This window comes from Rhodamnia argentea, chromosome 6, assembly GCF_020921035.1.
Source record: "Rhodamnia argentea isolate NSW1041297 chromosome 6, ASM2092103v1, whole genome shotgun sequence".
NCBI classification, from domain to species: domain Eukaryota; kingdom Viridiplantae; phylum Streptophyta; class Magnoliopsida; order Myrtales; family Myrtaceae; genus Rhodamnia; species Rhodamnia argentea.
Window position 1 is genome coordinate 20,804,721 of NC_063155.1, and position 57,228 is coordinate 20,861,948.

At 38.3% G+C, this 57,228-nt stretch overlaps 3 protein-coding genes across 4 annotated transcripts; all 3 read right to left on the bottom strand.

The window, feature by feature from the left end:
- Positions 1-2,063: 2,063 nt before the first annotated feature.
- LOC115734184 (stress-response A/B barrel domain-containing protein HS1-like) lies at positions 2,064-2,684 on the bottom strand. Its single transcript, XM_030664806.2, has 2 exons — positions 2,398-2,684; positions 2,064-2,305 (listed from the first exon to the last, which is right to left on the bottom strand). The coding sequence occupies exons 1-2, from the start codon at positions 2,535-2,537 to the stop codon at positions 2,116-2,118; spliced, it is 330 nt and encodes a 109-aa protein (XP_030520666.1). The 5' UTR covers positions 2,538-2,684; the 3' UTR covers positions 2,064-2,115.
- A 3,789-nt stretch (positions 2,685-6,473) lies between these two features.
- On the bottom strand, positions 6,474-8,966 carry LOC115734181 (galactinol synthase 2-like). Its single transcript, XM_030664804.2, has 4 exons — positions 8,576-8,966; positions 7,926-8,246; positions 7,246-7,380; positions 6,474-6,891 (listed from the first exon to the last, which is right to left on the bottom strand). The coding sequence occupies exons 1-4, from the start codon at positions 8,909-8,911 to the stop codon at positions 6,676-6,678; spliced, it is 1,008 nt and encodes a 335-aa protein (XP_030520664.1). The 5' UTR covers positions 8,912-8,966; the 3' UTR covers positions 6,474-6,675.
- A 4,648-nt stretch (positions 8,967-13,614) lies between these two features.
- LOC115734180 (E3 ubiquitin-protein ligase UPL6) lies at positions 13,615-37,337 on the bottom strand. Of its 2 annotated transcripts, none has more exons than XM_048280096.1 (26): positions 36,784-37,337; positions 35,493-35,590; positions 35,074-35,201; positions 34,412-34,523; positions 32,188-32,368; positions 30,323-30,505; positions 29,521-29,703; positions 27,518-27,599; positions 27,230-27,348; positions 26,774-27,072; positions 26,586-26,682; positions 26,201-26,344; positions 23,953-24,036; positions 23,789-23,875; positions 23,482-23,622; positions 23,250-23,375; positions 22,655-22,753; positions 22,027-22,094; positions 21,663-21,729; positions 19,310-19,480; positions 19,140-19,229; positions 17,160-17,240; positions 16,514-16,587; positions 15,927-15,998; positions 15,684-15,761; positions 13,615-14,253 (listed from the first exon to the last, which is right to left on the bottom strand). In XM_048280096.1, exons 1-26 carry the CDS (start codon positions 36,940-36,942, stop codon positions 14,187-14,189), a joined length of 3,090 nt encoding a protein of 1,029 aa, XP_048136053.1. In that variant the 5' UTR covers positions 36,943-37,337; the 3' UTR covers positions 13,615-14,186. The 2 variants fall into 2 exon arrangements, with proteins under 2 accessions (XP_048136053.1, XP_030520663.1); XM_030664803.2 differs by having other exon boundaries at positions 15,684-15,773.
- Positions 37,338-57,228: the final 19,891 nt, after the last annotated feature.

Here is a 57,228-nt window from a genome sequence, read left to right on the forward strand (position 1 = left end):
TCGATTCAAAAAGATGAAGGACCAAAAAGTATAGAAATAGGGGTTAAAAATTCCGCATCTCGCTGGGGGTAACCGAATCCTTTCGATTCGTTTTCCTCCCCCAACGAGATGGGGAATTTTTAACCCCTATTTCTATACTTTTGGCCCTTCATCTTTCTCGAATCGAGGCACGGGGCCACCGGACACCGGCCAAGGTCCAGTGAACCCCCACCAGACCATGGACGTGGGCCGCGAAGCCCCCGCCGACCGAGGGCATCGTGGTCCTCGCTAGCGGCCAGCGAGGGCTTGTGTGTTTTGTGTTTCAAAAATAGTGCATATGCAAGAGTTCTGAGTGTGACAATGCATGCGGACACAATTAACTAAATATAGCTTACTTAATTATGCATAATTATTCGTGAAAATGACAAGTCTGTTATTATTTGACCTACTCATACGTGTATTATTGTTATTTCCGTCATATACGAAGTGGGATTATGAAATTCTAAGTTATTTTTTGGAGAAAATATTTAGAATTGTGAAAATACTGTCGGAAAAAGCACAAGGTTGGGATTTTTCACCTTTATAATGACAACGAAGTTTACTTTTGGGATTTCGTAAATTTATTCCAGCAATATAACAACTATAGTGGAGTAATGATCAAGAAGTTAGTAACTTCACAATCGAGATAAACCTAACCGAATCAAATAGAGGTATGATCTTACCTTGTGTTTAAGATGCAAAATTTGAGCCATATTCGAAGATAAGTTTTTGAAAGTGGCAAAACTTGTACCGGTTGAAGAAACCTTGCCCAAGGCTGGACCGGCCCTGCACGAGGCCATTTGTGCGTCGCCACGTGGCAACCTGCCACTAGCAGGCACTGACCGTGGGCTTTTTTTTTTTGTTTTGAATTTTATTCTAAATTTAATATACGCTTCTTTGTATATTTTTTCCTTCTAACAATGGATCGAACTTTGATTGAGAAGATCATCTCTGCCCGACATCCAGTTCATCTGATTTTTACGCCCGCGGAAAGGTCGCGACCCGAAAATGCTGTCCGATTTCCGGAAACTATTCGGATCGCAAATTTTTTTCTTTTTTTGGGGAATCGAGCTATACTGGTTATCATGGTGACAAAAATTTGCAATAAGTTTTGATCAACATGGTTCTTGTATAGTTGGAGATCCCGTGATTTGACCTTTATAGTGGAATTAATTGGTTTGGTCAGATAACAAATTTCCGGGCACCTCAAGGTCATTCGGTCATGGCTAAACGTATTGGTATCTTGAGAACCAGCTATATGATCTGGATAAACTAGTGTCTTTGGAAAGCAGTTGATGACACGAGTATAACACAATCGTATTATCTAATCGAAAATTTATTGAAAGTGTTATTTTGGTCAGATTTCAACAATGTTGTGAGACTTAGGTTTAAAAAAAAAATGTGTCTACAATGGCAAACAAGAACCGTGAGAATGATAAATTAATAATCAAAGTCCCATAAGCTAATGATAATTATTTAATTCTATTATTAGTTATGTGTGGTTGGATTATCATTGGTACATTGCATAAAAATGGTTTACCTAGGCTAGCAAACAAAGCACTTAGAATAACTTTCTATGGCTTAGTAAGTTTCGTAGTCTGTTTAATATGTTTTCTTGTCACGGATTTAATTATGAAAATGAGGTTAGCAACTTTTATAAGATGTTTGACAAGTGCCTCGCCAAGTCTTTAACATTTTTGATAAAAGAAAAATGTCTTAACATTTGTGAGTTTGTACTTTCATAATTTTTATTATGGAAAATACTTTCATAATAATCTGACAGTATTGTCGGTTATTTCTAACCGAAGATCTATACATCATCACTGCGTGTTTTGCATAAAGTAATTATTAATTGAAAAATCGTGAAGTCAGAAATAATAACTATCATAATAGCAACTCCCCTTTCATTATTGTTGTCATTGGAAATATAGCTGGTCTAAATACGAATATATTTTGCAAATACAAGTCGCTAGACCATATGGATCTCATTGACCAACACAGTAATACAATTGGAATTCAAGTTTTTACTCACGTCCGACGTGTAAACTTTTATTTAAGCACGACATATACGGAACATGGTGCGATTTGAATCGATTTTTAAGTACGAACGGTGGTCGGCTTGAAGTCGACCACGAGGACCTTCTCCAACCTGGGGAGGAACCGTTTCGAGAACTCGACGTGGGCCGGATGAGGTAAGTACTCCGCTATCCCCTCGGTGCTCTCGAACGTCGTCTCGAACACATGCGTGAAGCCTTGATGGGCGTTCTCGATGCTCACATCCCTTCCCCTGTAACATCCATCCACACCAGAAAAAGATCAGACGACGTCGTTCAGGTTAGCGAGAGAGAGAGAGAGAGAGAGAGAGAGAGAGAGAGAGACCAGTGGAAAGACTTCATGGGGGGGACGAGGTTGACGAGATTGGCGAAGCCCTTGATGAGTTCTTCGATCTGGTCCGGCGTCGTATCATCCTTGAACCGCACCAGCAGCACATGCTTCACTAGACCTTTGGCTTCCTCCATTTCTCAGGCTTTTCTCTGTGCTTGCGACCGTCCTCCGGCGGTCCCTTCTACTTATAGTTCTTGCTAAGCTACGTGTACTTTTCCACCACCCACTCCCATGTCGGCACGATTCCTCCCTTTTCTGAACTTTCTAAATGAATTTCGTCACTCCACAGTTCCGCCGTCACTGGTGACTCGATTGTAATTTCCATCACGTGATGCCGTCTTGGAAGGATGGTTTGACCAGATCAACGTGTCGTTTTCCTTTAGATCAGGTGCGTTTCGATTCATTGGTGGTGGTCAATTGGTATTCGAATTGCTTCGTAGATATTTTTCGTATGGACACTGTTTCGTTTGAACTAAAAATAGTGCAGGGACACTTGTCGCATCCGAGAAAGTAATGATTATCGCAAGAGAGAGAAGAAAAAATAGAAACCCACGAACATAAGAGAGACATATATAAGTCTTATACACCTCAGGATCACGTCCTCAATCTATTTCCCGTATCTTGGAATGCACAATTTTGGGTGAACTGCCCAACATGGTTCACCGGCGGCGACAGATGAACTCTGCTTCGAGGAAGATGTGCGAGTAGGAGACAACAGAGACACTGCTCGGGTGGAAGATGACCGTTCTGAGACTTCTCTCGTCCAAGGTTTCAGATGGTTGGAATCTAGGAGTTTAGGACACCAAGCAGCAGAAAGGCCGGCCATCGGTCTGTGAACAAGAAAGGTTAAACCTTTATCAGCAGCGACATCTTCGTCGTCCACGGTTACTAAGCATTTCTAGTTCGAATCGTTGAGCTCCTTGGTAAACACCATCGCTATGTCCTCGGAAGTATAAGCAAAGCGAACGAACTAAATATGAAATTGCAAAATTTGCGTGGCATTGTGAGTTCGCTTCTAACACCTGGAGCTATCACCAGAATTCTTTTCCTAGGAACATCCACTAAAATGGAAAGAAGTTGACACCACCAGGGATTAGGAATGTCAGCCGCGCGACAGATGGATGTAACCGGAGTTCCTTTCCAGGAACATCCATCGCGTGAAGGAAAGGTGACATCGCTAACCTGGAGAGATGTCGCTGCGCGATCGATCGCTTATGGCCATTGCATTTACTCTGCTAGTTTTACTGCTTGAACTTCGAACTAAACAGACCCTGCATAAGGGGGATCGAACATAAATAAGCTTAGGCCTGTCAAATGGGTCTAAAACCCATTTATGAACCCATTTTTGTTTAAATGGGTCACCCTTTATTCTCACACCAGTCATAACGGGTTTTAAAAATCATAAGACCAAAAATAAATGAGTCATAAATGGCTGCTCTTAACCCATTTGGAACCCATTTAATTCATTTAATCCAAATCTCTTCTTCTTCAATCCTCAATCTTCATGCTCTTCACTCGCAACGCGACACGACACCGCTTCAAGATCTTCTCTCTCCCTCTACTACTCAACTCAACTCCTGCCGACCTACGACTCTCATGGAAGCTGGCGGATCACCCGAAGCTGCCCAAGGGGAAGGTGATCATCGCGGTGGTCTTGGCCGACCGGGTCAAGGCCAAACCCGACCAGTACAATTGCATCCACATCGCCGAGACCCGCACCACGGACTCACTCAAGGAGGTGCGTTTGCAAGCTCGGTTCTCTATGTCCTTTTTGCTTATGATAAATGATGGCGAGTGTCGGATTTGGGTTTTTAGTTGATTTGGTTCCGATGCGTGGATCCGAGTTGCTTCGGTTGATTTGTGTGGAGTAGTGCAAATTGGTTGCTAGTGATGGATTGTGGAGCTTTGATAGAGACTGTCGAATGGATTCGAGACTAATCTAGATATAATTAGTGCTTTTCCTTGGTTGTTGATGCTAATCCCGTGATTTTGATATAGATCAAATATATAAGTGTTTTTGCATATGAGTCGGGTCGGATATAGGTTAAAAATTTGTGTTGCTCATAAATGGGTTATAAACGGGCTAATAGGTCAATTTCGATCATAACATTTATGACCCGACCAACCCACCCATTTGAGACCCCTAAGTGAGCTTAGTAATCAAGTTAGGGCTATTGACTATATGGGTTGCAGGCGTTAAAACCTCCGACGTTAGATAGCTGGGTTTAGCCCTTAATCATGGGCTTGAAAATGTTCTTAAAGATTGTCGGGAAGAAACAGCAACAAATTCACTGAGATCTTAAATCTATTCGGGATCAACATCTTCCCCAGCAATATAACCAAAGATAGTATCACCAATCCAATGTCAAATAAAGCCAACAATTCTATGATTCGTTCACTCACATTCTTTATCTCCCTTGCCTTCTTTAGCCTCGTCCCCGTCGACAGGATCATGCAAATCTTTACAGTATAATATGCTTTCCATATGAGGCTTCTAAATAGAATAACTCGAGATACTTAACTTAAACATGATGCTATTAGTTTCCTCCATTTAATTCATAACCTTACTATAGCTACGATACCACTTTGTTGGGGGAGAAACGGCAACAATTCACTAGAACTAAATTTTTCCAGTATCAAAATCTTTCCCAAAACTCGACCAACTAATATCAAATCAACCTCAACAGCAACCAGCCATAATATACCGGCAATGTATGGAGTGATTTGAATTGAGATTTGACTCTAGCGCCACCGATGTTGGATGACCAGCCGGCCCCCCAACCATTAGTAGGGGGCCAGCAAGCGTCTGTAGATGAAGAATGATTGAGAAGGCCATGTGTTAAACATAGTGACACCGATCTGCTTTGAGGAGGGAGATTTTGATTTCTGCTAGCCGGAAGGAAGGTGGATTGACTTCGATGCTTTAGCTTCGTTGTCGGCCAGAGCTCCTAGGCGACGACCAGCTACCCCTTTTGAGCTCAAGCGACCCCTTCTTGATTACCTCCTTATGCTAAGTCAGATCCAAAATGCAGTGCCATTCAATGATTTAGCTGTAGATGCGGAATCATTAGTAAGGGCATGGCTTAAGCCAGCTCTTGACCGAGGGTATGACATCGCTTCTCGATCAAGTATCTTACTCGATTGAAGAAAGACGGAACTCTTCCTTATATACGATAACAAATAATGGAAGGCGAAGGCTTTGCCAACAAGCAAAAGGCTTTCTATCATAGTTGCAAGGGTTCCAAACCTTAACTACAACCTTAAATACAAAAGAAAGGCTGCTTTCGGTTGGTTTCATAAGGGGGCTGCTCACTACAAGCTATAGCTCTCAGCGTTGTCTTAGATTGAACGGCAATAAGAGTTGTCGACTTTCAATCTCTAAGGCGGGTTTCCGCTGAGAACTGAAGTACAATCAACGGAAGGCTTCCTTGTCTCGTCTGTCCTTCTCTCATTCCTTTTATCGAGCATAATGATGCGAATCAAGCACAAATTTTACATGGAAAACCCAATGCAAGAAAAATCATGGGACCACTAAAAAAATCCACTAATCACCAAGTACACAATAGTCTGTCTCAAGTCATAAAACTAGAGGCTCAAACATGAACAATACAATCATATATCATTACTCAAAGATAAATTAGAGAAGGATTCCAACAATTAGAACCGTTCACTCTGTAATTCTTGATCTCGCGAACAACATGCTAAAAATTTCAGCCTCCTTCCGGCAAGATTTGACCGTCGAATCTTTGCTGAACGGAGCTGCTTGTTCTCCGTCGAAGAACCGTCGGCCCCTCCCTCTCGCTCCTTCCTTTCGAATTTCTTCTTTCCGTTCGACCAAAAATCAAATTCTTCTTTTCGATTTCGACAAAAACATGAATCTTCTTTGTGCAAATGATGATGATGAGCTGGGCCCCATGAGGCGGACCCAGCCCAACAGAGATAACATAAAACAGCTCCTACTTCACCCCACAGAAGAGATGAAACCTCACTAGGTCAACAAAAATCACTGAAGCGAATACCACTCATGTAATTTTTCCCGTGCATGATAGCTAGATTAAGAAGATTAATAATATTATAAAATTTCATATTTATTTATTCGCATAGAAGTTATGCCATGGGTGGCAGCTTACATATTCAACACAGCTCATGACATTTTTTTTCTCCTCTAGCATCCAAAGTCCAAGAAAAGGTACAAAAAAAAAAAAAAACGGAAAAAGGAAGCCAAGCTAGAGCAACATAAGAAGGTCATAACCATGGTTGTTAATTATAGGTTTAAGCTGCAGATGGAGCAGTTCTCTGGTGAACGCCGGCGTCGGCCTCGGACAAAGCAGCAATGAAGGGGCCGAACTTCGTGGAGCTGTCCGAAGTGGCGTTCTTGTAGTTCAGAGCTTCATCCTCATAGATGTCCCACCATTTCTTCACCAGCATCTTGATGTCTTCCCTCTGCATGTTCTCTTCCTTCCCAGTGTACCTCCATGGCTTTGACCCCTATCATTGATTAGCAAGTGAAAACTGGCTTAATTAAACACCATTCATTGCCATTAATAAACCTAATTTGGGTTTTTTTAAGGCATTCTATGAGGATTTATCATGGATACAATATCGAGAATTGATAGCTGCTGATCTCGAGAAATTTTATACTAATTGATGTAGAAGATACTAATTGATATAGGTATGAAGCAACAGGAATATGCTGTCTCCCTGGCTAGAAATCGATGTTTAATTTGTTTCATTTTCTCATTCTTGATGGCCGACACTTGTGCGAAGAATCATGTTAGCAAAACCCCTTTAGCGAATTAATTCCCTACATTTGCTAGATAATATAAGAGAGGAATCACTCACCGCCGCGCAATAGTGGACAACCTTCACTTGGTCGACGTCAACGTTCTCCGGGTGACGCCACAGCATCGCCAAAACAAGGTTATATATTGGAGGAATTGGCTTGTATATGTCCCTGAAGTACATGTTCAGAAAATCCTGCGGGAAGAAACATGCACTTATCTCGCATTAGTACAAGATTACGGTCAATTATAGCTAAGACAGTCTAGCAAGCAAGTCCGGTGTAGTTGTTGCAGGCGTTATATATGTATATGCGACTAGATCGCATGCGCAAACGAGTCATGTCGAACCTAAGTAAGATATTGCTCAGAACTACATGATGCTTGTGATTTTAAACAGTACATATAGAACAGAAATCATTCATGTACACGCTGAGTCGGACTTCAAGAAGCTTCTTTCAAATACAGAATGGCCATGGTTGAGAGTGACATGAGAGAGACTGAGCCATCCTTATTAGAGAAGGGGCAATCATGCAGGCAACGATGTTTTGTAGCTAGAGACTAGGGTACATCCAAATAACATGGACGAGATATATCGACATCCTCAAATTTGTGGCTATGTTAATGCGGTCTAATATTTCGATTTTTCACGCTTTACGCCTAAACATATCTATTTTGGACAATTTGGCAATGCAAATTAGCACGTTTAAAATGAAAGCAATTGATTAGGGTTTTTTCGTATACCTGCTCAGCAAATGAAGTGGTAGGGGCGACTTTGAGGGTCTCCAACAGGTCATGGTAGGTCAAGAGATTGGGCTCGTACACGAACATGCCCGCGTTGAAGTACAACGGCGGGGGCGGGCCGAGCTCCGGGATCCACGGCACTCGGTCAGGGCACTGTTGGCAGTACCCGATTTTGTATTGAGGGGACGAGCTCCAGGTCTTCTCGCAGAAGCAGTCCATAACGGCATAGAAGTAGCCGTCGGGGCCATCGAAGAGGTGGTCGATGTTGTCAAACACTTGAATGTCTCCATCCAAGTATATCATCTTCGAGTACTCCACAAACTGCGAGCCGAGAACCGACAAAATTCGATCAAGTCGTTGTCGTGCACGAATGCAGATCATATGTCTGAATATTTTGTACGTACATTGCGTATGGAAAAGGGCAAAAAAAGAGGGAATATACTATAGAACTTGTCAAGGTTATAATAATCAATCAAAAAATGAATTGAATCCTGTGAGGATATTGTAAACAACCTTTCCATAAGGGCTTCTAAACAAGAATCTTCATTTCTTTTTCCAAAAAGGACTTTTAAACAAAAGTAATAGCAGAAGTCTATGTCAAGATTTCTATTTTCATGATGAGGAAATCCAAAAACATCGGAGAATAGCACCTCCCAAATGCGAAGCTTCGAGTAGTTGATGACGTAATAGGCCATGGCGAACTCAGTCTGGTTCTCGGGCGGATACACTGGCTCGATCTCGCGGACGATGCAGCCCTGCAACTCGAGGATCTGGCGGTGCTCCTCCGGCACATCGGGCAGACACGCCACGACAAGAGGGTAGGCCGACTTCGACTTCCTCAGCCCCTTGGCCAGGCCGACCACGCCCTTCACATAGTCGCCGGTCCCAGCCAAGAACGTGACGTACGCCCTCTTCTGCACGGTACCGCTGATGACCACATCATCATTGCAGCAGACTGCTTCGGTCATTGCCACCGGTGGTGCCATCTTATCAGTAGTTCAAGAAAAGAGGAGGGCGGAAGGAAAGAGGTGATAGGAAGAAGAGAAGTTGTAGCAAACTTTGAGGAAGAAGATACGATATGAGAGGAAAGGCAAGATATGGAGTTCTTGTTGTAGGGAGAGAGGTGGGGACGTTTATATAAGCATGGAGAATGGGGGGTCGAAATGGGAAGAATCGAAAGATATGGGGGTGAAAATGGGAATGAAATGATTTGAGCATCTTTGTGATTTCAAGATCACGATTCTACAAATTTTTTTTTAGACACACGTGTATCATAAGATGGGAGGAACGTCAGATTTTCCTTTTTAACAAGAGAAATTTTTTACACATGCCTATTCTGAGCACACGACACATTAAAAGTAGGGCAAGATTTGAAAACAAGAGAAGCCATGGATGGAATCTTGTGTTAATCCAAGGAAACAAAAAAAAATTGTCCTTATTTGCAAAAGATAATGGAAAAATGTCCTTTTTTGCAAAAGAGATGGAAAAAATACCAACCGTGGATTGAAGGATCACGTAATCTTGGACGACCCTTTTCGATGATTCAAGGGTCCCGATTCGTACTTTTGAAAATATTCATGTTTTTCTTTTACAAGGAAAGAATAATAGTTAAATTAAGGAAAGAATTCTATCCAAAAAAAAAAAATTAAGGAAAGAAAATGGTGGCGGTCGTGTGCCTGTGTTCTTCGAAATCATGCCTAACCAACCGGTGAAAACCGTACAATCCTCGTCCCGTTGATTTTTTTCCTCGTTAATTAAGATGGGGATAATTGACCATTTCAGTCCTTTTTTGCACTTGTCGAAGCTCGAATTTAATGCGCAATCTTGGTTTGATAATATGTAGGTGGCTACAAAGTTGAAACCAATGAGAATTGAGTGTTTTAAAGATGTGGTTCATTCATTCTTTCTCGTTTTGTCTTTTTCTGTTTTTTTGTCGGATAATTAGGCAAGTCATATTGTTTAGGGGGATATGATCCTCGTCCTCTATTAATCAATTTCACTCTAGTCTATTTAGCATAGCACATTTAGGTTAACACAAGTTAGCTAACGCCTCCGACCAAAAAAAAAAAAAGTTGATTAACGACAAAAACCCTTTGGCAGAAATGGAAGGTAAAAACCTAGACTTGTGCATGTCTCTGTGTCGGGAATTATGATCTGTTTATTTCGCAAAAAATGATTGATACGAAAAATATTTTTTTTAAAATGATCACTTACGTTGCTTATGAAAATCAATAAACAAAAAAAAAATTATTGTCTATTATTGACTAATTATTTCGGGCAAAACATGCGATTATTTTTAGAATTTTTTTTTTTTGAATTATTCATTTTTGCGAAACAAATGGAGCTTTAATTTGCATAATTACATTGCTAGTGTATAATAAAAAATAGTATTAACATATCTGATGATCAACCTAGTGATAAATAAAGGAGTTCGACTTGGTTCCACGAATTCACGAGTTCGATTTAAGTTGTGAATGAACATCCAAATGGCTCGTGCTACATTGACTAGACGTGGCTTATCTCGTGTGGAGAGACTTCCCCACTACCGGCACCTTACTTGAGGCAGCGATGATGGACTTGCCAGCCTCAGATTTTTGTATCGGCGGTGCTACTAAGCGATTACGATCCAAACCGAACATTACATAACTAGTGGAAGATTTTTATGGCAATGTCTAGAGTAGTAGCTGGCGTTGATCCCGTCTCCCATCCTTTAATTAATGAAAAAGGAAAAACGATTTTACGTATAAACAACGTAGAAGCCCAAGACATAAGTCGATCTTGGTGATGCTTGAAAACCAGTACTCAGAAACCTTTTCCATCAAAAATGTTCTGCCATTCGTATCAGGATTTTAAGTCCTTTCAGCATATGCGTACGCCAAAGGATTGGAGAGAACAATATGTTCCGCACGGTTCTAACACTTCGCCATCGAATCACACGTATATACGAAAAGGGTTCTGAGCATCTGAAGCCATTATTAGGGTTTTCAAAGGTGGCATTACTTTTTGCACACGAGATGCAGACTTCTCCTGTCTTTTACCACAACTCACCACCTTTGCGGTTTTGCCAGCTTCTGGTAGTGGGATGGATACCACACCTACAAGGACCCGAAAACGAAAGTCCAGAAAGATTCGGGTATTAATGAGAAGCTCAAATACTACAGATGGTTACAAATTTAACCTAAAATTGATGTGCTCAATGATTCAATGCATGACTAGGCAGAAACATACGCGTACCCTGTTATTGCATGAAAGAAATGGTTTGGACTGCTAGCATGATGCAGTCATGACTAAAGCGATTGTCTTTGGTGAGCAAAAATATCTGCAGTAACTTGACTTTCGGCTTATTGATTTGAGGATATATGTGGGTTGAGGCCACGACACGAGTTCGCCATCCGCAGTATCATTAGTTATAAATAAATCTCTTTATTAAATCATTGATCGTATTTTGAATTTTATCTAACCTAGTAATAGAATAATTAGATATTCAACTTATGCATTCGTCTAACAGTTTAAGCTTTTAGAACAGTTGGCGGTGATTCCACAAAATCTCATATGATATCAGAGCCGGAAGTTCCGAGTTCGGATCTTTTCGGGACCACAATGATCCAACAAAATCTCACACCTAATCTGCACCATTAATGTGACATTGTATAAATTCTGAATTAACTCTTTTAAGGTGGTCTTTCTCGTCATGAAAACGATTTGCGCTTTAAGAAATCAATCATATGTGTATCCATGAATTTGCACCACTTGGAGATGAGCTTTTTCCTTTGGTATTTTGGGTAGTCATTTTCATTTTATTCTCCAAATGAGCAAAAAAAATAAAATAAAAAAGGAGAGAGTGACGAGATTGTAGACCCACTTTCACTCTCCTCACATGGCGTGAAAACAAGTGTACATTGGGGCCAAAAAGATTTTTGTTGGCACGTGCTTTTTCAGTTGCAATAGAGAAAGCAATGGGAAGGGATACCATCCCCTCTCGCTTTCTACGTGAGGAGAACATTTTTTTTTTTCGTATCATTGAGTATATCAACATTGGGAACTCTTGGACTCCGTTTGTGGCCAGGATATGCAGATAAGATACCATTTGTAAAGATGGAAAATTCCCTTGCTCTTCCCTTTTTTTCTTTTTCGTCTCTTATAACTATAATTAAATAAAGGGTTCATTACAAGACTAATTATTTCATGCGATACAAGCGATCATTTTTTAGGAAAATATTCTCTAAATAATTTATTTTTCGGGAAACAAACGAAGCCTATTTATGTTGATCGAATCATAACTAGTCTTCTTTCATGGATGTGGCATCTGATGGTCCTTTAAGGACGTGGGTTTCCTATTTGCAATAAGCTAAATGAAGGCGATCCTAAGAATGCAAACAAATCGAGCTTTCGGGACGGAGAGAAGAGACCTCGAGTCGCAACAATTGAGAGCCTTTAGAAGCTCGTCGATGATGGCAAATCGGCTCAGTCATTGCTCATCAAGAGCAATGCCGAGAAGCGAACGAGAAAGAGATCTATGACATCTATCATGATCAGACATGGTTGCTCAAAGTGGGAAAATTATCAAAAAAGTGTTAAAACTTATTGCGATTATGTCAATTCAATCCTAAACTTTTTTTAACCGATTGAATTCTAAATCTTTTACAATTGTGCTAATTCAGTTCATTTGGCAGGTCGGCGCTAACGTTGCTATTTTTTAGAAATATTTTAATAATTTTTTACTTTTGTAATTATTTTTCAGTAATATTTTTCTCTTTTCTTTTTACTTTTTTTTTTTTTTTTTTGCAACCCTACTAGCCACTAGCCCCCTAGGAGAGGGCTCACAACCATCGCCCAAATATAAGCAAAGACCGTGGCAACCGCGGCAAGGGTCACGAGCCCTTGCTCGTGGCTAGGCAAGGGTTACAAGCCTTCGCCCAACAGCCGGCAACGGCTAATGGCCAACAGGACTGCTAGCCCAAATCCTTTAAAAAATAAAAAACAAAAGTAAAGAAAAAAGAGAAAAAGTTATTGAAAAAATAAAAAATTATTGAAAAAATAAAAAATTATTAAAAAAATTATCGCATCAGCACCGGCGCTAATTAGTAGATAGGGACAATGAGAATCTCATTAATCCATTCATGCGCATCACTAATTAGAAGGCGTCACTACGCAAGTATCGGTCGGCTAAATGGACTGAATTGACACTGTTATAAAAGGTTTATGACTCAATCGGCCAAAAAAAAAAAAGATTGAATTAATAAACTTACAATAAATTTAGGACATTTTTTACAGTTTTCCCCGGGTCGAAGTCCTACTAAGGAAGATCTCATATTAACCACATCGATGGCACAAAAAAGGATTACACATCGGCAGCGTAACTCCACAGGATATTTCTTTCAGTCATCAATTCAAGAGCGACTCCACTATTATATACACAAACAAGATCACACAAGTAACTAGTACACCAGTGCTGAAACTTCTTCCCCCGGTCCCGTCCCAGACGGTCCCCAATTGGAGCAATACTCCATTTTCCTCTCAGATGCATTTGGACAAGTTTGCGAACCCCCATCAAGGGACGTGACAGCAGAATTCAATGGAGATGTCAGTGAACCTCCAATGAATCAGACTTACGTAAAACGGGTCCATCATTCGCGTATCAGTACATACGTATACATCGTGTAAATGAATACAGAAAGGACTTCAAATCTGATTTGATCCTTAATCCATCAACACCAGCATAAATAGACATAGTAACCTCGTGAATTCTGTCCCATTCTGAGGCGAGAAGTAAATTATATTTATCCCCATGCGATTCTTCTAATGAAGAACGCTCCATTGATTTCTACAAAATACTGTTTCAAGAGTTTCTTCAAGGAATCCACCTGCAAGATCGGGCCATCAATTGGTGGCTTCTAGAGATGCAATCATCGGCACGGATACAAGAGCTGAACCTTCACTGTACATGACTTGATATGCATTCCTAGGTACAAACTAAAGATCAATCTATAAATTGACAGAGACAACTTCCAAAAGCTGTTCGTACATCGAATTAATATACATTTGAACTCCCCCATATGTACAGTACCAGGGCCCCATGAATCGACACTTACTCGACCCGGCTTCAGCAATCACCACAGTTTTGTGGAGGCTTTAGATGTCCTTGGGAGAATTTGCACATGAGTGACATCTAGAAACCCATGCCTCGAGCCCACTGAATGTCAAGAACCCTGATATAAGATCGCTCCAGCACGTGCTAGGGAAAAACGCGACATGTGTAGATCAACTCAAGTCAAAACCAGCCTCTGCACTTATTGCATACAGCAATTTTGCTTCCAGCTGCTCTTTGCTGCAGAGATTTGGGCGTTTAAAAGCAGGTTAATCAAAATTAATAGAAACCCAGTGGAGGATTATTTTGTTTATACACAAGAAAGAACAACTATAAGGCACCAAAGAGGTGCAATCCCACATAGAAAAAGAGCTCAAAAAACTAAAACCATACACAAAACAGATCTCGTAACCAAAAGAGAGCTCAACTACATAATAAATCATAAATTATATCAACCCAATATCTACCTTGGCATTTACATACATATGCAAGTTTCCACTATACAAAAGTTTGGAACGTTTAAGCCAAAGATGAAAAGAATTAAATACAGTGTTGGAGCAATTAAATATTAAACTACACCTTCGTCTAATAGCCTAAGCTTTTAGAACAGTTGACAGTGGTTCTATCAAATTTCACATGGTATCAGAACAGGAGGTCATGAGTTCAAACATTTCCAGTCCCCATTTGCCTCCCCAATTAAATGTCCATGCTTAGTACAAGGCAAAAAGACCTGATTAAGCGTGAGGGGAAGTGTTGGAGTAATTAAATATTAAACCACGCCTTCATCTAATAGCTTAAACTTTTAGAACGGTTGGCAGACTTCATGCTTCTCCTAGTATAGTGAATATTGCTCGAGGCTCTAATCAAAAAGCAACATGCATATTCGGCCTATTGGCATCATGCGCTGCTGGACGTTGAGCTCTTCATATATAACAGTGTTCTCTCTTTCCTTTCCCTCCTTTTATTTTTCCATTGTTAGAAGGGAAAATAAGAGAATAAAAAGGTTTTACTTTCAACATTAAAAGTTCAAAATTACTAGGAAGTTAATGACATAAAGCAGTTTCCGACCCAAAAAAAATGACATAAAGCAGTCAGCATATGGATTCATATGTTGGCTCTTCAATCATTACATCCCTGTACCAAGTATATAATGCAGATGACTGGCACATGACAAAACTTAATCTATCGACAAAGCTCGAGATTAGCAAAACAATGACTATTTATAAGAAGCATATATATTAGTAATGTAAATAGGACTTTTGTGGAAGAAAAGGTCAGCGTTAGATTAATTCTTCTAATTATAAGATAAAAAAGGGAAAATCAATTGAATCCTCTACTATCGCACGGGTCTTTCGAGTGAGAGCTTATCCCGCCAGAATAGAAAGAGGCCAACAAGATTATGAGATGTGCATATCACGGATAGTACAGGTCCTACTCGAGTAAAAAAATGTTTTAAATGTTAGGATAACTTGCACCGCACTGGCAACACAAGCAAATGCGGGCGACAATTGTCAAGACACTGACAGCAGCAAGGAGCCTTATATGTCAGAATGGCATGTGTCTCATGTGTCTCTAGGTTATCAAGCAGTGAGGGATGATCCTAGTGGATATAGCAGAAGAAGATCCAAAATTTAGGCCCCAGAAAAACATGTAGGCGAAAAAGGACAAACCTTCTGTATGGAGGCAGTTTTAGCAGATTCATACAAGTGGCTGACGTAGGCAATCGGTCCAGAGCTTCTTCAGAAGCACTACCAGCAGCCCTGGCAAAAATTTTACTCAAATAAGAAAGAAAGAAAAGGATGATCACAGACAAACGTGATAAGAACATCCATACAGCACATTTACACCCATCAACTAAAAGACTAGGATAGAAAGACCTTTTGTTGAAGCAGATTTATGTCAATGTATTTTACCTTTGTATGCAGAATGACGGCTCCAAGTACCTGAATCCAAGCAAGGGTCCTCGAGAGCACCCTGTCACAAATCTGAAGCAAAAGAGACATTGGTATATTCCAAGAGTCGATTTGAAACTCTTCAAGTTAAAATACAGAGCAGGATAATGACATGAAGTTCCTAGGGCAATAAAATATAAAATAAAACAGAGAAATGGTATATGCAGAATTTTTTTTTTCCAAACTTTTACGAAGAGTTGAAGAGGCAAACATCAATTGGGTTTTGCGTCCCATCATTTAATGCACTTACCCACTTGCTAATTCACATAACAGGTGTTCGCCACGTCAACTCTTTACAAAAAGTAAAAGCATTACCCTATGAATAAATTACTTGTACATATCAAAAGGAAAGATAGGATCCACAAGTCTTAAAGGCAAACCCATGAAAAAATAAATAAAAAAGATCTAAAACCAAGAAAAGGTAAGAGGTTCCATTGACGATGAGAAAATTCCAAGGCAACACTTAGAATCTAGTTGGAACAATCATCAAACAGCTTAAAATCTTTCCTAAATGAAATTCGGACACACATAAAAGTAGTCAGACTCACTTCAAAAATTTCTTTTGATTTTCAGATGAGAAACCCTTGATAACGGCCCAGAACATCTCGATGACATAGTGCTCCTGTCATATTAAGGACACGCATAAAAAAGGTAACCTAGTCAGATAGTCTTCCTGCAACAATTAGATATATAATACAGCAAATACATCCTGTAATATTTCAATGATATATCAAGTAAAACAGCCACTGGCCATTAAATCTTGTATAAGAAACATAAGCAGTAGGACTTTGAAAAGTCTTTCGTCTCTAAGGACCAGATAAAACCATGACAACCAAATTCCACAAACTTACACAGTTCATTTTACATCAATGGTCCCCGTAGCAATATACTACAGAATGCCAAATGAAACTACCATTTTATACTTTGATAATGAACAGAAAATTCACAAACCCACAAGTTTGTTCATTTTTACAACCTTTCTCAATCTTAAAAAATATAAGGGAAAAAAGAGGCTCTACCATCCCTCAAAGCAATCAAGCGATACCCACACTTAATTTCAAAAAAATAAAACGCAATAGCTCGCTCAATGACAGCCAACAATATCCAAGATAAGATCCACAAGCAGAATAAAAGTACAAAATCATTCTACCAATTAGCAACATAATCCTGTCCCTGGCAAAGACAGAAACTTACACTGTGATAACCGCCTGCATAGTTGGTGCTACTCCGCAAGTCATCAACATCCAAGCTGTCTAATGAACCTGATATGAGAAGCTGTAGAAACAAAGGATGAATAACATAAAAATAAAAATACAATGCAAGAGTCTGATGTAGGAAGAACCTATCACAACAAACAACTACAACATGGGACGGACAGAGAGAACCCTCTTAGCCCAAGTGTATCCAACTTTTGGCCCCATTCCAACCTAGATATCGAAATAGACAATAGCCAACCAAATCTCTTTGAACACTTGGAATTAGCAGGCCAGAATATACTCTGACAAGAGAGATGTGAACCAGACAACACATTATGACGATCCTACGCCCAAATTTAAGCAACAACTACAACACGGGATGATAGCCAACCAAATCTTTTTGAATGCTTGGAATTAGCAGGCCAGAATATATTCTGACAAGAGATGTGAACCAGACTATATCCCATCGAGACATTATGACTATCCTACGCCCAAATTTAAGCATTTTAAATGTTGACTTAATTGGATAATAAATCATAGTCAACTCTTTCTAGAGATATTTGCATCTCCATTTAGAAATTAAAACAAAAACGCTATAAACTCTTTCATACCATAAGTCAATCTATAGTCCTCATAATTACTTACTACAAACTCTAAAACAGAAAACCAACTAGACAATCTCTCGCCTTCCAATACCCAATTATGTACCCACAATGCCCCCACATTAGTATAGTTGAGTTTCCTCGAGGTGTCCTGCAGTATTAGCTGCGTTTTAAGGTAGTACACCCAAGAAAATCAAGCGTAATAATAGACACTGAAATTGGTAATCAGGATTCCTAAGGAAAGACAATGTAAAAATAAATAAATAGGATGAAAGGTGTCCTTGATGAGTTGAAGAAGGCCGAAACTGTACTAACAAATCTAAGCAACGCTAGAAGGGCACTTGCTGGAGAACAGTATTACAAGAATTGATATGTTCAGTAAAGATTGAGACGTTTTTACAACAAAGTTGACAAAATTAAGCTGAATAAAGTCATGCAGGCAAATAAGAGGTTGTCATCTAGGAAAGCTCGGGGAGCGATATGATGATCAAAACGACTACTTGTATTCATGTGTGCCTTTCGATGTTAATTCACACAAATAAACACTTGAAAAGAAGAGTCTAAAGGTAGGAGAAATTTGGAAATGTTTTGAGTAAATGTCAGGCAACACCAATGCCCCAGTGTCCAACTGGGTCAGCCTTGAACTGATTGCATTCAATCAGTAGTCTTTCAGCTTCCACCCAACCCGTAGCTTTTCGAAAGCAACATCTAACTCATAAGAATTAAGATAGTCCCCATCAATTTAGCTTAGACAGATGAAATCAATTATGTCTCTTGGTCCAACAAGATCCTCAATGCTTTTCCCTTTTCGTTACTATTATCATATATAGCAATTGATATATGCCTAGCGAAGAAGAATAATGAATAAAAAACCCCATGGAAGAACATCTGATGTTTCAGGCACTGAATTAAGACTACTATAAAAGTTAAAGCATAAAAAACTAATAGATTCCATAAGGTATACTCCTGCCACAAGAAAACAAGTGGCCCAGCTGGAAAAAATGTATATTTAGAAAATCATAGAAGAAAGCCCCATAAACCAAACATAAGTTATATCTATTCGCGAATAATCATGCCATAAACTTAGGAACTTCAAAACTAGCAATAACCCAAAACCTGTAACCAGTGTTACCTTAGTCTAAACTTTATCCCCAAACAATTTAGGCTAAAACGCTATCTTCTTCTCTTCAATCTGGATGAACCGAAAGACAAAATATCTACCAAACTTTCAATTGCCAGTACAAATAAAAGTAGGACAGCCAGCAATTACATGCAAATTGCAGCAAAATGAAGAGTAAGCTCTTCTTTATAGAAAATACAATACCAGCCATTACGTGCATATTGCAGTATGGCACTTTTCTCTAGTAAGACAATACCTGCAGTTCATGCTCATTAAACATATCTATCCATTCTTTCTGTATGAGCTGCTGAAATCCTCTCAGAAAATGCAAACTTTGTTGCCTTATCTGAAATAGTATTAAATGAAATGTCATATTTGCACTCAGGAAAACTAACTCCAAAGAAGAGTAAATGGAATTCATCAAACCTGAAAATTCAGACGATGATTAGCCACAAGATGTATGAATGTGATGACAGTTTCATTAGTAACACGCTTGTTTTTCCCTCCAAGAAGAAGCTCTTCTTCAGTTTGCTCCCCATACTCATTATTCACAATGACAAAATACAACTCCAACTCTGATATGTCACCTTCATAATGCTGCAAACAATAGCCAGTGAAATAATCATCAAAACCTCATTATTTCCTATGTAGTCAACCATACATGAAAATATAGAATTTATGGTCAGCCAAATAGGCAATTGATTTGAAAAAACTAAATCACAACTGGAGTATGAACTCTAGAAGTTCAGGAAGTACCAAAAAAATGCTCTTCTAGGGATCGTACAACAGATGACATGTTCCAGTGAGTCATTAGATACTTACATAGTTTCTGATAATAATATTGCATATTTCCATGGAATATGATAAATCCCCATTAACTTGCCCAGCAGAATCTCAGTGAATTTTGCGATGCTACATCCACTGGACAAAATCTTCCCAAAGAGAGGTTCTTATGGATATTTCTAATCGTTGATCTAACACAAGATCATGGACTATCATCTTTTTGGCTTACCAAGGAATCACTCAACTTAGTTCTGTTGAACAACAACATCACAATATATTCCTATCCATTCAAACATTATTCAAGCTTTTTTTAATAGATCCTTACTCTCCTCTTATCTCATCAAAGTCGAAATTTTTGATAATAAGTAAAATCTCATTCTTTACATTGTCTAGCAAACCTCAGAACGTGGTCACATCACAGGTCGCCCAAGGAACTCTTCAACTCTTTGTAAAGCACTAAGCCAACAAAATGGTAATGGAATCATCTTTGGCAAACTTTTGCTAAGGCAGTTCTGCCAACTCTGCTTTTTGAGCTAGTTAAAAGTGCATCTGGCATAATATCAATTAGCTCCACCAATTACCTTGCTTTACATATATATGATCTTTTTAGTATTGAAAAATTCAGCATAATTGACCAGGCAGCTGACAGAGGGTCATGACTAGTTTTAGGATACGAAATCATATGATCTCACCTTGTTTTCTGTTCAAACAATAACGCATTTTGAATGGTGGAGCCTGATAAAACATGGATAACAAAAAAGCATTCTAATGTATATAGAGGCTGTTCACATTCAAAGAAAAAGAAAATTAAAGAGTAAATTGGTTGTAGTTGGTGAGGGAGTCGATGGATTTTAACTGGCCAGCATCCCAGGGTGGAAAAGGAGGTTTTTCTCCAACAGATTATCTGGAACTCCCACTAGGAAGGATCTAGCCAGAAAGGTAGTCTGAGATCCACTTAAAAAAGAAAAATCAGAAAAGTCTGCCCGTTCAAAAGAAGCAGTATGTTTCAGAGAGAGAACATTGTCCAATGTTACAGAAGTATCTATCCCAACTTCTATCTCAATTGTTTGGAGGCTTGAGTAGACACTGAAGTGATCTCGTCATGTCTGTCTGAAGATGCTCTCAAGTATCACCTTGCTAGATTGGCTTAGTTGATCAGCCCATGGACGAAGGTTGTCTGGGTATCAATCCTCCCAATGTTTTCAAAAGGCTCTACTACGCTATTAATTTGAATATTCATAGCACAAAAGGAAGCTGGCAGGAAAAAACGTCTTCTCGATGGATGGAAATAAAAAACGTAGCTCACAAATGGATTGTCTAGCACTTTGGAAATAGCTACGATAGAACAGGGAGACTTTCTTTCAGCATGTCCATCTTAAGGATGGGAGAGGGAAAACAGTTGGACTCTAACATGATTCTAGTGTCATAGTTTATGCCTTGAACAAGCTATCCCTTAGAAGGTGAGTATCCTGCGAAATTATTGATTGACTTCAACAAAGACTCTCTTGCAAGTAAGAACTTGGATTTCTCTGAACTGACAATTCGCAAACGAGCCTTTAAACGCCAATGGGAAATTGAATTCTGTCTCTCGGACTAGCTGTACCTGACAGATACCAATTTTGCAGTTAAAAGTAATATTTCACGGGATGTTCGGTTTGAACAATAGCTACTCAGTCTACCGTAGTTGTATGAACCCGTCACTGCAGCCCCACCAGCATGCCAGAAGCCGGGTAGTCTCTCCTTTGATTTTCATGTATCAGGTATGTTTTGTTTGTTTTGTTTTGTTTAGTCTTTCTTTTTTTTCTTGTCTTAATGGAACAGTTTCTCTACCATAACTACTTGTTATTCTACTGATACCATAACTTCTCTCTCTCCTCTCATAAGCCAGAGCAAAGCATAGCAAATGAAGCAAAGCAAGAGTTTCACACTGGCAAGCATAGCACACGAAGCAAGAACCATTGCCTGTCGTGAGTAAGCAGAAGAATAAGAAAATTACCTTCAAAAAAATAAGGTGACGGTACAGCTCTGGGTCCAACGAAGGCAGGTCATGGAGATAGTTGTACCTGATGCAAATAATGACAAATATAAGAAACAAAGAAAGGAACAGAATTCCCAGTCTTATTCTTTATTTCCAAATAGAATTACTCAATCAGTTACATTTTGAATGCCAACTGATCTATCAAAAAACCTGCCTCAGATCGCCAGTGAGTTTCGCACAAATTTGTAGAGTTCAGATCCTTGAAGTGGTTAACATTTTCCAGTGTGAAATGACACACTTAGATTCATTTATACACATTACCATGGTGGATGGATGGCTATTGAAACTGATATAGAGTGCAAAAATGGTAATGAAATCTTACTTTTGTTTTAATTTGCTCAAGAAGAAGGTCGCAAATGGTATGTCCACGAGAATCCCCTCAAACATTGCCTACAAGCAGAAGAATTATTAAGACCTTCCCAACACTATCAACCAGTTTGAACTGATTCAACGGATAAGAGTGTTACAGATAAGGGTTTTGGTGTACTGTTACAAAAATTTCAGTTCCTATGTAATGCAAAAACATTCAACATTACATGACAATAAGTCACAATAAGTTTTGTAAGTAGCACAACGAGTGAGAACCTATGGCTGCCCTAAGAGAGGTGATGGTGGATTGGCAAACCTACTTGAACTTTATGGGAGCAAAGTTATAAAGGCACAAAACAAAGTGAATATCGACTCTAACAATTGGCACATTTCCTTTTAGTTTGAGGAGGAAAAAAAAATAAAAAAACCTGTATAAAACATCATCTCTTCGTGGTGAAACTATAGTACTGGCTAACAAAAAGGCCATTGGTACATAAATAACTAGTAATTATAATCCAGAAAATGATGATTGGCTTTCTCGGTCCCCAATGCTTGTTGAATAATGCCTTCCGGAATATTTTTCCTTTCAAAACAAGGAGATGACATTTCATGAAAAAAAGCATCAGTAATAGGAAGGATACCTTTGCCAGAAGAGTACCCAAAAAGTGGAAGAACTGGAGATGCTGTTCATGTATCAAGCCTGACCCAGGATTGGGATAGAGCAGGTGATCAGAAGTTTCCTGTACATGCAGAAAAGTCAATATACAGATGTTTCATGCCATCATCAAACCTAGAGGCAATTACATAAAGGTCAAAGTTGTCCGTAAGATAAGCTTTGGATATACCAACTTGTTCATGAGGATATTAACTTTTGCTAGATTACAGGAAAACAACTAGCGGCCACCTCATGCTTAATAGCAGAATACAAAAAAGCAAAAAGAATCACCAGCTTAATATCAGCAGATCTTAGAGCCCATCAAGATCCACATAGAGCAATCTCATTATGACTTTATTAGAGGAGAGAAGTCCCAGTATCCTAAAAGGGTGCAATTTCAGGAAAATATGATAAAGCATTAAGAAACAGAACCTGCATTCTTCCTCAAATCAAAGGTTTGAATCAACTAGAAAAAGTTTAAGCATCGACAATCTCTATCATGCATAGGATCGTGATAGGAAATTGCATATAAGGAGAAAAGACGAATGAAGGACCGAAGTTAAAGCAATAAAGAACCAAACCTTAAACAATCCATATTGTACATCAAAAGCAGCTCGTGTTATATTTTCCATGAAATCCTTAAATATTCCGCCACCATCAATACCAGCCTCCTCAACACCTAATTCATTGACGAAGGATACGCGAATCTGCAAGTAAAGTGGGCATGTCAGCATTGAACAGACACAAAGCTACTCCTTCCTGCCCTTTATGTTAAGCTGCTGTCAACTGAGAAAGTAATCAGAGAAATCTTACCAGTCCTCGAAGATCCTCTTCAGATAGTGCACTCATCTGACTATAAGCATCTTCCAAGATATGGTCTCTCCGTATTCTGAACCGGTTTCTAGTAAAAACAGCCTGAGAGCCATGTTTCTGCCTATATGCTGCTAACTGTGACTGCAAGATCAGTTTGAACAAATTAATCTTGGAACATTAAGTAAGCACAAGCAAATTTGCATGACAATCAATCACAATGACAATGTCATAAATCCTTGAAATAACCAATCTGCAAGACAGCCAAGATTACTCATCGAAGGAAAATTCTGATTTTCAAATCACTTACAGCAAATATCTTAACACGACTTGTAAATGGCACCAAGAAAGGAGCTTGATTCAATATGTCATGCGCTCTGGTATTCTCAATCGCAGCCTGACAAAATGGCATCGGCCAAGTAGCTGCATCAGTTATGGCACAACAATCCTGAAAATTAATTTCAAAATTGGTACCTGAGAGATAAAAAATTCGTTCACGCTATCGGCATGAAAGTCACTGGGAGGAGCAAACTGTCTTCTGTTGTTCCAATCTTGCAACTTCACAGGACTTCAAAAGTTAGAAGGGAAAACCAAATCACAGCTTTCTCAAAATACTATTTTTGTTCTCTCAAAAATAACAGAGATTGCAGTTTATCCAGGATTACTTGCTAACTCGGGGGGAATATAAATTTCATCCCCAATTTTCAGATAAGAGAGCTTTTGTTCTATGTTTGCAACAAACCAAAGTTCAAGATACTGAGACTCATTTGGGTTGAAGAATCTATTGATAATAACTTGTCCAATCGTTGAGTTTTTCTTTTCTTTTTTTTCTTTCTGTTTTTTTTTTTTTTTTGGGGGGGTGGTGGGGGTGTGGGGTTGGGGGAAAGGGTTGGGTGGCACTCCTTCTCTTTGGCAAGCAAACTGCAATAACATCTAGCTATTTTGTACTGGCAGATTGTAATAGTTGTAAAATGAATCAGAGTTTCATTACAGGAACGTGGAAGACCATGCTTTTCTCCATGATTGTAATTTTGAATTAGAAGTTCAATTACATCAGAATGGTGTCCTCACAAATCCTAAAATCGACTTCAAGGCAATCATTATAAGAAACTTCAATATGATTTCTTAAGTTCCATCACCATAGGAGATAAAACAACTTATATAGAATTATTACCTCAACATCCCTATGGTCACTTATACCAGAAAGTTCGCAGGAATCTGATTTTTATGCTTAAGCTTGCATATTCATAGAGGTTCTTTTGGACTTTTTCCCTAATCTTTCTTGAATCAAGGCTATTGGGAGGGTGAGGAGTAAGTTTCCTCATTCTTGACAAATGTCTCGAATAAATCAAAGGTAACCTTTCCTTCTAATGAATGGAACTAAGCATAAATATGAGACACTATTCAAACAATACAGAACGTAAAGAAGAAACTAATCAGGTTTAGACAAAACTGTGGTGTTACGAGCATGAAAAACTTAGCATATTCAAGCTGCCCCACTTCAACGATGGTACAAGCTCAAGAGAACTCTCAAATTCACTGCATCATCAACCCTCTTGAAAGGAATGAGTGCAAAAGAAGAGAAAAATCAAGAGAGCAAAAGAATGAGAAAGAAGAGAAAATCAAGCAAAACAGTTTGGTGAATGTAAGTTGATTTTCACAGTTCTCCAATCAAGATTCACTTTTATCACATGTGAAGCACACCAGTCAATGAATTATGTCAGTCAACCTGAATAGACTGCAATCAACGAGCATGCCAGACAAAATTCTAAAAGCTAATTTCGCAAGAACTATGATTTGAGATCACTTGTTCTAATAGAGTTATTTGAGTTAGCATGCTAATGAAAAGTTGTTTGGTTTTCCATCTGTTGCATTAATACTGTACATGTTAACCCTATTGAAACGCTACCATGGACCTTTAATGACTAAGCAACTATAGAAGTTAGTAGAAGTTCTATCAGTACTGAAAACTAGGGACCAAGAAACACCAAAAATTGAACAATTCCGGTATCTTGTATTTTGTTATGCACAAGGATGGAGAAATCGCTGGAGAGCTCACCCACATAGTACAAACAGGATGGATGAAGTGGAGAAGTATATATGGTAATTTCTGAAACCGTCATATAGCACCTAAGCTTAAGGGAAAATTCCATAAGATGGCAATATGACCAGCAATATTGTATGGCATGGAATTCGTATGATCAACACTAACATATCGCAAAATGAGTTCAGTGGACATAAGAGTTCGTCCTTAGATCGTGTGCGGGCAAGTGAGAAAAGACAAGATCAAAATGAATCTTAAAAAACAATGAACAGTTAACATTTGTCTCATATCAAGTCTTGCTACCACTAAGACAACAAGATGTATTTTGAAAAATAAAAACAAAAAACCCTGGGATGGATCTAAGAGAGATGAAGTTCCTCTGGTGGCTTTCTTAACCATGAGCTTTGCATAATAGAATAAACAGTACAGAGTTTTCAAAAGTATGGGAATAACTCTTAGCACATTAACTTTCCTTGGCTTGCCAATATTATTCATATTCGCCTATGATTTCAGTATTTTTAAGAAGATAAGCATGTAACTACTTAGGTAAATATGAGAGCAAAAGTCTCCTACGGATTAGTTCATGCATCGGGTATACCTAAAAATTGCTAACTGTAACTCAGCCTTTTTCCACAAGGTGACAAAGGAAAACAAGAAAAATCAAGAACAAACAGCTACCTGAGAAAGAAGCTCAGAAGCTACAAGACTGACTCTGCCTTTAATGAGGTCTAGGCGATTCATGCCATCAGCAGGGGCTTTAGAAGCTGATTTCGTTGGATTTGGAGTAGTCATAGGCATCACCCACAAGAGTTGCCACAAGGCCTGCAGGAAGGAGGACCAAATCCATGTATGTAATCTCACACATCAATTGTAGCATCTGATCGAAGGCATCAATTTTTTAATTTCCATTCAATACACATCTTGATCAGAAAACCACTTGATGGAAATTTTCCTTTAACCACTGGAAGCAAAATAGTAATCTATCACACTTCCAAGAAGGAAAGTAGTAATCTATCACACTTCCACAAGGTGACAGTATGCTGATTATCTGACAAAATCTTACCTGCCTCAAAATTACAATCAAGCATCTGATATCCTTCAAGGAGAGGGGCTTCTCCTGCTCATAAAACTCTTCATTGTCAACAATCATAAGCATGTGCCTGGCCAAAACCAAAGACCACTGCCAATCAATCACAAGAAAGCTGATAAATATTAACGGAGTAAACTCCAAAGTCAAAGGTTTTATCTTACTTGTATACAGGGCAGAAAACAGCCAGCGGTAGAAGCCACCCGGGTGATTCACCTCTCGAATAATAACACTCAGACAAAGTTGACCAGTTCCCATTTTCATGGCATCGCTTCATAAAATTCCAAAGAACAGGTACCAGCTCTGTTCTGTAAGCCAACACCGTCATGATTCGTTCAAGGGGCAAGGTGTTGAATGCAACATGCAGAAAAGCACAAGCAGCATCGATGGCTGCCACCTCTTTCTCATCCACTCCATTATGTGAGCCAACAATGCACGACAGTCCTCCAAACAGAACATTTGTCTTCTCCATAAAATGACAAAAGTAAAAGAACCATAGAAATGAAGTAAGAAGAAGAACATAAGAGACTAGAGTTGGATTCACAACAAACAACAAAGGTTTCAGAGAATCCAAGGAAATCGGATAATTTTACTTGAAAAGTTACAACAAGCTATCTCACCAATTGGAGAAGAAAGCGGGGATCAATTGCATTGATTATCTGCCGTTCTAAGTCCTTATCTAAGGATGGTTTCGTCAGTTCATCACCAGCCATCATGTCGTCCTCACCAAAAGTGGAACCTGAACACCGTACATACATAAAGTTAGTGATCACAAAAAAGAGTTCAAAACCAGTGCCAATCATAGTAATCATCTAACAACCAGGTACAGAACTGGGCAACCTCCAAAAATCTCCGAAAGGACATGACAGAGAAATGGCTTGAAGATGATAGTTCACAACGATACATACCCTCATTGATCTCCATACTAGGTAGTTTTGTAGGAGGAAGGGCCTCCAATAAAAAGGTTGCAACAGCAGCAAGATCTACAGCCTGATCATAAGATTGTAGTAGATATGAAACAAATAGTTCTATTAGATCATACAAAACCAAGCATCCTCAGCAATTAAGAATAATAATTGGAAAGAACCACAAAAATGCAAAAGCTAAACGAATTCAAATATCTCATGCCATGCTTTACTAATGAACTCAAGTAATTGTTGCTGGCATCCTTTCTAGAATGAACAGACAACATACAACAGGAACAGCTAAAAACTAGTGTTCAGAAATAGCTGAAGGTAAACAGCTAGATGCAATGTGCTCCACTAACGAGTTGCCACATGTTCAGTTCAGTGACGGTTAATCCTTCTTTCACGTGTTAGAACTGTATTTATGAAACTACAATCATAGAAAACTGTCTGAGAAACACATAAGTTCATGACCCTAGTCACAGGAAATCCACTTCTTAAATCTATGAACATCTAAAATATTATCATTTTGAAATTACATACTGCGGCAGTAATTTCATTCAGCCGTAAAGTGGCTACAGGGAAAAAAAGCAAGTGGAGCTGAAGCAAGCACCAATGACTGCGACTGGAATGATAGTAGAAATATTAGGTGGTAATTAACCTTCAAATCCTAATTAAGAATAAGGTTAATACCACAAAAAACCTCAAACTGGTACACCTATGACAAATTTACTCCAAACTAATTTTTGGGACACCAAAAACCCCAAATTGGTACATTTACCCTCTGCTGGTTTCCATCAAATTTCACCATGAAATTATTGAGCTGAATGACACATGGTAATAACTCAGTTGATGCGGCAAGTCCACGCGAAAATCCATAACTCTCTCTTTGTTTCTTCAATTAGCCATAATTTGAAAACAAATAGGACTCCCTTGGAGCACGAAAAACCCTAGGTCTGCCTCTTCATCGAGCGCACTCCATCATCGCCTTCGTCTTTGCGACTAGGCATCAAAACTTGTTCGAGCACACTTTTATCTTTAGTAATCATCTCGCCTTCAATTTTTTCTTTTTTTTTTGGGTCGTGCTTCTCTTCGAACCACTTCCAATTTAAGCTATTGAACATCCTAGTTTGGTGATTTGGATGGCAACGGCTAATTGAAGAAACAAAGAGAGAGTTATGGATTTTCACGTGGACTTGTCACGTCAACCGAGTTATTATCGTGTGTCATCCAGCTCAACAATTTCGAGGTAAAATTAGACAGAAGCTAATGGAGGGCAAATGTGTCATGCTTGTACCGATTTGGGGTTTGGTGATCCAAAAATTAGCTTGGGATATATTTGTCGCAAGTATACCAGTTTGGGATTTTTTGTGGAATTAACCCTTAAGAATATACGTTTTCCATATGTATATACCAAACTAGATTCTTTCTTCCCGTATAAGCATGAACCTGTCTATTTTCTACTATATAAACGAGCAAATCGCATGGAACCCAGACTTTGGTTCAAATCATGACAAGAGTTTTAAGAAAGAGCTTCTAGTAAAACAATTTGAATAACAAGAAGACTACAAGAATGAAACTGTAGGTGATGAAGCACCTCCTACAAGTTTCTTTCATCAATGTTCAACCATCCTTTTTCAGGCAAAAGATTACATAACCTAAAACTGGTGAGTTTTAATACGACTGTCATATGAAACTGCAGTTCCTAGGCTTGCCATTCCAATGCCTGCTATCGTCCATACAATAATATGATACCATCAAGATTTAAGACAGTAGGCAATTGGCTAAGGACAAAACTAGGATGTGGTTAAAACCGCTTCAGCATATTCTTCTTTAGAAAACATAGTTTAAAGTATGGAAAGGAGGAGGATGGAAGCTTATCGAGAATCTTCCTTAAGAAGTAAGGACAACCAATAAGAAATAATTAATCATTTTAAAAGGAGGTAATCCTATGAGCTCTATAATTGCAAGGTTATTTAAACAGATGGGAACTGCAACTGCCGTACCATGTCAAAACTGCAGCTGGGATGAGATAAAGCAATTCCAGCAGTATCCAATACATTCCCAAGGAGGCAGGCATAGCCAGGAAGATCAAGAGACAAATCCTTCGGCAATATATTAGCATGATTGTTCACACAGAGTGCCATCTGATGTATATAGTGTTGACTCAAGCCTTGTGCTGCAAAAACCTGGAAAATGAGTATATCCATCATCAGAGCCTTTGTTTTAAAATATTTTTCTTGGTATTTTTCTTTGTAGTTCAGTTTGAAGAATCTAAAGAATTGACAACCTACACATGCAAAAGTGGGATACTATCAATAGTTGGGTGCAAAGTGGTTTTATCTTATTCTTCATTTTTCACTATGTGCCTTCTGTCTTTGTATTTTCCTTTCCTCTTTGGGGTGTGCGCTTGTGAGATGGAGGAGGAAGTGTTTATTAGAATTTTCACTGAGGAACAGAAGTTGAGAATGCAAACAGGAAGCACATATCCATATATGAGTTCATTGGGGAGAGGATTTATATTGTCCATCAAAACTTTGCAAGAATTTTTCTCAGATTATGCAGAGTGATTTTAATCTTCAGTAACTAATTATAGAATGTTCTAAACAACCTAGATACAACGGTTCTGCAGGAGCCTTTTCTTTTCTCGCATACAGTTGTTCATATAACTAGAAACTGATCAACTGACATACACAGAATGTTCGAATACAGAGATACTGGCATTACACCGATTAGTACAGCTGATTCCCTAACAAAGAGATGCAAAATTTGCATTGATATAAACAGAGAAGGATTAGAAAGAATCACCTCCTTTAGATGGGGGAAAAGTTGCCATAAGAAAGGAATCGTAAGAAGCTGAGACGAAAAACTCCGTTGAGGATCGATACTTAAGCAATTACATGGCTCCTGACCGGTGTGAGGGATCATTTGGCAAAGAACACACTCCAATGTAGAGACCGATCTACTGAAAATAAAACTTTTCCTAGTTTCCTGCATGTTATTATGGGTTAAGATGTCTCGTAAAAAGGAGAGAATACAAAACATATCTAGCTTCAGTTATGAACAAATTACCAGTGCACGGAAGCAAAAATAGCAATTCATAACAGTCAGATACACATTGAATGAAGTTCACGACATACATATAAATTCAGCTAAAGATCTGCATCTAAGTATCTTACTTGAAACCAATGCATTACAGATATTTTCTAGTCAAGCCATTCAACAGAGAATATATGGCGCCCACAGCAAATTTCAGTCTCATAACACGTGATCAGTATAATCAGGCCTATAGCATGAACTCAAGATCAATATACCCAGGTGAATATATGATGGAACAAGAGTAATTCCTCCAATTTGCACCCAATGAAACAATAAACACTTGTATCGAACAATTAAAGCACACCTTCGGGCTGGAGGTTGGACATATTTACAGTTCATTTAAAGGGGAACAGGACAGACTGCATGATGAAACCTTCGAATAATTATACGACATAATTGAATACACTGTAGTTCAGGCCAAGCCACTTGGAGAAGCCCCAGTTACATAGGCAAGGGGAAATTGACAGAATGTCAGAGCAATTGTTCTCACTCAGAAAGAAAGTAATTTGAGATTATTCACATAACACAAAAATCTTCTGAAAACAGAAAAAGGAGCAAAGTCCAGATGCTTTAGCATACAGTTCCTTTTGGCATATCATGAAGCAACTTATTGCTCCAAGAGAGTAATTTATAAAAGAATTCATCCAAAATGATTAGAATTGTATTGTTTCATCAACTTTTACCAATATTTATTTTTGATGACATGGAACTCCAAATCCTGGATAACTTGACAAAACAGGTAGATGCAAACCTAAGCTTCCAAATCCTGGATAACTTGACAAAACAGGTAGAAACGAACCTAAGCTTAGGTGACATCCTACTAACTCTAAATTCATGAATTATTACAGAAAATGACTGAAATCAAACTTTCAAGCAATAAAGATGTTATAATCATTTCTCTAGCCCTTTATTTCTTCGATTGACCGTGTTAAAAAAGGAACCCAGCAAAAGGTCTTACATGAATTAACTTGGATTCACTACAACTTTGATCTCAACAAATTGCCAACCACCAATAGCGGCTATATTAGAGGTTAAAAGGGAATAAACAAATGTGGAAGTACATTTCCAAGACATGCACAAGTATGATCTCAAAATTCAGATTTTGAGCTGTCATCATCAAACATCACAGGATCCACTATATTTGTGTTTATAGCAGTATTTATCTGCGTCTAAAGTTGCCACATCTGCACCTTCAGCAAACTATAAGAGCCTGAAAATACCTTCCTCCTTGGAAATTTCTTTTGTCAGACTTCCTATAATGTTTGTTTATCCAGGACAAACATGCCAAAGAGAAAATCTAGACAGACAACAACTTGTTCAGTTATTCCAACTTACAGAAATCTATTTATCTAACAGTCCATTTGTAGTCCACTAAGCATCATCCAACATTAAAGGCTCAGAAGTCTGAACCAAAATAACTGGCACTGTTTCAGTCATCTGAGACAAACCATGATCCCATGTCTGACTGCAGCGAGGCCGAATAAAGAAGCTTGGTGGGAAATAAGGAGGTTCACACTTAACACAACTACCAGAAAAGAGATGACACACAAATACAATGTGGAGGAGATGGATACCTGCCCTGCTAGAACAATCTCTCTAGACTTAGCAAACATGCTTCCCTCCAAGAGATAACCAACTGTCTTACAAACCCATGGAAGTCTAGGATCTGTCAGCAGAGCTACTGCCTCCAGCAAGAGAGTCACAGGTTGGCTAGATTCACTCGATGTCGTGATAAGTTGATCCCTGAATTTATATCTGTGATAACAAAGGGCAATAAGGACATCAGATTATAGTTGCAAATCACTGAAAAGTTCCCTGCTTGTGTTTATCAAGAAGAAGAAGACTCTTTAGTTGGAAGCAAGCTCCCAGAAGATTTATCACCCAATGTCAACTTACCATATTAACGAAATAACTAACAACATTACAGATATTAATGACATAAAGTAATAAAAAGAAATATAATGGCGACAACTGGAAATGCAAGGGAGCTGCCAGAGACAACAACTAACAATTCTTACCGTACAGAAGTGCAACAGTAAATTCAAATGGCAACGCTTGCATCTTTAGTATTTCAATGCAGCTGTTATAGAATTTCATCTAGCCTAGGCCTGCTCCTTGCATCTTTGTACTGGAGATTTTTGAATTGCCTCACATGTCCAAATCACCATAGATGAGTTAATCTTATCATGCTTCCACATTTTCATTTCAAGTTCAGATGTTGATTTGGACAGTTAACCAACATGTATAAAGGGTGAACGATGAGATCACAGAACATAAGATGTGGTGTGGCCAACTACCCTGCTCATGATCTCAGCAAGGCTCCTAGAGTCCTTTTCACCTCGTAAACTCTTAATACGGTGTAAAAAGTAACAAGGGACATACTTGAGTAGACATACAGAGTACTCACAATAAGGACTAAACCTAATATATTGCCTTTTTGATGGCCAAATAAATACAAGGGACTTTTGCAGGGACATAGCAATGGTTATTGCTAGTGCCCAATGATTTGTTCAAACCTCACAAATTGTGAGGTATTTCCTTGATGGAAACTCAATCAACAAAACAGTCTTATAATTATTATTTAACCCATCATCACAGCAGATTCTAAGCTTTTGGTTCACATATCGCAGAAAACATGAGTAATGCAGCAGTTCCAAATTCCATACAAATAGATTTCTAGAGGTTCTGTATTTAACTGAACAACCAAGACATTAATAACCAAAATCGCAATTTAGCATGGAACTTATTTTCAAATTGAAACTATATTTTACACAGTATATATCAGGTCCAATTACACCATACATCCTTTTTCACAAATTATATTTTTGCCCTTCGATCACAACGCTGTTAACTCTTGAACCGTTGTTCAGAAACCCATTAAAGCCACTGTGCTTCACTTGATAATGGAAATGACATTATTACAATATCGAAAAGGTTAAAATTCTAGAAATTGGGCATGAAAGCGACCATGACCACTCTCCATCCTTTCTCAAGCTTCAACAAAACTACCCTACACGAAATGTCCTATTGTACACCACCAACATGCCCTCCACAGCCAATATTGCCACCACAACACCCCAGCACCGTCCAACCAAGATGCGTGACTTACCCAAAAATCCACCCAACAAACACCAACTACAAAGCTTCACTATATGCACCATACATCTGAACAAACAACAGACAAACACAACACCACCACTACCTCCACCACCCATAACATTCAAATACCCCACTGGAAACAGGTAGAAAGACTCCTCCCTCCCCACCCCACACCACCCCACCTCCCCCCCCACCCCCAAAAAAAAAAAAAATTTTAAACTAAAAGGGTCTATTTCTGGCAGATTTTCTTCCTTAGCTCCAACTGCCCTTCACACCTTTTCTTGCTCATGTCAATGGCTTGTTCCTCACATTCACCTGCTAGATGATTGTCCTAAGATTATTGCGATGGCCTGACACAAACAAGCACCACTCCCTCTTAGAATATGCATGATTGCCACTAGTACTTGTTTCTTCTCATTCTCTAGCCTTTTTCCATAGTTCAAGGCTTTGAACAAATGTCACAGTAGTGACGAAGGCTCAATATGAAGAGGACGATAAAGAGAGAGTTAGGACTTGACACATAACAATGTTAGGGGAGGATGTGACATTTACATCCGACAATCTAATAGTGTTATTGTTGCTGTTGTGTTGAGGATGTAATGTGAAACTAAACCAAAGATATACGATGAAAAATATAATTCTCCCTCTGCAAGTAATAAAATAACTCATCACTATTCACAAAAACATAATACCACCAACCTATTTTTATATACAGCATCAATGCACGAGTATGCAAGACGTTTCACTCTAAAGTCCACCAAAGCCTGCCTGGACAGATAGTCTTCTCCAGCAAAGAGGCTCACAATGTCACCTGTCGCAGAACAAAGATTATTTTCCTTTCAGAGAGAAATTAACTAAAACATAATTAAACCATCCCTAACTCAAAGCAATGAACAACAAAAATATATATAAAACCACAAGATGATGGGAAACAAAGAACAAGAAGGTTCCAAGTGTCCAGAACCATGTGTCTGATTCCGCAATTCAGGGTAAAACTAGAACTTTGTCCCTACAATATGAAACCCGAAGCATATGAAGAATTCGCAAAATGAAATTCACGTTTCCCCTTATTTGACAATTGCATAAAATGCAATGGAAAAACCGACTGTGTTACTAAATAAGCCCCCAAATTGTCAAATTTAGCATGTGTATCCAACCCTAGCAAACAATAATTGCGAAGCCAGATCACAAGAACATCAAACTGCGAGTGAGAATAGCTTCATGCATAGAAACTAAACAGTGTCCTCAAGCAAGAAGTCATCAGAGGCCCCTAAAACTAGTACAAACTACATACAATTATTCGATAGTGTCAGCTCACACAATCAAGAAACTTTCTGGAGAAAAATGATAGGTAAACATACCACTATCATGAACGTATCTCCGAATAAATAAGCAGACCTCCACAAGGATTGATAGGTCACCATCAATGTGTGCATCGAAGAAAAAAAGCAACTGACGAAGGAACACTGAATCTGGACCGAAACAATGCCTGGAATATGCAGCAAATTTGAGCACAAATCAATTGCTTAAAAGAAGAACAATCTACCAACACCCAAAAAAATTACAAAAAGGGAAAAGGAAAGTAAGGGCACAATAAGAGATCGTGAAACATTTTCCACGATAATTCACTAATACATCCTTTTTCTTTTTCCTGACCTGAAATATGTAATTCCTTGTAAACAAATAATTTTGCACTTGAGTGGCAGCCATGACACCCACTTTTCCAGGAAACATTTTACTATAGGCAATGGTCTAAAAGTAAAGGTTCAACATATTATACCTGTCGACATTTTCACATCGTTTCCCAAACGTCCTATAGAATTCCATTCTTACATCCAAACGGGCAGCTTCCACATTCTTTCTTCCTCTATAGCATTTCTGCATGTACAAGTTGGTCAACACATTCACATAAATACAAAACCACGATTCATTTTGCCTCTGGAAGAAATAGTCTCAGTCAAGGACTTGCAATCATTTGGGAATTTGAAAAATGTGAGAAATATCAGTAATGACCATCAACAATCTTAGATTAGATAAGTTCCCTTGTAGTTCTTCATATGAGCAAATGGCTTCAACAACACTGGAATCAACCTCTGCTCCAGCAAACACTTCATTTCTCTTACTTATCAGCTAGAATTGTAACATTAGGACTACAAAAGGCTCTTCCAAGCTTAACCACATCCCTACCTCAATCAAGAAAAAGAGGACGACAACTTTCTTTTCCCTTGAAGTTGAATCAGAAACAAGATTGAATAAAGACCGACACCAGGGCAGGGGTCCACAAACCAAAAACCAATACATACTCAACCCTTCAAAATCATCAGGAACAGATTGAATTCCATACCAGGGCAGGGGTCCACAAACCAAAAACCAATACATACTCAACCCTTCAAAATCATCGGGAACAGATCAAATTCCATCATCTTTCCCATGATCCTTGAACCGTTATTCCAACTTGAATCAAACCATCCAAATTGATGCCCATACTTTTACATTGCCTATCTCTACTTGTCTATGTGTACTTTGGCACGCGTTATCAATACTTGTAGAACCTGAAGCATTTGCTTCTTTTAACACTTAGAGCCTTTAAACTTTATCAAGGGACATGGCAACTATCATGGCAAATCTATTGAACCAATACTACACGGAGAAAAGAAGCTTCCATTTCATCAAAAAGAAAAATGCTAAACAGAACAATTTGCTACTGAAAGGGATAGGAATGCCAACAAATCCAAGAAAACATCCCCCCAAACTGGCCCCTAAGCCAAGCAGAATTTACTCATTCAGATATATACAAGATCCTCCTTCATCCATTTCACAACAACAATATTCCTGGTCCATGCAAGTCAAGTTTCAACAAAAATCGAAATTCAAAATTGCTTTTAACTTTAATGGAGTGCCACGAAACATCACTACGACTACAAGCTCGTCTAAGAAAAATCCATATCACCATTCAGTCATTCACCAAGTGCACAAAGCAGCCATTCAGTCATTCACCAAGCGCACAAAGCAGAGAAAAAAAAAAAACACAGGCTGAAGACAGAAGCCAGTCCATGCTCAGCCGAGCAAACCTGAATTATGATGGCTGCCAACGTCTGCTTCCGCAACCACGACCGCCGCTCACGCTCCAAGCGAGTTTGCTCGAGAAGCTTCTGCCTATCCCTCTCCTTCGAACTGCGGCCCCCAAGAGCGACGCGCTTACGCGACGAGGGATCGCCGCTGAAGAACATCGTTCCAACAGGCAGAGCCCAATTTCCTCCGAACGGTCTCGAAAAAAAACCTAGCGCGAGACGATCACGTCCGGCGAAGCGAATCCCGTAGAATAGGAAGTAGGTCGAGGCGGAGAGAATCTGTAGTCGTCCAAAGCCGGCGACGGGAGGAGACGGGTTTAGATCGGCGGCTCCAATTGCGTGTCACTGCGTTCGAGTGGAGAAGCGAGAGGAGAATTGACGATCGAAAACCCGCTATGGAGGTCGAATCTTCTGGCGCTCCTTTTGCTTCGCAGTGTCGGCGAGAACAAGAGGAGGAAGAGAAGCTCGTTTGCGTAACTTGAGAAGGAGGAGGAGGAGGAGGAGGAGACCACCACCACGACGACGACTTCTCCTCTGTAATACGGGATTCGATTTTCCTCTCTCTTGCTGACTTCGCACTTCGGAGCCTGGAAGCCGGGCAGGCGGTGGGGTCACGGCTGGACGTGGGCTGCAAAGCGGGTCGATCCAATGCAAGGGTCATCGGTTTCTAGTCCGATCCAATCCCACCTTAAAATCGAAAATCGGACCAGTTCACAGGCGGGTCAATCATTGGACTAATCATATTTTTATGTAAATTATCGTTAAATTTTTCTTGTTAACGACATATTCATGGAACCATCTTTTATTAATTATATCGTGTTGTTGCTAAACACGATAATCATACTAATCATCTTAAACATATTAAGTTTAAGTTTAGATTTATATTTATAAGATTTTAATAAAAAAATTATTCGATTTGGTTCTAGGGGAACCGGATCGGAACCCCGGGAACGAGAACTAATTGGTTGGTTTGGTCCGGTCTCGGCTACTCACGATTCGGTCACTCCATTACGCTCAACCTTACTTATTCCCGTGATTGTCTTTCAATAAAAAATAATAATAATCAAAAGACTCCTAAATCTATTACATTTGTGTCAACTTAAAAAAACTGTCCACATCAATGCCGACTATCTTGGCTGTGCCATATATGATGGTCGAAGATGACTAGATCGCAACGTCGGCGATTTTTGAGTAAAATTGGCCGGAATAACTAAATTAGCAAATTGTTAAAAGGCTTAAAATTAAATTGGCACAATTGAAATGTTTATAACTAAATTGACACAAGTGATATAAGACTAAATTGAGACAAATACAATAGATTTATGGCCTTATGATAATTTTCTGCCATTTCAATTGAATCTATAAGCACGTGCCTTGTCTTGATTGACTTGTAACTTTCATTTTTTTCATAATCTCGATCTTGTGACCATGTACTTTCAATGTTAATCAGGCATCATATAAACATTGACACTTAAATTCGCATTTAGCTTTTTCGTATTTTTCATTTAAATCAGTATAGTATTTTGACTGTTGGACAACTTTTTGCTTTTCATAAAGTAAAAAACACACACGCCCTAAACTGTTTTGGTGTTTTTGACCAAAAAACAAAAACTATTTTGGTGGTTTTCTTATTTGCCTATTGTGCTCGATAGTCACATTTAATTATATTAATTGATATTCCATTATGGGCTATGTAGCACTAACACGCGACACGACATATGACATCCGAATTTTATTCGTAGTTTATAATATTTAAGATACTAAGTTAGCGAAAGTTATTAGGGAATAAAATTAGTATAATAAATGTCAATGGGGATCAATACGCTCTTGATACGTATCAAATAATTTTCAATTGTTAAAATTTTACTGAGTTTAGATGTCTCTAGTATTCTATACCTTCTGTTAATAATTTTAGTGGTTTCAAAATGATTTTCTGATTTATCGGCATTTTAAACGGATACTGATTTCCCTGTTTATTTACCATAATGTAAAGCATCTATTCAAAATAACCTCATATCTCAATCTTTTACCCTCAATCGTGACACTTTTCATCTCCCTAGTTTAACAAATGGCTTAGTTTCTACCAAGTTAATTGCCACATGCCCTTAATGGAATCTTTTGACGATATCATGCATGACATAAATTTTTTAACCCTAGTTACTTTATATCTACTATTAACACTAGTTAAATGTCATAATTGTTTTCAACTCAAGATAATTAACGTGGCTTGAATTCATTCTTCAATATGGAATAATTGTAGAAGACAAGAAGTAAATATACGCTTTCCTTTCCTCATTTCCTACGTGAACTACCTCCTTCATCTACAAGCTCAAAATTTATACTTCAAAGCACTTTCAAGACAAACAAAGTTGCAAACCCTCACTTTCAATCTAGTATCTCATAAGGTATATTCATGAACTCTATTTTTTCAAGCTATCTTTGTTGCTTTCTAAAGAGTAAGAGTTGTTAATTTTGGTTTTTATTGGATTTCAAGGTGATTAAGGCTTGCTTTGTTGAAGATTAACTCAAGGTAACCCAAAGAACTAAATTAGAATGATCTACTTGGTACTCTTTACCTAGGTTGATTGATTGTTTTTCCATTAGGCTAGATTTTATTCTGTGTGATTAAGTTTCAATAGTTGTATGTTAAGTTATTGTGATTATTAGACTTGAATTTAAAAGCTTTATACTTGCCTTGGATGTATTTGTGAGATTACTAAATAGTTTTGTTACATTTTGAATGTGAAAGGTATGAAAATGGTGAAACTAGGTAAAATAATGGTATTTTGGTCAATTTTGGAAAATTTCAGGGGTAATTCTGAAATTTAAAGAAGTGATAGTGGGCTGTTAACATGACAATTTAATGAGCTTTAGTGTTAATTAGCGGGTTATTAAATAATATTAACTAGAGAAAACAAAATCAGTAAAAAAAATGAGTTTAGAATCTTTAAGGGCAAATTTGTAACTTCACTTAGATGGAGGACGACTCTGCAAATGTTGAAAGTTCTAGGGACTGTTCATAACTTAAGGAAACTTATTACGATAGGTGGTTAAGTTAATTTTTAGATATAATTGCTTAATTTAAGCAATGTGTCCAACTATGCAAAATTAGAATAAATTGAAGCAATTAATTTAAAGTGGGTTGTCTTGGTAATTTCGTAAAATATGTGGTGCATCTATAGTGTAAATAATACATTCATAGGTCTTAGATAACAAAAGAATAGCCTTTGATAATTAATTTATTTTATATGGCTTCATTGCATGAAAATCGAAATGTACGAGCAATGAAATAAAATGAGAGGTTTTATTAGGAAAATAACCTAATTCTAAAAGTTCGGAACCGTAGATGATGATTCTTCATATTTTGTGGTAAAAGTGAGCTTAATCAAGGAAAATTTTTAAAAATAAGATAAAATATACATGAATTATTTAAATTATAGAGTAGTAGTACCTAATGCTAAATACATATCTAGAATTAAAGACTTTGAAAAAATTTGCTACCAAATGATATTAGCTTAGAGAAAAGAAAAAGAAGAATTATATGAATTGTACGTAACTAATTGATTGACATGTTAAATACAGGAAATGCCAAGAGATTAACGTCATATTATTTGTAATTATAGTTACTGAAATATGTGTGGTGTTTATGGTGCTATTGTTAATCGTTGTTATGTAGACATATAATAAAGACCTTTGTTATGGCCTATTCGCCAGCAGCGAATTTCCTTGTATGAGTATGTGTATGAGACTCTGGAGTTAGCCAAATGTTCCATTGTATGTTATGGTTCTCTACAAGGTTGAGATAATATGAAATTTTATGATGACATGGCTTGTGTAGTCATGGTATGACATGGTTCGTGTAGCCATGATATGATGATAAAAAATGGGCATCATCACGCGGATGTATAGTGGCATATTCATTCTCACTAATGTAGAGGACACCCATGATGAATAGGCAAAGAGGTGTGGCAAATGGGTATGATTCCGCTTCCCATGAGTTGATGGTGACGATGTCTCATGAATCAAGATACTATTTGATATTTATGAAATATGGGATGCTATCTGCTTGCACTTGAATAATTGATCTTATGCATTATTGTCATTGTTCATTGACATGTCAAGATAGGAAATATTACCGATACACTCGTGGTAAGTTGTTAATGTTTACTGCCCTCAGCTCATGTTTATTGTTGCGAGTAGAGTGGTAAGATGATCTTCTACTTTACAATTAGGGATTTCATTTAATGGGCCACGGCTCATCCCTTTATTTTTCAGATATGTAGGATGGCCCTTTCGCCGCCGCCGTTATTTGGAGCCCCAGCACATGTAGAGTATATATATGAAGTTGTGGTGTTGCCTAATGTATTTTTTACGTATGTTAAGTATACTGCTGTGGTGTGGGTCGACATGGGACTTGATGGGGGGTTCCCCATCAGTATATAGCTCGGTACACTATTACGGATGATGTTTGGGTGGGACCACTTAGAGGTTTTGACGGTCCTCCAAAATATGTTGTCGACGAGCCGTCGGCAAGGGAAGTGATCGACCTATAGATATAGTTTGGTGATGTATCAGCAAGATTTTGGATTGTTGGGGGTATGGTAGATGGAGATAGGAAATACCGACTCTTTTCTTGGGAATGTTGTCTTTTGTGTAATGTATTATGATGATATGATGAAGAAATAATTTAAATGACAAATGATGCATAGGTATGTTATTGTATGTTGTGATTATGGTTCTATTGCTTCCACATGCTCATAAAAAAAAAAAATAGAAGAGAACAAGTGCTGCATGTGACATTCTAAGGCGTCACACAACACGATACGCCGACACGTCACTCTCCAAAAATAGAGAATTTTGACACGTTGGAACACGTTATATATTAAATGTATATTTTTATATATACATGATAAATTATATCATTGATAAGTTTCTTCTTCTTTTTCTTATTCGGTTATATCACGATTATTTTCTTTTGCTGGCTGAGTATATTAATTTTAGGGGGTTGGGTATATGACTTAAGTATATTTATTTTTGATAAATTTATATTTTGATCCCAAATTTATTGAAAATGCTTAAAATTGACCCGTGCGTGTCAAAATAGCATGTCGGGATGCTGAACTCATGTGTCATTGGGATGTCTGGAGACCTGGCCATGGGTCGATCACATGTCGGAGATCATTGAAGTGTCGAAGAGTGTGGATAAGATATGTAGACCCTCAAAGAGTGTCGGTGCTTCGTAGATTATAGGTCCATTATAGATTTGCTAACTACTACAATATCTACTTACAATAATAATTATTACTCCATGATCCATATAACATTTTAAACTATGATGTCACATGCTTCCATACACTATGGCCATTAAATTGATAAGAAAATTATTAATATAGTCCGAAACCTATTGTAATTGTGTCAATTCATTCCTAAACGTTTTGTTTTTGCCGGTTGAGTCTCGAACCTTTTGCAATTATGTCAATTCAATCCATTTTACCGACGGGTTCTGACCTAGCATTGCCGGCACCGACGTGGATAAATTATAGTAATATTTATTTATTTTCATAATTTTTTTGTTTCTTTTGTTCCCTTCCTACTACTACTGTGATCGGCAAGCTCCGGCGAAACCCGCTTCGCCGGCCTTTGGCCAGATCCGGGTGAGGCCGCCTTAGCCGCGATCATGCCTTGCGGAACCCTCACGAAGCACGGCTGCAAGTAAAGGCGACCATGGCCTTGGCCCAAATCCGGGCAAGGGGGCCTCGCCCACACCTTTTGCCTAGTAGCCAGCGAGCTCCGACGACCCCTAGCCACAATAGCGGGAGAAATGAAAAAGAAAAGAAACGGAAAAAAAAAATAATGAAAAACGATAAAAAAAATATTACAATATTATTAAAAATTATTCATGTTAGTATCGGCCAGTAAAGTGGACTTAATTGGCACAATTGTAAAAGATTTAATACTCAAGCGGCAAAAAAAAAAAATTAAGACTGAATTGACAAAAAGGTTTAGGATTTTTTTGGTAATCCTCCCCAAATTGATGGTCAACTTTAATAGTTGCACCCGAAAAACAACTACATATTTTCTCCCTCACTAAATCTATCATGTGAATTAATTGTTATCTTAACGATCACTCTATGATGTTACTCAATTGCTATCTGAATGATCTTTTCATTAAAATAATGCATGAATGCATTTGCTAACCCAATAATTTATTTTAAAAATAGCTCATTAATTTACAAACATGATCATAGTCATTATGGGTGTCATTATACCGGAGATGTTATTCATTTCACAATTTTTTTAGTTGCGGTTATCGAGTAGAAGGTTTGTATATTTGATGGTTGAATTCTTTTTTGCAAGATAAACCTGATAGATTGATATATCGAGGAAAATAGAGAATGGTTTGAGATTTTTTTTGTGGACATACTGTTTTTACAGGTTGGCAATTAGGTCATGTTTATGTTAGAGAAAGTTATTCGACCAAGCAAAAAATGTTAGAAAAAGTTTTAAATGTTTTAAGGTTTCGAGTAGATAGAAATCTAGGTAAATTACGCAACAACGGAGTGTTCTTAAAAGAACCACCTCTTATAACGATGCATAGGACTCTAAATAGCTAAATTAGTCTCCTTATTGCAAACACTTGTTTGTTGCTCGATGGAACATTTGTCTTGATCCCTTCACCATAATGAATTGCATTTTACATAATAAATTATCATCGTGCGCTTCATTATCTGTAATTGAAAGCAGCGTGCATCGTCGTTTTTAAATATCTAACGTACTGGATCGATCAAGTTAGCTCAATAGTTATACATTTTACTTCCTATGTAAGTCCATGTGTTTATACGCGTTTTAGAATCCGAGCTGAGGATGGGTTGGTTTTTGGAGTTAGCTTGATTAGGGGTTTTTATGCATATAAGGAACGTTGATATTTACATTTTGGAAAATTTTCTCAAGGAAGATATTGTAAATAACAAAAAGAAATCATGAAGTAAGAGGTTGGCAACAACGTCTCATTGGGTAGTTTTATTTTTGTCGATGAGTACAGAATTGGTGGATGAGAGGACCAAATTCAAAAGCTTGTTTTATAATTAGTTTAGATAGATATTATCTATCTTTGTTATTATTGTACTTTTCCCTGTAGTTCCTAAATTTTTTCAACCAGTTCAATCTAATCCCTCGATTTCTTCAATTGGGTGTCTAAATTATGTACTCTTTTCGTTCAAAATGATTCTTCTTCTTGTTGCATGTGCCTCGGGCTTCTCTCTCACTCTTTGCTCTGCTTCACCCACTGCTTCACATTCCCTTGACACGAAATGACTATTCGAAGCTCACAAGCCTCTTATAGATCGGTAGCTCAAGCGTCTTTGATATTCGCTCGACAGTGCATGAAGAATCGAAGACACCTGAGCTCCATTCCTTCGATTCGAGCATATATAGAGGTCTTTCGTAGGCATTTGAGTCGTGTAATTGACTAATCGAAGTCTCAAGCGACACTCTCAAGGAATGAAAAAAAAAATGAAAGAAAATAAAATTGGTTAGTTCTGGGATTGACTCTAGAACCGGTCTGAACAGGTCGATTATAAGTTATACAATGTGGATTTCAGGTTTCACAAACCAAAAATCGATCCCGTCATACTCCTCTCCTCTGTGATGCTTGGGTGTCACAGTTGTCCTCACCGCTGATCTTGTCCCCTCCTTCCCTTCCCCTTCCTGCTTCCTTTTCTCTCTCTCTCACTTCATATATTTTGTTTTCAAATTTCCTTATTTGTCCTAGGTATTTTTAAAACTATGTACCATGTTTAAAAAATTTTAATAGTCACACAAGATTTGAAAAATATTTTTAAAAAATAATTGGTTATATCATGTAGAAAAATTAGCCAACGAAAAATGTTTTCTTTAACGATAATAATTTATGACTAATTATTTTCGTAAATGAGAAAAATATTTTTTTATCAATTCATTTCGTTAATGAGCTAGGCCGTACGCCAATAAGAACTTAGAGTTAGAGATACCAAATTTTGACTAAGTAATGCATCTGTAGACTTTCCATCCAATGAACATCTTGCGTTGTTTCTTCTACAATTGTTTCTATCATCAAATCAATGGAATTTCACAGCATCATATTCGCAATAAGAATATTTCACTGTTAATTCTTCTTTTTTTGTACTTCCGATGACCTTAATTATTGACTATCCGGATTGATGTAGGCTTTCAAGTAGGACTATCGCATTTTTAGTGGCGCTAAAATTCAAAACCTCAATTCGATCTGAGATGAAAAAAGTAGAACAAGCAGCACAGATCGCTTCGAGCCAAGACGACTAATTAACCAATCTAGGGGTAAAAATCTTGCTTATACTTGCCTTTTTTTATTCTCGTACGTAGGAAATGAGACTCAATCTTTTTAATGTTAATTACTAAGCTGCTTTTTGTTATTTTTTCACTCATGCAATTATCTGATTTAGGTTATCAAACTGAACGGTGGATAAAAAATGAGAAATCTATTCAATTCCTTTTCGAAATATAAATGAATGAAGAAAAGAAAAGTTTCTGTTTTGTGTGGGGTGTCGTAGTTCGTGCCAGGCCGAGTTAGGCCCATAAGCCTTAATGGGCTGACCAGGCTCATCCTTTCTTGGGCCTCCAATGCTAAACCAATGATTTGGCCCATGTGGCCAAGCCATAATTTTTTAGGTCTAGACCCTAGCAATTCAGTCACTAGATTAGTGACCCGAGTTGCCCAAACCGGCCCAGCGGCCAACCGTTGAAAGTTAATACCGATCCTCAATTCTCACTCACAAATCACTTCCACATGCTCTCACTCTAAAATCGTTTGTTAATTTCATAATTTCCCTTCTCCTTACAAGGATTTAATCGCGTTTTAGACATCGCAATAGAGAACGACAACAACAATTGCTATCGTGCCAACTTAATCCAGGCTTTGTCGTGCAACTAGAATGGCACTCATTCCGTGAGTTCCGGTCCAACAACTTATACGTGTCGCTCCACCCCTGCAATGAGCCGGACTCATTTTCTAAAGTGTAATTCGCTAGTATGTACTCGTTACTAGGGCACCTATATGTGCAACTTTTTATAAAGAAAAAAAAATTGAAATTGTACTCTTACTTAATTCGTGTTTAAATGAATGACTTGTCTTCCATTAACTTTTGTATCATTTTTAATAGCGGAAAGAGAATTGAAGTGAACTTTTTTCGAATTTTTCCATAACAAAGATAGACTAAATCTATATCTTTCAAAGAACGGACTGGAACGGTGCTGGGCCTGGGAAATGGGCCGGCAGGGGAAAATCCAATGGGGCCGGGCTTGCCCGGTGACCAGGCCCAGTTATAAGTATTGCATGATATCGGCATTAAGCATAAAGGCTCCCTCCGTTTCAATTCCATGTGTTCTTCTTGGGTGCTTTTCGTAGTTTCAATATATGTTTTCCAAATAAACCGATCCTTCATATGTACCTTTCTACTTTCAGAAATTGTCCTAACTCATGATGTTTTCCTAAGAGATGTGAATTTAAAAAATAACGAGATATGATAAAGGTACGTAAACAGGCTTTGAGCGCTTCATCAAATTGATAGAAAAAGGGGTGAGAATTGGTCGGCATGCATGCTACATTGAGCGGAATGTGATGACGTCTCGAGGGCAAATGATGACGTGAAGAACCCGACACATGGTGTGGTGAAGCATCAACTCTGTGAAATGGCTCGAGAGGAGGGATCATATGGCATGTGACTCCGCAGGAAATAACGACATGATAAATTGACAAATGCATGACACGGGGTTTGACAAGTTTATGTGCAAACGGCCTGGCATTTACGTGACATGGAATATGACGTGAAATGATGATGCAAATGAAACTCATGAAGCGGTGCGGGCAAGCTTGGCAACGCGAACTTGTGATCGAGCGGGGCATTAAAGCGGTGGAATCCTCCTGATCGGTTGGACGAGTAGATGCGCTAAGGTCCTCCAATTGTTACCTACATTGCCAGCCCCCATCCGTCGGTCGAAAATCCGCCCCGATCGCCCCGATGATCGAGCTAGCGAGAGTTGATTGGGGGGGGTGTCTCTTTTCTTCTACGATTAGGTAGGTAAGCCGGAGTCAACCGTGAGAAAAAAAATTAGGGTTTTCACAAGGACCATCCTCCTCTGTGGTCAAAGGAGGATTTTAGGCTTTGCAGCAGAACTAACAAGTTGCAATTCCTTACTCCCTGCAACCAAAAATGTAATGTGCTAATGCTACCACATTTAAACATTAGGCAGAATCCAAAATGCTTCTTGAGCTGACCCATTACTCGCCGACTCAACTCAAAACACTTTGACTTTGAAAATTCGGAAAAATAAAAAGAATTTAAAAATAATAATAATCAACTCGTTGACCGTTGACATTTTGTGGGTCAAAGTATTGATGCTGTACGAGGTCACGGGAATTTTTTCTTATTGCTGGTGCAAACCAAAGCGTGCTCTGATCTGACGTCAGGCTTGACGAGCGACTCCGTATGAATACGTGCAGGAGCAAAGTGCAGGTGAAGCAGCAGCAGGGAGATGAGATCTAGTGGAAGGCTTTGCAACGGAATGAGGTTAGATTGAGATTGACCACGAAATTAATCCACTTGTTTTAAAATGACAAGACAGAAGCAGTGAGATCATCTAACGTTAATTGCTGTAAATGCAAATGATGCTCACTGAAAAACAAATTTTTTTTGCGAAATTAATCTAGCCGCTGCCAGCCTATGGAAATAATGACGTCGTGTAGCACGCAAATTGGTCCGGGTCAAGGTCACTTACGCAGGTTAAAAGAATGGACTTAAGCGGTTCATGCTACTTACGGAGCGCTCCATGAGTTTCAAAGATTATCGAGTTTTGCACTTGTGCCCTTAGCTTATAATGAAAATATTGCCATAACGATGGGGACTACCAGTTAGGGGCAAAAGCCCATGTCCGCGATATCGAGGCGAAGGCCCAAAGCTTAAGGCCCATTTGGCAACCCGGCAATCTTCTTCCACACATGTTAGGATGCCCTAACGGCGGCCTCTCTCTCTCTCTTCCTCACCTTATGGGCACAAGCAAATAGATACGATTGTATCTATGATTAGTATGCGAACCCTTAATCCGGTTAGTTTCGGGTTTCTGGCCCGTTCAAGTGATCTTGACCTAGAGCGATTTGCAGATAATATACAATTTAAAGGTGACTTTAGCCCGATCATTTAATCACGTCCTTAAAGAAATAATATTAAAGGGAGAAGCGTCCATTGTTGACAAAGTGAAAATTGTAAATTAAGCGCACGGGCAGGACTCGCTCCTAGACTCACGTAGGTTTTGACAAACTTATTCGGGGATGATGGTACGAGGCTCAGAACACGATGCCAAGATTTAAATAAATGTTGTACTCCCTTAGTATACCAATATCATAGAGAAAACTTAGCTCAAAATTCAGACCAAAGTTACTTTTGTTTTTGGCTTTTTTTTTTTTCAAATCCTACGGCGCACACGCTTTTGAATTTTCTTTTTTTAATTCTAAGCACCTAAAATTTTCATAATAGATAAAAGTCCACATATTGTAAGCACATAACAACACTTCTAGAATAGAATTTTTCTTTCGGAAGTGCTTTTGGAGCATAAATCGTTTGGTAATACAACTTTTAGAGCAGAAATTCGTTTTGTTACGTAACTTCATTTTTTTCTACTATTGGAGTATTTTTTCTTTTTTTTTTTTTGCTCTAGAAGTAGTTTTGGAGTCATTTGAAGAAGTAAAAGAAAAATTACTCCTTTTCAAAAGTTAAAATCAGAAAAAGACAATTAATGCACAATCTCTCGACATTCAATCTCTCATTTCATTAACACCTTTATCAAATGCATTTCCTGATTATAAATGTACTTTTGAAGCAAAAGTGTTACCATGCACGCCCTATAGATTCTACTTACCTTTTGTACTTTCTAAAATTTAGACAATAAATGAATTAAAAGAAAGTTGCTTTTATAGTTTCGGCGTCGTGAGTGAAAAGTCATTGCATTGTGATCTAATACAAACTTAAATAACATACCCCTATTTTAAAAGGCCGGATTTAAATCTCAACTTTTTGACCCAAAGTTCATTCAAAGCTCGTGCATGACACGGATTCCTAAGCTAACAATTTTTTTTTAATCTAATGGAATCTTTATTTGAGATTCTCGTAACAATTATTACTCGATTTCGTCAATTTCAAACTTGAATTTGAATCTTGTCCCATCACATAACCATTCTAATAACTTCCACAAAAATATCATTAAAGTAGGCAAATTGCTCTCTTTCATATTTAATATTCTCCAATTCCATGTGAGATGCCAAGTAATATGCTTCGAACGCATGACTGGCTCATTTCTAGATCTGAACATTTCTCTAATCATCAGCTCTTTGGCTAAGAGCGTGATGCACGTCCCTTTGTTGTTTTATTGCCCCCGGTTATGTCGGCCAAATAGTGGTTAAATCGAAGCGGTTGGCCCTTTGGTCGAGCTTTATTCGATCCTCTTTATGATTGTGCCCGAGCTTTAACCAACCAAAGTGTTTCCAACACGAGGAGTAGAGTGAGAAAGAAAGTTTTCCTTGTACTTGTTTCTTTACAAGTTCCAAGCACTTTGCTTGTTCCTAAGGCCAGCCCGGATTGTCCACATAAAAGTATGCTATGGCTTGTTGTTTTGTTGTCTTTCGGACGATCGATTGTTCCTTTTCTGTCCCGAGATTACTTAGCGAGGGCAGGCCATCGCACTCAAATCGATCACTCCTACGATATTATGTGTTCTGATTGCGATTTGCTTGAGCCCGCATGGCTTTAAAACGCATACGATCGATTACGGTTGCGAGGGGCTTATTTACCATAACAGCCTCCCATTTGTTGGTAATGTGGGACAAGGGAGGTCATATATGACCTTTGGCATCCCCATCTCGGCTTTCACACCACTAATTAAGGTAACTCCTCCACTCGGCATCGACACGATGTTGTCTGCTCCGCTTATGGCTCACCCGTGTTTGCGCGATTTACAATGCATCGTGTTAGTCTGAGGCTGCGTGGGACTTATTTATTAGCACAACAACCATACATGAGCAACATGGAATCGGAGAGTTGATGGCTAATGTGACATTCCTAAATTAGCTCACTTGAGATATTGCGTGCTTCGACTCGTCTTGTACTGAGCATCATGACTTTGTCTTTTGGCCTACAAATACGTAATTTTCTAATAAGTTACCCATCTTGATAGTGCTCTCTCACTTGAGCATGCCTAAAGGTTATCATTATGTCAAAAAGTGTATATTGTGAGTTAATTCCAATTGCACATTTATATTCTAAGAGCAATCTTTCCCCATTGTGCAAGTCAATTTCATTTATGCTTGTTTCATCATCCCAAAAGTATGCTAGGAGCCCCTCCTTATCCAGGCCCTCTTACTCCAACGATTACTCCCTGCTCTCATTGAACCAGGTCATTACGGACCCACTAGCTTTCGTGTGGTCCGTCCCGTAATCGCATAATTACCGGAGGGGGTCCTGCTCTGACACCATATTGTAATATCCCTAAATTAGCTTACTCGAAATATTATCCACTTTGACTCATCCCATGCCAAGCCTCACGATTTTGTCTATTGACGTACATGTAGTCTCTTTTCCAGGAGATCAATCATTTTGGTAGTACTCTCATCTAACCACTCTTAATATTGAAGTTTCAATACTAAACGTTACCGTTATCGTTGTGTTAAAAGACAGTCTCTTGTGAGTTAGTTTAGGTTTCATACACACACACATACATATATATACATACATTCTATGAATGATATCTTCTTATTCGATTCACATTTCCGTTCATTTCTAGTCTCTTTGTCATCTTAAAAGCACGCAAGGAGCCGTTCCCTATCCATACACTCTTGCCTCAACGACGTTACGACTAACATCCCTTGCACGGGCATGCACTCATGCCTGTGCATGCATTTGAGATGGCTATCGAAAACTTTGTCATCCATACACTCTTACTTTTCTTTTCTTTTCTTTTTCTAGTCAGCGTTAATTTGGCGCTAACGAAAACTTTGTCATGCCATCATTTTCTCTTCTCTATATGGCATTTGACATATGGACTAGTATGGTTTAAAAAGAAAAATCTGTGCGATTCAAGGACCTAAGTGTCAAAATGAAATATTTAGGTATCAGATTAAACCAAATGAAAAGGTTCAAGAACAATTTAATCTCTTTATCTCCGAGGTATACTCAGCATATCTATCTGTAACTAGAAAACGACATTGAAAAGGACTAGGGCCTTCCCTCCACAGAAAGGAGAAGAGGCGCCATTGAATCTGGACCTGGTTTATTCTAAAAAAGGCCATGCGTACATCCAACTCCAACCCTCGAAATTCCCCTCGTGGCCTTGCATACATCACCGTCTTATCAGCAACCCCCAGTTTCCATGTCCATCAGCAGGCTAAGGCCATGCGTGATCATAGTCGCTTCCATCGCGATTGTCACTTCGACGGAGGGTCTAATCATCGTAAATCAGTCGAAATCGAGAAAAGGCCAAATTTTTTTTGTCACGATGCTAGATCATCGGAAAAATTATCCAAAAAAAAATTCTAAACTTCATTAAGATATAAGATACAATCACAACGAAGTAAAGTATAAAACAAGATAGAGAAATCGTCACAAGATTTTATCCTGATTCACCTTTAAATTAGGACATCTCTAGTAGAGGATTTTACTATAATTAACACCTCGCATTCCCCGTTACATCATTCAATTACAAGCGAAAAAGAATATATATATATAGCAGTAACTATTCATGGTTCAAGCCCAAACTACTAATGAACCACACCCCAATAAACCTTTCAATTGTGACAGTTTAGTTTTAAACATTTTCACGAAAAAATTACCAAAAATGTCCTAAACTTATTACAATTGTACCAATTCAGATTTAAACTTTTTTTTGTCAATTTAATCTTAAACCTTTTGATATTTTGTCAATGTAGTTCTTTCGGCTAATTATCCAAATAATAGGTTTACGACTATATTATCAAAATTACTAGATTGTCACAATTGTAAAGTTTATGACTAAATTGTCAAAAATTTTAAAAATTTTAGGATTAAATTAACACAATTACAAATTTTATGACTAAATTGACCACTTTATAATAGGTTGTATAGACTTTTTGGACAGCGTAAAAGATTTCTCCTCCCCAATTTCCCATCCCTACCTCAACCCCCCCTCACAAATTAGTTATACCACAATTAAAGTTTACGTATTGCGGTGAATATACCTCAAGACCAAAGTTGACATGGGGTCTCCTCAAGTTAATGATTGAATCGTGAGCTCTATTGCTGCCAAGAACAGCCTAGTGGGTCAACGTTACTACACGATAACGTGACAATTAGGAAGTACTTAAAAGTAGATCGTATCCGATATGGGGGCGATCGATTCTCTCCTTAAACGGAACATTCACTTGAAGAACATGAGAAGACCACGAAAATTACCCGGCATGGCCCTGTCCGTGCCACGTAAACCTGGCCATACGGTCCAAAGTTGACATTATACTTTGCTTTTCTAGGGTTGTGGAAATGGACAGGAACCTATCCAGTTAAAAAGAGACTAGTTTCAATGATTCTGTAAATGAGTCGAAAGCCGAAGAAAAAGAAACAGAAGAAAGAAAGAGACTCATCTTCCCTCCGAAAGGTCGCCAAACCCTAAAGTGGGTTCCCATGTTTGATCTTCTTCACTCGACGAAGCGGCGAAAGGACACGTGCCGAGAACCGGGGAGGGCCACCCCATCAGGTGGCGCAACCACGGCAGTCACCGGATCTGATCTTCCTATCACCACTTTTGTGCGGAATTGACAAGAGCGAACGGTGGAAGAAACGTTTTTTTTTTTTTTTTTTGGTTTTGGTTGAAGTGGAAAAAAGGTTGACGACGCCCTTTTTTGGGACATTGATGTGTGCAATCATCGTGCGTGCTTGATATAGATTGAAACGATGGGATCCGGCGGAGGCAAGAGCAATAGCCGGAGCAAGAGGATTTGGGTAAGAAGCGATTTTTGACAGGCTTCTGGCATGACGAAAAAGGCAAGAATTAATTAAACTGTACTGCGAAAATGGAAAGAATAATTTTGAGATGTATTTTGACACAATGGAAAGTTTTGCTTTGAAATTCTAAAGTTAAGCGTACAATCGGATGCTATATTGTATCACCATGCGAAGGAACGACTTTGGCATTGACACGTTGATCTTGGCAGTTTGTACGCAAGAGTCTGTACGCAAGAGTTTGAAATCAACATGGTTACGTAGGCTTGGCATTAAGTGGTTGAGGCTGTAGGGAGCACAAATTGATAGCTTAATCCTAAAAATGCACAACTTTTTTCTTGAGCGTGCGTCTAATGTGATGAGCTCCCTTTCTTGGTCTTTCTTGTCCCCCTTTGTCCGTGGCTTTTTTTGCTTCAAAAAACTCGTCTCGACATGCGTGGTCTCATGGTCTTTCAGACAAAATCGTTGATTAGAAACGAAGAATTCAATGTTCATTGCGTTCGCGATGTCCAAATTTGAGTCTCTCATCCACTTGTAACATTCAAAAGATGGTTGCGAAAGCACAAAACGAACCATCCTTGAGGTCTAAATCGCCGAATACACCATTGTCATATGTATATAATAATCCATGTGCCCTTTCTTTTGACTAGATGAACTTGATCAAGGCCTAATCTCTGCTACCCTATTCTTGATCATGTTTCTTGTTTGGAATATTTTGGAAGCCCACATGAGGTTAATTAATAAAATGATGCATCTGGGAATTTCGACGAATCTCCTCTAAAATCAAAACAATGCTAGAAATATATCCAGTTATTCATTGGACAAATTGGCAAAATACAATTCTTGTTCGCCGTTCAGACATGTCAATCATATTATAAAATGCATGGAATCTAATCTTTTTTTTTTTTTTTTTTGGTAAGGCATGGAATCTAATCTTTCATTACCATAATCGTCAAGAAAGAATATATGATTTCGTAGAATTTCTTTGCATAGTCGCACGGTTGTATATACCTACGTAGATGTCCCGTACAGTTTTCTTCCCTGTACGTATCCGTGATTAAATTATTTATTTACGAACAAAAAGCAACATGAAAGTCATCGGAAATACGCCCGTCAAACACCCATTGAATGTTTTATACCTAACTCCGTACTTATCCGAAAAAAAAAATGGGGGGGAGATATACGCACATGCTGAATTTAGCAGGCTAGGAGGTCAAAACATTTGGGTGGGAGATGACGAGCGAAGAAGCACTAGTTTGGTCAAAGACGCTTCCAAGATGGAGAAGAAGGAGAGGAAGAGGAGGAGGAGGAGGAGGAAGAAGAGGAGAATTCCGGTTAGAATATGTACTGTTGTGCAAAGAAGTCAAGCCCTTGATCCCCATCAAAAGTCAGACCGTCCAAGTGGAAAATCCACCCCCATCTCTCCCTAGAAACCCGGCTTACCTTTTGACATTACACCGGGAAACAATGGGATCGTGGTTTGAAACGCGATTAGCGGGTATGTAGCAAGAGGGACATCTCGATAACTCCAATTCGATCGAGAAACAACGGCGTTAATGGTCCCAGGATTTTGACCCGACATGTAATGCGATCCGCGAATTTCTAATTTGTTCAATGTGATCTTTGAACTGTATATCGATGTGCAATGTGCTCGTGGTATATGTTTGGTTTAGTCCATGGACTATATGAGGATATCCAATATTGTCCTTCTATTTATTCTAGTTCGGGGATAACGTTGAATATTCTCATATAGTCCAGCGATTAAATTGCATATGTATTAAAAGTCTAGGGACCATATTAAACAAATTAAAAGTTCAAGAGTCATATTGGACATTAAAGTAAAGTTCATAGACTGCATCAAATAAATTAAAAGTTAAGAGACCACATTGCACATTGGGTCAAAATTTATGGATCGTTTGTATCATTTTTCCTTCGATCAAAGGTAGGGCATCCACGTTAAGTGTTGCACATGATAGGATTTGCATGGTGGTACCATGCACGAGTTTTCGCTTATCGTCGGAGTCCGCTTCCTAGTCCCGTCGGCGTAGGCAAAGAAGAACGTCGAAGTGTAAAGTGAGGAGTAATTTTCTTATAGCTCAATCCCAACAGGTTATCCAAGTGTTGTAACTTGTTTGTACTTGTCTTAAAACCGTAGCATCATGAAACCGGACGGCACAGCGAGGTATTTTGCCGAGCACTTTATGAAAACCGAAGCACCCATTTTCCAGGTTGAAACTCTTACAGCAAAATTCATACAAAACAACCTCTAAAAGGTGTTGGAGTCTCGATTAAAGATCATTCACATCGACAACAAAGGAGCCCCTTGGGTAATTCATGTATCTCCAAGATACCCAACCAACAATAAAGTGATAGACAAAATCCGAAAAAAGTTTCCTCTAAACATTAAAGGCTCCATTTGTTTCGCGAAAAATGAATGATTTCGAATTTTTTTTCTAAAAAACGATTGCTTGTATCGTTTTACAAAAATAAATGAATGAAAAATATCTTCACCGTCCACGAACATATTTAGATATAACTAGCTGGCGATAATAAAAATATCTTTTGTTAGCTAAGTATTTTAAATGACACAAGGGAATATTTTAGGAAAATATGTTTTTAAAATTATTTATTTTTCGTGAAACAAACGGAGCCGAAATCATATGCATTTGACGGTGTGTGAAATTAGGCATGTGTACAACCAAAGAAGTTTGAAATCTATTGCGATTGTGCAAATTCAGTCCTAAACCTTTTGCATTTGTGTCAATTCAGTCCATCCGTCCAATTTTAACAGGCCGGTACTAACATGGCAATTTTTTTATAATTTTTTCCTTGTTATCCTTCTCTTTTATTTACATTTTTTTCCCTAGACTTTAGGGCCAACGAGGGTCGGGATGCCCTCGTCCCCTAGTCGACCTCACAAGGCGTCACGGCCCTTGTCAAAAGTCTAAGGACAAAAAAAAAAAAGAACAAAATTATTGAAAAAAATCAACGCTAACCGGTGTTCACGTCAACACCGACCGGCGTTCACGTCAACGCCGGACGTCAGCCAACCAGATTAGCAGGATGTGCTGAATTGGCACAAATGTAAAAAGTTTAGGACAGACTGGAAAAAAAAAATTATGGCTGAATTGGCACAAACGTAAAAATTTGGTAATTCTTCCCCTGGTATGTCTTGTCCAAAAGTAGTGATGTTCACCCTCCAAATTTCGAAACTAATTAAGATGTTTGGTATGACATGTCCATACTTCAATACTGTATGAACAAGCACGAGGTAAATTTCAATCCAAGGTGGGATAAAAGATACTGAAAGGAGAAACGATTGTGATTGATCCATTATTTTTATTTTATTTCACGTTATCTACTAGTTTTACCTTTTCCCAAACCAGTTTCCTTTAGGGGAGTAACAAGGCAAAAAAAAAAAAAAAAACCACGAACCACATGGAATCTCTTCACTTTAGTAGAAAGACCTAAACCCAGTTTCCCACCAGCATCAGCATATTCCACGTACCAATAAAGTAGAATACTTGGTTCTGATCTGGTCCTTTTATTAAACTATCTTATGAGCATCAAACACTTTGGAGCAATTATGTTTGCATTCGCTACCTTTATCCAGTTCTTGGAATTTGTCATGTATATAGAGCTTTAACCAAAGTTCTTACATACATTTATGCCAATTAGCTGACGCCATTTATGCCAATTAGCTGACGCAAGATCATCATCGATCACGCAAAAGTTCAATGAATCATTTGGGGGCCTAATACTCTAGAATACCTTCATCTTTAGCTTTTATCTCAATTCGACCGTAAATTATTTTATTTACCCATAAAAGCACTTAATTTTGGGTCATGTCCCAATTCTATCCTAAACTTTTTTCTTGTCCTATAAAAACTCCCAACTTTAGGTCTTGTCTCAATTTTTACGTCATCTCCCAAATTTATACTCTGAAATTTTTACAGTACCATAAAAAAATCACAAACGTTTAGTAGAGTCACAAATCTACCTCCATCAACCCTTCATCTAAAATTTTTCGTTGACAACCGAAAAATGAAAAACTCCCAAGCATGAGCTATTCGAGCATCCCGAGCACTAGCTCTCCGACTGTGGAAGATGGAACATTCCCAAACAAGAGAGATAGAAGACCGAGCACAGAATCTTTAAGGGCAATTTTGACGGATGGTTAATGAACGCATATTTTGAACTCAAGTAAAAGTTGGTGATCTTTTATGAGACAAAAAAATTAGAGTAAAATTGAAACTAGACCTAAAGCTAGGATATCATTATGAGACAAAAAAAAAGTTTAGGGAAGAATTAGGATTGAATCTAAAGTTGAGGGTTTTTTATAGGACAAAAAGAAGCTTAGAGTAGGATTGGGATTGCGCCTAAAGTTTGAGATTTTTTATGAGACAAAAGGCAG

Bases quoted from the DNA above. Each gene is read 5' to 3' on its own strand.
- LOC115734184 (XM_030664806.2), bottom strand. From the start codon at position 2,537: ATGGAGGAAGCCAAAGGTCTAGTGAAGCATGTGCTGCTGGTGCGGTTC. The intron at 2,306-2,397 runs GTCTCTCTCTCT...TGGATGTTACAG, and splicing joins CCCATGAAGTCTTTCCACTG to GGGAAGGGATGTGAGCATCG.
- LOC115734180 (XM_030664803.2), bottom strand. From the start codon at position 36,942: ATGTTCTTCAGCGGCGATCCCTCGTCGCGTAAGCGCGTCGCTCTTGGG. The intron at 27,073-27,229 runs GTGAGATAGCTT...TTTATGGAGAAG, and splicing joins CCCGCTTTCTTCTCCAATTG to ACAAATGTTCTGTTTGGAGG. The intron at 26,683-26,773 runs GTAAGATAAAAC...GGTTTTGGCCAG, and splicing joins GTTTTCTGCCCTGTATACAA to GCACATGCTTATGATTGTTG.
- LOC115734181 (XM_030664804.2), bottom strand. From the start codon at position 8,911: ATGGCACCACCGGTGGCAATGACCGAAGCAGTCTGCTGCAATGATGAT. The intron at 8,247-8,575 runs GTGCTATTCTCC...CTCGGCTCGCAG, and splicing joins CGAAGCTTCGCATTTGGGAG to TTTGTGGAGTACTCGAAGAT. The intron at 7,381-7,925 runs GTATACGAAAAA...TTCTTCCCGCAG, and splicing joins CCACTTCATTTGCTGAGCAG to GATTTTCTGAACATGTACTT.